This window comes from Trachypithecus francoisi, unplaced genomic scaffold, assembly GCF_009764315.1.
Source record: "Trachypithecus francoisi isolate TF-2019V2 unplaced genomic scaffold, Tfra_2.0 Contig01461, whole genome shotgun sequence".
Lineage (NCBI taxonomy): Eukaryota > Metazoa > Chordata > Mammalia > Primates > Cercopithecidae > Trachypithecus > Trachypithecus francoisi.
Genome location: NW_022681433.1, coordinates 1,191,022 through 1,259,460, shown reverse-complemented (window position 1 = coordinate 1,259,460; position 68,439 = coordinate 1,191,022). Strand labels below are relative to the sequence as shown.

Here is a 68,439-nt window from a genome sequence, read left to right as displayed (position 1 = left end):
GCTCTCAGTATTTGTTTGTTTGTTTTTTTTTTTTTATTGTATTCCATTTGTTAAAGTATTGGATCTATTGCCAGTGGAGCGAGAGTCTGAGGTGACATAAACTACATATTCCCAAATGTAAAGTATGAAGAATAGGAGTTGAATTTGGCAGGATGAAGGAGGGACTGATGAAGTACACTTTGGAATTTGAAAGCATTAGGAGTTATAATTATGTGTTACATACACGATGGCCATGATGAGGAGATGAGAACAGTAACATGTAGATTTGTTAAGAGTTATATACAGAGAAATTACCAAGATGTCACTGAGACTAGCAACATTCCTTTAGGGTTGTCCCTGGGTGCCACTGTTGACATATCATTGGAAAGTCTTAACATCCTTGAGAAAGCTTGTCAGTTATTCTTGGTGGCTTAGAATTCTTCAACATATTCTACAGCTGCAAACACAAGTAGGCCCAAGAAGTACCTTGGTTAGAAAATGTAGTTAATGCACATTTTGTGTTCTGAGAAAAGAGTGGATGACATTTAAATAAGCAAGTTAGCTAACAGGAAGAAGAAATGATCAATTAGTTATCTTGGTAGTGGGAAGGGTGGCACTGAATGTCGCAGATAGTGACTATCTGAGGTTGATGTTGTGTAAGTGGTAATAAGAATTTACCAAGTGATATGAGTTGGCTCTGTGTCCTCACCCAAATCTCATCTTGTAGCTCCCATAATTCCCACGTGTTGTAGGAGTGACTCAGTGGGAGATGTTTGAATCATGCGGGCAGGTCTTTCCCATGCCGTTCTCATGACAATAATAAGTTTCACGAGATCTGATGGTTTTAAAAATGGGAGTTGCCCTGCACAAATTCTCTCTCTTTGCCTGCCACCATCCATGTAAGATGTGACTTGCTCCTCCTTGCCTTCCACCATGATTGTGAGACCTCCCAAGCCATGTGGAACTGTAAATCCATTAAACCTCTTTTTCTTCCCAGTCTTGGGCATGTCTTTACCAGCAGTGTGAAAATGGACTAATATACCAAGACAATTGTAAGTAAAGAAAGGCAGATTTATTAGAGAAAGTATGAAAGTATGTTTCAAGGAAGTAATGGGCAGGTAAGCAAGAGAGGAGCTGACTGCAAGGAGACAAAGGCCTGCTGAAGATTTTATAGGATGGTGCTTCTGTTGTGTGAAGAGGGCTTTGTGCAGTACTGATAACACTAAGGTTTCAGTGAGCTAATCTGCATTTTTCTATCAGCCAAAGGTCTGGTGATAGCTGGCACAGGAAGATTGTGAGTTAAATGTGCAAGAGGGCTATGTGTCCTGGACCATGAAGACAGGCAGACTTATAACTTATCTGCCTTTTCTTTTTGCTTTCCCTTGGTCCTGCAGTCTGATTCCTTTTCCCAAATTAGGACTCCACATTGAAAATATATTATAACTTTAGGGGTTGGCTGATTATGTCTGTCCAGCTAGTAGTCTGGGGGTCGTATCCCAGGACAGGTCCATTTTGACTGACAGGTAGAGAAGAGGTTCTGCCTAAGGCAGGATATAAACAGGGTATCTGAATATTTTCTTTTCTAAACTGAGATATTTTTGAAAAATAAAAGAGGCGCCAACAACAGGCGGCAACTGTGATTGTAACAGTCAAAATAGGATGTAAAATCACCCTAAATAGAAATACAGAAGGGTCCTCAGACCACAGCAATTTTGTTCATAGTTTTGTGGACCAACATTACTATCCAAGTGACTCCTCTGGGGGTTCCCTGGCATAGGTGGAAGTGAGCCACTGGTTCTTGGAACAGCTCTGAAGGTGGTATTATATTACTGAGAGGAAGGGAGCTTAGTGAGGAAATCCATTATCAAGGTGGCCCAGGGGAACTGAATGTTAGGCAGGGATCACAGAAAACCTTTGCCTTTTCCCAGTAGGTTTTTGTTCTTGTGTATATTTTGTACATCATTGTATTCCACTACTTTCATTTTTTGACCTAGAGTTGTTAGAAGTCATGAGTCAAGGAAAGTAGAACCTTATGTTGGCTGAAATGAATGAACAGAGGGCAGGATTCAAGACAATTTTCTGTAACACGTAAGTCATATGAAAGACACTTCTGTCTGAGGGCAAGCATTTAAACTTAAAGCAGTTGGAACTTTACATTATTCTGTGCCTTGAGAAGAACATGGCTCTGCAGCCTGAGTCACATGGTATGCAGCTGCAACTTCTGCTCTTTATTTTTCTGTAAATAATTAGTAAGATCAAAAGGTACCAGATATAAGACCCTCTCAGATCACTCCTCCTCACAAAGTAATAAAGTCATCTTCCTTGGAATGTAGCAATCTACAGCCAAATTGCTGCAACACACTGTTCTCCTGTGGAAAATGTGATAATCCTGCTAAAATTTCTCTCTCTGAGCCTATATAAGTGAAACCTTTCCACTTTGGAATGCTGACCCCATTCATCTGGAATTGCTGTTCCCAGGTTGTCATCCTCAAGCTTTATGCTCAAATAAACTCTACGCTGAATCATATTTTCTGAATCTCATTAAGGTCGACAGTATGTATGTTATAAACTATATAGTAAACTGCGATATAATATACATGCCTTCAAACTAAAGGCATGAAAGAGGTATTTCACCTCTTGAACTTAAAAAGCACCTTTATGTATTTAAATGGCTGATGAAACTATACGTTCCACATTGTCCCCTTTCAGAATGTTTTATTAGTACACTGATTTATTAAGTATTAACAAATTTGGCCAGATGCAGTGTCTCACGCCTATAATCCCAGCTCTTTGGGAGGCTTGAGCCCAGGAGTTCAAGGCCAGCCTGGGCAACATAGCAAGACTCTGTTTCTACAAAAAATTTAAAAAATAGCCAGATACTGTGGCGGACACCTGTAGTCCTAGCTACTCTGGAGGTAAGTGGGGAGGACCACTTGAGCCAAGGAGCTCAAGACAAGACTACACTGAGCTATGATGGCTGTACTACAGTTTGGGTGACAGAGACTGTCTCCAATGCAAACACAAAATAATAGTTAAATAATACATGTAAAGCAACCACCAAATAACTGGTCTGCTCCATGATTTTTTCTTATATTTTCTAGTGTTCTATATAATGTGTGTATTAATTCATAGTCATAAAAAACAAAATCCCAAAACTGAACAATGTAGAAAAGAAGGACTTGACATCTCACTTTTACAAGTGAGCCACCAGCTGGGACCATCACTCAGGCAGGAAATACCACTCAGGCAGGAATTCAGCAAGTGGGCCAAAGGGAGACTCAAGTTTTCAAACAGGAAGCAACATGGAATCTGCTCTTGGCTGTCAGAGGCTGCTACTGTAAAGCTCCAAAGCTCCAGGGGAAAGATGAAGCCTGCCTTTGTAGTCAGAAGGTCACCAAGGGTATTAAGCTGAGAGGCTAGCTTTGTGTTATTAGGCTTAGTTTTGTTGAAAGGTAGGACCAAACCGAACTAGCTAATTTTAGTCTGAACTATTCCATTTAGTGCCCCATGTAATCTAGAACAAATCATTCAACCTTGCTGGGTTACAATTCTTTAATGTGCCTATAACCCAAATGTCTTGTTTCTATTACAGTATGTCTAAAAATGAAAGAAATATTTCCAGTAACTTACGAAATTACAGTGGAGGAGACACCACCAATTTGCTGGAAATTAGCCCACTAAAATGTCCCTAGGAGACACATGAGGGGTTCCCAGACACCCTCTTGGGTGCCCTTGGACACAGGCTGTCTTTCCTGACTTGTCACCCTGCTGCCCTGGCTCCTTTGTACACCACTGGTCTCTCCTCTCCCCACCCTGTGTCTTTGAGGAGCATTAGCAGGGGACACCTGTTTTCCCCCTGCTGCACCATCCCAAGCGTGGGACATGCCTTGACATTCATTTCCCTTAATATAGCACAGATTTGGCTTATAACATTTATCAAGATTTTACTGAGGACTCCTGGCAATATAAATTAAAGAGAACAAAGAATAGTCTGGTAAGACACCCTCCTTCCTCCCTTCCCTTTTTTTTGAGTAGTTATTGAGTACCTACTATGTGCCTCAGGAACTCCTAAGCAAAAACAGAAACAGCCCTTGCTCATGGATCCTACAGTTTAGTGGAAGAGGGAGACAGACATTAACCAGGTAACCACACAAATACAAATTGTTGTAAGTTGATAAATACGTTGAAGAAAAAGCAGGGAGTCCTAAATAAAGGGGAATTTACTTAGTCTGGGGAGTTAGGACAAGAGTTCCTGAGGAAGTGACAGTAGGAGTTGAAAGCTGAAGGATTCTTGGACATTTAGATGTTAACAGGGATGGACAGAGAAAGAATACTGGATCCTGAGGAAACAGCCCGTGAGAGGCAGGCAGCGTCTGGTCCTTTTTTGAGGAACTGAAAAGGGGACAGTCTGAAAGGGAGAATGATATGACAGCCAAGGAGAAAAACAGATGATGAGGAAAACCATGAGAAGCCACTGAAGGGTTGTAAGCAGGGGAGTGGCATGGTCAGACGCAGTAGAAATGGCGGCCCTCTGGAGACAGAGTGCACATACTTCAGCAGGCAAAAAAGACAAATCCTGGAAGCAAAGGAACGGTGCTAGGAGAAGAAATATGGACTCTGTAAATGGGATAAATAGAATGTCTTTTATTTTTTAGAGTATTAAAAAGAATCAGCAACATCCACACAAAATTTGTATAGGAATATTAAAAGCAGTATTATTCATAATAGCCAAAAAGTAGAAACAACTGAAGTATCTGTCAACTGGTAAGTTGGCCAATAAACTGTGCTATATACATAGAGTTGAATTGTTATTCAGCAATAAAAATAAATGAAGTACTGATACATGCTTCAACATGGATGATCCTTTGACACATGCTAAATGAATGAAGTGAGACACAAGAGACCGTGTATTGTATGACTCCATTTATATGAACTGTCCAGGTACATGTGCACAACGTGCAGGTTTGTTACATAGGTATACATGTGCCACGTTGGTTTGCTGCACCCATCAACTTGTCATTTACATGAGGTATTTCTCCTAATGCTCTCCCTCCCCCAGCCCCCCAACCCCCAACAGGCCCCGGTGTGTGATGTTCCCCGCCCTGTGTCCATGCATTCTCATTGTTCAGCTCCCACCTATGAGTGAGAACACACGGTGTTTGGTTTTCTGTCCTTGTGATAGTTTGCTTAGAATGCTAGTTTCCAGCTTCAGAATAGGCAAGTCGTTAGAGACATAAAGTTGACTGGCTGCTACTGAGTACGTGAGTTTCTTTTAGGGAGAAACAAAACTTCTAAAATTAGATTTTGATGATAGTTGCACAACTGTAAATCTACCAGAAGCACTAAATTGTATGGTAAATGGATTACATCTCAGTAAAACTGTTAAAAAAAAAAAAAAAACAGTTTAAAAAAGAATCCAGGAACTGGGGACACAGCAGAACTGGATCTCAATCATAATTTTTTTCTCACTTTGTATTAATTGTACTGCAAATAATTGTAGCTAGCACAAGAGACCACAATGACTGTCTTGCTAGGGGAAGTTGGGAGGATTTATTTCGGGCTCTGTTAATACATGTTCGAAGGGGAGAGTTGGGCCCAGAGTTCATCTAAATTAGCAGTACCAAGCAGCTGTTTCAGTTAATCATTATGAGGGCTGTAAACACTCAAAAAGTACTCCATTAGCATTTTAAAAGAATGATCCTACCTTGTTAAATAGTACTTTTTCTCTTTTTGGCGTTTTTCCTTTTAAAAAGTAGCCCTATGTATCTTGAAATCTTGCTTTCATTAAAACTAAGGTGTTAGCTTAACTTTAGGATACTGCTTCAGACCTTTTAAAAAATTTATTTGCTAGCTAGTTCTTAAACTCTGATTAGGAACATATGAATCATTATTTATTTAATGCTACACAGGTTCAAAATAGCTTAAGAGAAATGGAATTCGAGGTTGAGCAGGTGGCGGTGTTTCCGTTTTCACACTCTGAGAAGGCCAAGGGTTCTTAGGGAAGCATTCCTGGTATCCGTATCAACCAGTTCAGAGTTCCTCAGCTGGTGTGCGTGTGTGTCTAATTTCATTTGGGTTGAGCCGCTGACTCTGTTAGGTTTTCATAAAAAATCATTTCATTTCCCTTTCCAGCTTCCGTCCTACTGGTGTGTGCATGTAAAAGTGTAATTCAGGCTTAACCACTTTAGGTGCAGGCTAGTTAAATTGCTTTGTTTTATGTATGAGGAAGCTGAGACTCCATGGTGATAAGGAACCTTGATTTGGATGTATCACTAATAACAGAGCTTCGTGTTGGAACTCGTCTCCTGATTCATTTCGTTTGGTGAAACATCCTCTTCATTTCCGAGCTTTCAACCTCTATCTTTTCAAGTCTTACACTAAAGAATAAGTATCTGCATAGAATTTCATTTTCTGTTCTCTTCTTAGAATTGACTTGAAGAATAGACAGAAGAGGTGGTTGTCAGTGTAGCGTAATGGAGGGAAAAAATTAAAGATGGGCCCTTCCTTTTCTGCCATTTGTTTTCCCCCAGGTAACAAAAGAAAATTCTCCATTTTATTTTTCCTAGTAATTAGGAGCAATCCACGTGTTTCAACAAAGGCAGAAACAGCATCAGGACTCTGACCTAATGAATTTTAGAAATGTTAAGATCATTGGAAATTAAATTTCATGACTATCTCTCACCTGGCCTATAAATCTAATCTCCTTTGCTTCTGCTTTGGCCTCTTAAAGACCCATTATTTTCAAGGAAGAGACTTTTTTTTTTTTTTTTTTAAGTAAACTCTGGGTGTCTCTCCCCTATGAAAAACTCTCTAATACCTTCTATGGCATTTAGAATAAACTTTCAATTCCTTTCTTGGCTAACAAAGCCTTACAGGATCTGGCCCATGCTAGTTTCTGACTCAGCAAGAGCATCTCCATCTTGGACAAGCACCACCATTTTAAGTTCCCCTTGATTAAAAACTGCCTAAATCCAGCCCCAGAAACATCAGCCTAATGGCTAATGTCAGCATGACCATAAACCACAAATGACACCTCTGACGAGAAATATTCCAACCCTGAGATAAACCCTCCTCTGATCAGAAATATGCCTCCCCTCCAACCAGAGACATTAATCCCCGGCAATAAAACTCTCCTCCACCCAGAAACATTCCAAGCCTGCAATATGCTCTCCCTCCCTAAACCGCTAAATATCTTTAGTCTGTAAAACAGAACACTACTGACTGAAATCAGCCAGAAGACCCTCTCAGGTTTATTCTCCAAAATAAACCTGTCTCTGTTAAGCTGCCTTTTCTGTTTCTTTCCTTAACTCTTACAGTTTCCACCTCTAGGCTCAATAAAGTTTACTTTCTCATTTCTTCTTCCCTCAAATGCACTAGAACAGGTCCTTACTTAGGGCCTTTGAATTAGTGTTATCCTTTTCCTGGAATGCTGTACGTTCTGATTTTTGCATGACTGTTATTCAAATTGCTGCTAAAATGTCTCCTCCTTAAAAGGGCAGCCCCTTTACTAGCCACTCAATCACCATCACGTCACTTATTGTAACTTCTTTGCATACAGCTTAAAACCAACAGATATTTTGTTTTCTTTTCATCCTCAGATAAGTTCCCTAGAATCTACACTACTTATCTTCATCATTGTTCAATTGACAGCCTGGAGTAGTGTTTGTTGAATGAAGAAATGAACAAATGAATTGCACCCTTTCTTCCCTGACCCTCTCCTCTCAACAGGGCAAAACTTAACTCATAATGAGCATACACTCAAAAAAATGTCTTTCTTATTGCCAGGTGTTTCCACTCTTGAGGAACAGATGCCCTTAAGGAGACAGGGCAATTTGACTGGACTGGCCCTTCTGATTTTAGGTGAAAATAATCAGCACAACAGCTTTTCATCTCTGGTTAGGATTCCCAGTGACCAAAGCTTTAGTTTCCGATTTCCATACCATGTAAAGACATCAGGGTGAGCACTAGGGCCCTGGGAACCCTGGGTGCCACTTCTTGGCTGGGATAGGGCCGGTTGCCCCGTGCGCTGTGAGTGGTCCTCCCTGGAGATGCTGGGAAAAAGGGGTGGAGTCATCAGAAAGGATGAGCCTTCCTTGGGCCTGCAGATCTGGTGGGGCTGCCACTTTGGGAAGGGCCCGGGGCTTCGGAAGAAAGCAAAACTAGCCTTTGTGGCGAAGAAGGAGCCCAGCTGGCCCCAGGCTGTAAGACTAAGGAGTCGACGGAAAAGAGGCAGAGCCTGAAACCAAATCTGCGGAGCAAGCCAAGGCCTGGAGACTTGCCAGAGGAAAGGGTTAAGCCGTTTCCAAGGCAACGGACCAGGAAGCACGCAAGACGTCCGCCGCAGGTTCGTAGGTCGCCCTCGAATTTAAAGCTCCCAAGGCTGAGCGGGTCCCAGCCAATGGAGAGGCCCCCTTTAAATCATGTGATCAGCGGGGCTGCTCCGCTAGCTGCTCCGGAGCACGTGGGAAGGCTTTTTTTCCTGTTCCTTCTTTCCCTTTTTAAACGCCTACTCACTTTTGCGCGGGCTTGGCCGCGGAGTTCTCGCGAGAGGCGCGCTGTCCTCTCGCGAGAGTGAGTGGGAGGCGTGGAGAGTAGGCGGTGTTGCGGGCCGGAGCTGCGGCGGCGGCGGCGGCGGCGGCGGCGGAAGCCGAGGGGTGGGCAGGGCGGGGGCGGGCCGCGGGGCTGGGAGGGGGGAGGGCTGGGGGCCGACGCGGGAGGGGGCCAGCCTGCTCGCCCGGCTCGCTCACGGGTCGTTGCGGCCGGTGACATGTACGTGAGCTGCGGAGGCTGCGGCCCCCAGGTGAGCCGGGCGCCGACGCGTTCGCCGCGGAGGCTGCGGTTAGATGGGGTGGCGGCGGGTATGCGGCCGGCATGGATGGAGCGGCCCGGCTCCGGCGCCCCAGCTCCTCCGCCTGCCCGTGGTCCCTCTACTCACTTCGGGGCCGCCCGAGAGCTGCGCCTTCGCATGGCGGAGGGAGGAGGGCGGGAGGAGCGCGGCCGAGGGAGGAAACCCAAGGCACCGGGCCCAGAGTAGAGGAAGGTGCTGGGTTTCGAGACGGGTCTTCCTGGGGTCCCGAGTGTGGCGGTGGAGCTGCCGCCCCTTTTAATGACAGGCTGTTTAAATCCACGGGGTGGTCTTTAGAGATGGTCCCCCGGGTCCGTGGTGTGCGCACAGGAACATTTGCAGCAGAAGGAGGACGTTGCACTTTGTCCGCGAACAGCATCCTTCACTGTCAGAACCCTGGAGCCCTGGAAGCAGGCGCTGCTCAGATCTTATGACAGAAACGGAAGGCGTCAAGCGGCCCTTCGTAGTATTAATATTTGGATTTGCTGTCAAATACCCTCCTAGGCTGTTAATGGCTTAAGGCTGGCCATAAAGTACTCCGAATGGATTGAGTATACTACTATTAATCCGGGCATCTAAGCTGCTTTATAAAAAATATGTAGAGTAACCGACGTATTAAAAAAAAAAAGTAAATGACAATGACAGTAAAAGCTAACATTTTTTCTCTTCCCCATATTACCAGCTTTCATTTTTTCCTCTGCTTTCGCTGTCTTCTAAAACCATATAAAGTTGGTTGTGATTTAGCTTTAGATGTTAAGGAGTTTCATGGTGAGAAAGACTGCTGAGACACATATCTAATAGCTTTAGTACAAACTGGAGTTAATTCCTGTTCTCTTTTCAGCTTTTCAATCGCTTGCAAAATGCTCGTTTTGCTTAGCTGCTTCCCACTGTTTTAGAAATGTCATGTTGATTGTGATTTCGTTATGTCTGAAAATACTCAAAATATGGAGTACTAAGAAAAAATGGGGTATCAGTAATGCAAAGATAACTTTTTTTAACGTCATGATATTAGGATGGCAGCCCAGTGCCTGACGTGATTGGTGTCAGTTAAAATAGTGCAACTGAATGATTTTTTTTAAACGTTTACTTTTTCAAATGGTACCCTGATTATTCATTTTGTTGTTGTTGTTCCTCCTGACAAAACTGACCCGGGGTGAACAGTGAATGTCACTATTAGTTGTAGCTGTAACAGTAATTTATGAAAGGTCAAAGAATGTAAGGGAATCAGGGAAGAAGTGGGTTCCCAAGCTAGTTCCCTGAGCTAGTGACTAGTGTATGTAGCCACATAACTGCACTATCGACGAGATTGATACGGGTCTAGCAGTGGACTCCTAGGCCAGTGATATTTTGCAGTTGTTGAGGATATGGGAAGTTGCCTAAGACATGGAACCATAGTGAGAAAGTCTCTAGCCTTCTCTAGCCCCCTGAACTCCAGGGATAAGTCTAGAAGCTGAGGAAGTCCTCTTTTGCCTTTAGAGGCTGGAAAAAATATGGTACTTTTAATTTTTTTATTTTTTAATTTTAGGAACTTTCTGGAAAAGGAACTCAAACCAATTTGGACAATATATTAAAGGCCATTTTAAGAGAAATTGTCAGTTATAAATAGGTAGAGGAATTCTCTCTATACTTGACAAAAATGTAACTTAGAAAATATCTCTGTGAATGGGCAGAGGAGACCAGTGTTGATTAGAAAACATTCCTTCTTACTCCATCTTAGCAAACTAATTTTCAGAAATAGAAAAATAAATTTTTTGGCTGGTCTTCATAACCTTTTGGCAAGGGTTTCAAACTTGTAGGGTGTGTGGTGTTTGGTTTTCCAAAAGTAATTGAAGTAACTTTGGATAGGGTAACTGATTTTTTTTTTTTCTATCTTGTCTGCATTTTATTAATCAACTACCTGGAAGGACTGAAGGGTGAGAACTGGTCAAGAGAAGATCTAAGTTAAGCCTGGGTGTGTGAGTTAAGGGTCAATAAGCTGGTAATATGGGTAAGAGAAAGAAAAATGCTTTATCAGTTTAAAACAGACTGGAAAGATTCAAATGTCTTGATTCTCCCAGTCATCCTTACATATAAAAGTTTACTTAAAAAATACTTCTGGGCCAGGCCTGGTGCCTTACGCTTGTAATCTCAGGACTTTATTTAGGAGGCTGAGGCGGGTGGATCACTTGAGACCAGGAGTTCAAGACCAGCCTGGCCAACATGGAGAAACCCTGTCTTTGCTAAAAAATAGAAAAATTAGTCACGTGTGATGGCACACGCCTGTAATCCCAGCTACTCAAGAGGATGAGGCACAAGAATCGCTTGAGCCTGGGAGATGGAGATTGCAGTGAGCCAAGATCTTGCCACTGCACTCCACCCTGGGCAACTGAGCAAGACTCTGCCTCAAAAAACAAACAACAAAAAACTGCAGGAGTAAAGGCATTTGAAATTTGTAGATTAGAGACTGGACATGGTAAGAGGAGAAAAGTTATCATTTTTAGAATAGTCTAAGAATGTTTTTTGGGAAAGAAAATAAATGGGGTAGAGGCCTGGAACAGAGAGGATGTTACTTCAGTGAAAATGAGGTGTATTGTAAAGAGTTTGGGTTTGGGAGTCATGTCTGTTAATGAAATGAGCCTCATTTTCTTCATACCCACCTAAAAAGTTAGAGCGAAGCACATAGTAGTTGCTTACTCAGTGTTTTTTTTTTTGTTTTGTTTTGTTTTTTTTACCTCCTCTAATGGTTTGAGGATTCTTTGATTGCAAGGAACAAAAAGCCAATTTAATTAGCCTACTTTAAAAAAAGCATTTGTTATACAGTGCTGCTGAAGTCCATTGCATGATTCCAATCCAGTGTTCTGGGAATCAGGAAGTCTTCAGGCAGTCATTCTTCCAGTTTTTCTCTGGAAGCACATGGCACATGGTGTTATGTCTCTGTTACTCACCGCAGATCTGTTCCAGTTTCTTTCAGATTGGCCTTCTCTTTAAAGCTCTTGGTTTCCACTTCCCCAAAACTTTGGTTTGCATGAGACTTTGGTTTGCCATGATGGCAACACCAGACTCACTCACTGTGCAACATGGTTCTCAACAAACATCTCCAAGTCTCAGGTCTGTTTCTAGAGAGAGAATCCAATTGGTCAGGTTTCTGTTTCTAGTGCAGTTGGCTGGGGAGTGGGGAAAGATGAGAATGGAAAAAAATGGATGAGGAAGAGACTTAGATTTGTCTCACAGTTCGTAGGGCTGCACGTTTGAAACTGGCCATGCTAGCATCTTTAACAAAAGGAGAGTGGACAGAGAGGAAGTGATGGATACCTCAGGTGTGCTTTAACATCCTGCAATTTGAGTTCTTCCTCTAGCACTGCATTGAACTTGCTCTCAGCTTGGTAATGTTCTAACCAGATCTAATGAGTAGTCTCTTTACAGGACAGATTCTCCTAGGTGTGGGAGTTCAGGCAAATTACTTAAATGCTTGATGACTCAGTTTCTCTATGTGTAGAATGGGCATGATAGCACCTTCTGTGGTGAGAATTATGAATTCATGTATGTAAACCAATTAAACAGTGTCTGGCATATGGCAGGCACAGTGCAAAGGTACAGTATTAGTATTGGGCGAGAGCATACCGTGTGGCAGGTACTGTGATAGGGGCTTCTGGTCATGTTCAGAGAGGAAAGAATTTCTGCCCTCAAGAGGTTTGAAAGTCTCATGCTGACCACTCATGCTTAAAACCATTTCTTGACTTCAGTGACACTAAATTCTTCTAAATGTCTACCTTACCTACCTTTCTGACTGCCATTTATTTGTGGTTCATTTTATCCCTCTCTGGAACCCTTTATCATGGTTGTCTCCATAGATGCTCTCTTGAATTTCTGTTCTTTCCCAGTCTCTGAGATCAGCTTTCAAGCTCTCTACATGTGGATTATTCTTAGAGTAACATCTCCAGCTCTGACTCCAAGTAAATCTCTTAATTTTTGGTTGTTTTTTGGGTAGTATTATTTATATAATTTATATGTTTTGAGACATGGTCTTGCTCTGTCACTTACATAATTTATATATTTTGAGACATGGTCTTGCTCTGTCACCCAGGCTAGAGTGCAGTGGCACAGTCTTGACTCAGTGCACCTGCCCCTCCCAGGGCTCAAGTGATTCTCCCATCTTAGCTGCCTGAGTAGCTGGAATCACAGGTGTGTGCCACCACACCTGGCTAATTTTTATATCTTTTATAGAGGGAGTTTCACCATGTTGGCCAGGCTAGTCTCAAACTCCTGGGCTCAAGCCGTCCACCCCGCCTTGGTCTCCCAATGTGCTAGGATTACAGGTGTGAGCCCACTGTACCCAGCCTCTTGGTTATTATTATGTTGATACAAAATACTGTCTTCCAGTTACCTTCTAATTTGCAAAGCCTTCTGATTTACCTTCTAATTTGCAAAGAAAAAAATTTTCTTTCAGTTCTCCAGGCTTGAAACCTTAAAGTTATTTTTCACATTCTTTTTTTATGCTGTAATACACGCTGTTAATAGGTTCTGTATAGGCCTTTGGATGCTTCCTATGACTGGCCCATCTGCAAAGTAGAACTGTTCACTTATTTCAGCTACTGGCAGCTTAGGATAGATCCTTATATTTGTAAGAGCTACTTAAATGCCTTTTCAGCAATATACTCTTATAGTCATGGTGTCATAGATGTCACTGATAAAAAAGAAATGTGTCCCTGGGTTAAAATTCTGAACATATTTTCTGTTAGAAATAATCTTGTGGATAGGGCTACATACAAGATTAAGAATGTTACTTCATTTTCTAGGGAGCATATTCATGTTGAAAGCACAATGTCAAGATTATAGTTTTTTGTCGTTGCATTTTTTTTGTAGGTATTCAGTTGCATAGCATTTTAATTATAGCATATCATCCTATAATATTGTTTTATTATACATACAAAGTTTTATTATAAATCAGTTGTTGAAAATATTTTTGAAAGTCAAATATATTACAACTGCACCCTCAATAGTGAAACTAAGATAATCAATTGAAGGCATATATCCTCTACAGTGATTTCTTAGAACTATTCAAGTCTAGGTCTACTGAGTTTTTTGTTATGAAAATGTTAACTATTTTATCCTCCTGCATTCATCTGATTATTCTAATTACTTCTTTTTTTTTTTTTTTTTTTTTTTTTTTTTTTTATTATACTTTAAGTTCTAGGGTACATGTGCATGACTTTTATATCATGTATAACTCCCAATGCAATCCCTCCTCTCCCCCCTCCCCATGATAGGCCCCAGTGTGTGATGTTCCCTTCCCGAGTCCAAGTGATCTCATTGTTCAGTTCCCACCTATGAGTGAGAACATGCGGTGTTTGGTTTTCTCTTCTTGTGATAGTTTGCTAAGAATGATGGTTTCCAGCTGCATCCATGTCCCTACAAAGGACGCAAACTCATCCTTTTTTATGGCTGCATAGTATTCCATGGTGTATATGTGCCACATTTTCTTAATCCAGTCTGTCACAGATGGACATTTGGGTTGATTCCAAGTCTTTGCTATTGTGAATAGTGCCGCAATAAACATACGTGTGCATGTGTCTTTGTAGTAGAGTAATTTATAATCCTTTGGGTATATACCCAGTAGTGGGATGGCTGGGTCATATGGTACATCTAGTTCTAGATCCTTGAGGAATCGCCATACTGTTTTCCATAATGGTTGAACTAGTTTACAATCCCACCAACAGTGTAAAAGTGTTCCTATTTCTCCACATCCTCTCCAACACCTGTTGTTTCCTGACTTCTTAATGATTGCCATTCTAACTGGTGTGAGATGGTATCTCATTGTGGTTTTGATTTGCATTTCTCTGATGGCGAGTGATGATGAGCATTTTTTCATGTGTCTGTTGGCTGTATGGATGTCTTCTTTTGAGAAATGTCTGTTCATATCCTTTCCCCACTTTTTGATGGGGTTGTTTGTTTTTTTCTTGTATATTTGTTTGAGTTCTTTGTAGATTCTGGATATTAGCCTTTGTCAGATGAGTAGTTGCAAAAATTTTCTCCCATTCTGTAGGTTGCCTGTTCACTCTGATGGTAGTTCTTTAGCTGTGCAAAAGCTCTTTAGTTTAATTAGATCCATGTGTCATTTTTGCTTTTGCTGCCGTTGCTTTTGGTGTTTTAGACATGAAGTCCTTGCCCATGCCTATGTCCTGAATGGTACTACCTAGATTTTCTTCTAGGGTTTTATGGTATTAGGTCTAACATTTAAGTCTCTAATCCATCTTGAATTAATTTCGTATAAGGGTAAGGAAAGGATCCAGTTTCAGCTTTCTACTTATGGCTAGCCAATTTTCCCAGCACCATTTATTAAATAGGGAATCCTTTCCCCATTTCTTGTTTCTCTCAGGTTGTCAAAGATCAGATGGCTGTAGATGTGTGGTATTATTTCTGAGGACTCTGTTCTGTTCCATTGGTCTATATCTCTGTTGTGGTACCAGTACCATGCTGTTTTGGTTACTGTAGCCTTGTAGTATAGTTTGAAGTCAGGTAGCGTGACGCCTCCAGCTTTGTCCTTTTGACTTAGGATTGTCTTGGCAATGCGGGCTCTTTTTGGTTCCATATGAACTTTAAAGCAGTTTTTTCCAATTCTGTGAAGAAAGTCATTGGTAGCTTGATGGGGATGGCATTGAATCTATAAATAACCTTGGGCAGTATGGCCATTTTCACGATATTGATTCTTCCTATCCATGAGCATGGTATGTCTTCCATTTGTTTGTCCTCTTTGATTTCACTGAGCAGTGGTTTGTAGTTCTCCTTGAAGAGGTCCTTTACATCCCTGTAAGCTGGATTCCTAGTATTTTTTCTCTCTTGAAGCAATTGTGAATGGAAGTTCATTCTGATTTGGCTCTCTGCTTGTCTGTTACTGGTGTATAAGAATGCTTGTGATTTTTGCACATTAATTTTGTATCCTGAGACTTTGCTGAAGTTGCTTATCAGCTTAAGGAGATTTTGGGCTGAGACGATGGGGTTTTCTAAATATACAATCATGTCATCTGCAAACAGGGACAATTTGACTTCTTCTTTTCCTAACTGGATACCCTTGATTTCTTTCTCTTGCCTGATTGCCCTAGCCAGAACTTCCAACACTATGTTGAATAGGAGTGGTGAGAGAGGGCATCCCTGTCTTGTGCCAGTTTTCAAAGGGAATTTTTCCAGTTTTTGCCCATTCAGTATGATATAGCTGTGGGTTTGTCATAAATAGCTCTTATTATTTTGAGGTACGTTCCATCAATACCAATTTATTGAGCGTTTTTAGCATAAAGGGCTGTTGAATTTTGTCAAAAGCCTTTTCTGCATCTATTGAGATAATCATGTGGTTTTTGTCTTTGGTTCTGTTTATATGCTGGATTACGTTTATTGATTTGCGAATGTTGAACCAGCCTTGCATCCCAGGGATGAAGCCCACTTGATCATGGTGGATAAGCTTTTTGATGTGCTGCTGAATCCGGTTTGCCAGTATTTTATTGAGGATTTTTGCATCGATGTTCATCAGGGATATTGGTCTAAAATTCTCTTTTTTGTGTCTCTGCCAGGCTTTGGTATCAGGATGATGTTGGCCTCATAAAGAGTTAGGGAGGATTCCCTCTTTTTCTATTGATTGAATAGTTTCAGAAGGAATGGTACCAGCTCCTCCTTGTACCTCTGGTAGAATTCAGCTGTGAATCCATCTGGTCCTGGACTTTTTTTGGTGGGTAGGCTATTAATTGTTGCCTCAATTTCAGAGCCTGCTATTGGTCTATTCAGGGATTCAACTTCTTCCTGGTTTAGTCTTGGGAGAGTGTAAGTGTCCAGGAAATTATCCATTTCTTCTAGATTTTCTAGTTGATTTGCGTAGAGGCATTTATAGTATTCTCTGATGGTTGTTTGTATTTCTGTGGGGTCGGTGGTGATATCCCCTTTATCATTTTTTATTGCGTCTATTTGATTCTTCTCTCTTTTCTTTATTAGTCTAGCTAGCGGTCTGTCAATTTTGTTGATCTTTTCAAAAAACCAACTCCTGGATTCATTGATTTTTTGGAGGGTTTTTTGTGTCTCTATCTCCTTCAGTTCTGCTCTGATCTTAGTTATTTCTTGCCTTCTGCTAGCTTTTGAATGTGTTTGCTCTTGCCTCTCTAGTTCTTTTAATTGTGATGTTAGAGTGTCAATTTTAGATCTCTCCTGCTTTCTCTTGTGGGCATTTAGTGCTATAAATTTCCCTCTACACACTGCTTTAAATGTGTCCCAGAGATTCTGGTATGTTGTATCTTTGTTCTCATTGGTTTCAAAGAACATCTTTATTTCTGCTTTCATTTCGTTATGTACCCAGTAGTCATTCAGGAGCAGGTTGTTCAGTTTCCATGTAGTTGAGAGCGGTTTTGATTGAGTTTCTTAGTCCTGAGTTCTAGTTTGATTGCACTGTGGTCTGAGAGACAGTTTGTTATAATTTCTGTTCTTGTACATTTGCTGAGGAGTGCTTTACTTCCAATTATGTGGTCAATTTTGGAATAAGTGCGATGTGGTGCTGAGAAGAATGTATATTCTGTTGATTTGGGGTGGAGAGTTCTATAGATGTCTATTAGGTCCGTGGTGCAGAGATGAGTTCAATTCCTGGATATCCTTGTTAACTTTCTGTCTCGTTGATCTGTCTAATGTTGACAGTGGAGTGTTGAAGTCTCCCATTATTATTGTATGGGAGTCTAAGTCTCTTTGTAGGTCTCTAAGGACTTGCTTTATGAATCTGGGTGCTCCTGTATTGGGTGCATATATATTTAGGAGAGTTAGCTCTTCCTGTTGAATTGATCCCTTTACCATTATGTAATGGCCTTCTTTGTCTCTTTTGATCTTTGATGGTTTAAAGTCTGTTTTATCAGAGACTAGGATTGCAACCCCTGCTTTTTTTTGTTCTCCATTTGCTTGGTAGATCTTCCTCCATCCCTTTATTTGAGCCTATGTATGTCTCTGCATGTGAGATGGGTCTCCTGAATACAGCAGACTGATGGGTCTTGACTCTTGATCCAGTTTGCCAGTCTGTGTCTTTTAATTGGAGCATTTAGTCCATTGACATTTAAGGTTAATATTGTTATGTGTGAACTTGATCCTGTCATTGTGATATTAACTGGTTATTTTGCTCGTTAGTTGATGCAGTTTCTTCCTAGCCTCGATGGTCTTTACATTTTGGCATGTTTTTGCAATGGCTGGTACCGGTTGTTCCTTTCCATGTTTAGGGCTTCCTTCAGGGTCTCTTGTAAGGCAGGCCTGGTGGTGACAAAATCTCTAAGCATTTGCTTATCTGTAAAGGATTTTATTTCTCCTTCACTGATGAAGCTTAGTTTGGCTGGATATGAAATTCTGGGTTGAAATTCTTTTCTTTAAGAACGTTGAATATTGGCCCCCACTCTCTTCTGGCTTGTAGAGTTTCTGCCGAGAGGTCTGCTGTTAGTCTGATGGGCTTCCCTTTGTGGGTAACCCGACCTTTCTCTGGCTGCCCTTAAGATTTTTTCCTTCATTTCAACTTTGGTGAATCTGGCAATTATGTGTCTTGGAGTTGCTCTTCTGGAGGAGTATCTTTGTGGCGTTCTCTGTATTTCCTGAATTTGAATGTTGGCCTGCCCTACTAGGTTGGGGAAGTTCTCCTGGATGATATCCTGAAGAGTGTTTTCCAACTTGGTTCCATTTTCCCCCTCACTTTCAGGCACCCCAATCAGACGTAGATTTGGTCTTTTTACATAATCCCATACTTCTTGCAGGCTTTGTTCATTTCTTTTTCTTCTTTTTTCTTTTGGTTTCTCTTCTCGCTTCATTTCATTCATTTGATCCTCAATCGCTGATACTCTTTCTCCAGTTGATCGAGTCGGTTACGAAGCTTGTGCATTTGTCACGTATTTCTCGTGTCATGGTTTTCATCTCTGTCATTTCGTTTATGATCTTCTCTGCATTAATTAGTCTAGCTGTCAATTCTTCCACTTTTTTTCAAGATTTTTAGTTTCTTTGCGCTGGGTACGTAATTCCTCCTTTAGCTCTGAGAGTTTGATGGACTGAAGCCTTCTTCTCTCATCTCGTCAAAGTCATTCTCTGACCAGCTTTGATCCGTTGCTGGCGATGGGCTGCGCTCCTTTGCAGGGGGAGATGCGCTCTATTTTTTGAATTTCCAGCTTTTCTGCCCTGCTTCTTCCCATCTTTGTGGTTTTATCTGTCTCTGGACTTTGATGATGGTGACGTACTGATGGGGTTTGGTATAGGTGTCCTTCCTGTTTGATAGTTTTCGTCTGACAGTCAGAAGGACTGTCTGTTGGTCTGTTGGAGATTGCTTGAGGTCCACTCCAGACCCTGTTTGCCTGGGTATCAGCAGCAGAGGTTGCCGAAGATAGAATATTGCTGAACAGCGAGTGTACCTGTCTGATTCTTTCTTTGGAAGTTTCCTCTCAGGGGTGACGCCACCCTGTGAGGTGTGGGGTGTCAGACTGCCCCTAGTGGGGGATGTCTCCCAGCTAGGCTACTCAGGGGTCAGGGACCCACCTGAGCAGGCAGTCTGTCCGTTCTCAGATCTCAACCTCCGCGTTAGGAGATCCACGGCTCTCCCAAAGCTGTCAGACAGAGTCGTTCGGGTCTGCAGCGGCCCCGCTCTTTCCCCTAATGGACTGCAGCTGTGCGCTGTCCGCAGAGGTAGAGTCTACAGAGACAGGCAGGCTTCCTTGAGCTGCTGTGAGCTCCACCCAGTTCGAGCTTCCCAGCGGCTTTGTTTACCTACTTAAGCCTCAGCAATGGCGGGCGCCCTCCCCCAGCCTCGCTGCTGCCTTGCGGATAGATCGCCGCAGACGGCTGTGTTAGCAGTGAGGGAGGCTCCGTGGGCGTGGGACCCTCCCGGCCAGGTGTGGGATATATTCTCCTGGTGTGCCTGTTTCCTTAAAGCGCAGTATTGGGGTGGGAGTTACCCGATTTTCCAGGTGTGTGTGTCTCAGTTCCCCTGGCTAGGAAAAGGGATTTCCTTCCCCCTTGCGCTTCCAGGTGAGGCGATGCCTCGCCCTGCTTCAGCTCACGCTGGTCAGGCTGCAGCAGCTGACCCGCACCGATTGTCCGGCACTCCCTAGAGAGATGACCCCAGTACCTCAGTTGAAAATGCAGAAATCACCGGTCTTCTGTGTCGCTCGTGCTGGGAGTTGGAGACTGGAGCTGTTCCTATTCGGCCATCTTGCTCCGCCCCCTCTAATTAACTTCTAACAATGGACCATTGCATGTTGTTTTTAAAAGTCATGTTTACTGTTGCTGAATAGGTAAGTTTTGAAGTCAATAGCCATTCACACCTAGTACTTTGTCAACTAGACCCATGTTATTCCTCTCAATACCAATGGCTAGTTGGGCTCAAACATACCTTAGAAGTAGATCTCAATCTGGAATGCAGTTGAAAAATCCGTAATTTTTCTCTATGACTGTTTGAGAAAACAAAAGTGACAGAACAAATATCCTTGGATTAATTTTGCAAAAAGTCGTTAGGTAAATGGCCCTAACTATTTTCTATTTGGTGATGTTGCTTTTGCCACCAAATGCCTGTCTGCTTCACGTCATTGATGAAATTTCTCTTCACCTTACAGCTTGTTCACTTCAGTAAATGTATGGTTGCTTATTATGAGTAAGGCCTTTGGGGAATGCAGAGATGAGTAAGGCATGGCGATGGAATGAAATTCACTGTCGTATCCCAATCAGTGTTACTTAGACGCTACATGTGTTGAATGTTGTTAGTACTTATAGTCCAATGCAGGGCATAGACATGTAGACATTTAACTGTTACATAAAGCACTGTAGTCTAAAGTCCTAAAACAGAGCGAGTGGTGATTTTGCCCCCCAAGGAAATGCTTGGTAATATTTGGAGTCAGTTTTGTTACTGCAAGTGAGTGAGTGCTACTGGTATCTAGTGGGTAGAGGCCAGCGAAGCTGCTACCTACCACGCATACACAGCCTCCTACAACAAAGACTTATCTGACCCAAAATGTTGATGATGCTGAGGTTGAGAAACCCTGTAGCAGTAAGAACAACATGTATATTGTGAATGCAGGAATGAAGTTGATTGAGGATTAAAAAGGAAAAAGGCAGAAACTATAAAGAAGCAAATATCTTAATAGATATTAAGACATACTAAAATCACTTTATACAATTGACTGTTGTTTTGAAAAACAGAATAGTATCTGATAGCTGTAGTATTTTTAGATTTTGTAAGTCTAATAACCGGTCTGTGCCCAAGAAAGGAACTTAGCTTCCTTATTTGCAAAGAGGGGGATAACATCCCTTTTATTCTGCTGTTCACCTGTTAGGTATTATTCTGTTTTAGTTTTCTAGTGTATGCGTTAGGGTTTACAGGATAACTTATTACAGTTTTTCTTCAAATAATATCACTTCATGTTTAAAGTTAGAAATCTGACAGTGTTTTTTCATCTCCATCTCCCCCACCACATTTTTTATCCTATTTTGTCATACATTTTATCAATATGTCTGTTTTAAACCCTCTAATTCATTGTTACTATTTTTAGTTTAAGCAGTTATATTTTAACTGTTTAAAAGGGATTGAAAAATGAAGAATGACTTATATTAACCTTATATTTACCATTTCAGATGTTCTTTATTCCTTTGTGTAAGATTCAGATTTCCATCTGGTATTATTTTTCTTTGCCTGAAAAATTTCTTTCCACAGTTACTCTAGTGGTGGTCAACTGGTGGTGAATTTTCACGGCCCTTATTCATCTGAATAAATTTATTTTGCCTTAATTTTTGAAATATATTTTCATTGAGTATATCTGGGTTGATGCTTTTTTTTTTTTTTTCCTTCTTAGTACTTTGAAGATAGTGCTCCATTGTCTTGTTTTCTGGTTCATATAAATGTGAAGTCTGTTGTCCTTGGTTCCTCTGTATATAATGTACACATATATATATGTGTACTTTTTCTCTGGTCAATTAATATTTTTTCTTTATCACTGGTTTTCAGCCATTTGGTTATGATTTGCCTTGGCTTTCTTTATGTTTATTCTTAGGGTTTGTTGAACTTCCTTGGTACTGTCAGTTTATGGTTTTCATCAAATTTGGGAACTTCTCTGCTATTTTGCCTTCAAATATTTTTTTTCTGCATCTGTGTCCCCAACTCGCGCTCTCGCTCGCTCTGTCTCTGTCTTCGTGGAACTCCAGTTGTTCACCTTTTATGGTGCTTAAAAAGTCACACTCTAGGTTTGTTTTTAAGTTTCCTCTCTCCATGTTTCATTTTGGATAGTTTCTATTACATTGTCTACAAGTTCACTGAGCTTTTCTTCTTTAATCTGTTAATTGTATCCAGTATGGTTTTCCTTTCAGTATGGTATATTTAATTTTCATCTCTAAAAGTTCAATTTTGGTTGAACTTTTAGTTGGGTGCACAGTTATTTGGAATCTGATGGATTGTTTCAAGGCTTGCTTTTAGAATTTATTAGTGTGGGTCCAGAATAGTTTTTAATGTAGTGCTGAATTATTGCCTCTACTAAGGCTACCTCTGCTAAGGCTACTATTTCTTCTGAGGAGTCTGTCATTGCCTGATATATTACAAGGTTTTTCTATTCTGGTGGAATACATTATGGTTTCTCTCTAGGGCTCTCACTTACTTTCAGCTCTCCCTCCAGCATAACACCCTGTAAATTCTAGCCATCTTGGTCTCCCCAAACTGATCTCTGTTTAAAACTCAGCAAAACCACCGAACTGCTTGGCTTTCCTGTCCCTGTATTGTGACCGGGAAGCCACCTCCCAGTGTTTCCCTTCTCTCAGGGATCACAGTCCTGCGTTGCCTGTTGTCTGATGTTTAAAACCAATGTTTCATATATATTTTATCCTGTTTTCTTGTAGTTATATTCAACAGAATGTTAATTTTTAACACTTGGCCTTTGGTCAAAATGTGTATTTGGAGCACTTACTCAAAATATGATCTCAGATACTATAAAGTAGGAATTATTGGAAACACAAATGTGTTTTCACAAACTCATTAAATGTAGACATATTCATTTAAATATTTAAAGGCATACTTTGCTCTTTATTCTGTTTTATGTTTTTCGGCCTACATCATGCTTTGAACTTTGTTCTTTAAATATGTTAGTTTTTATTTATTAGTTCAGCAGATGTTTGAATGCCTACTATGTAAAAATACAAATACATAAAACACTTTTGTCCTCAGGGAACTTGCAACAGGAGGGAAGTATGCAATCAGAGGCACCAGAGGATTAAACTGTAAACCACTGAGGCAGCACTAAGGAGATGGCTACTATTTGGGCAAGGAGGGATAAAGGAGAGATATGAGCCAAGCCTATTTTAGGGAGGGAAGTTCTTGAACTGATGCATGAGTAGTAAGTAGTAGTTCAGCTGATGGAAGAGAGAGGCTAGATTTGAGAGAAGTTTAGGAGAATGACAGGTCAGGATTTGGCAATTTACTAGATGCGGTAGTCTGTAGGAATAGAGGGGAAGACCAGTTTCCAGCTTGGCCTACTGGTTGGGTTTGGTTTAATGACTCTTACTGACATAGAGAATACAGGAGGAGATCGTTTAGGGAGAAAGTGTTATTTACCTTTTGAACATACAAATTTTGGAGTAACTGGGATCTTTAGTTGGAAGTATCTAATAGGAAATTAGATATACAGAACTGAAGAATAAATTAGGGGGTTATTTGCATAGTTAAAACCAGAGGTGAGGATAGACTGTCCTTGAAAAACTAAATAAAATAAGACAAGAGGATACGGATGAAGACTAGGAAATACTAGTATTTGAGTAACAAGTTATAAAATAATTTAGGAAAGGACATTTATGTAGAAAGAGACAAGTTTTTCTCAACCAGAAATTACATGTGGCACTTGTTAAAATTACAGATTCCTGTGTTGCATGTAGACCTATTGAATTTGGATCTTCCAGTGGGGGAGTTGTGTGTGTTAGAAATAAGCTGATGTGTATATGTACTGAGGTTTGAGAACTAGTGCAGTAGGAGGAGAGTCAAGATATGGCAATATTGTTGATAGGTGTTTCACAGACTCTGGTATGGTTAACTCTCCTGATACAAAAAAGGTCAAGTAATAGGTGATGTCAACTTGAACATTTCTTGGGTCAGAGGAGATAAGGAAAGACTTGGAGAATATATATTTTTTAATTATAAAAGAATTTATGTTCATTCAGAGACGTATAAAACTCAATGTACATAGACACAAAATGAAATACCCACGATTGTATCTACCCAGATAAAACCAATGTCTGTACCCGTCTAGTGTATGTCTTCTTTTATGTTACACATATAGATACACACATGTAGTTATGCAGATTTTTCACAAAATGGGATAATGCTAATATGATGGAACCTGTCTTGTTTTACTTAATGATCTACTGTCTTCTCATACTGTAGATAGATGACATTTTATAAAATTTAAGTCCCACTTGTCATGGGTGACCACTGGCATCAGTTTAGTGTACCTCCTTCAAGTCATTTCCTATGGATGCACAAATACATATGTGTGTCAGAGTTGTGTCTGTATATAATTTTTTCTTTCCTTTTTCTTTCTTTCTTTTTTTTTTTTTTGAGACAGAGTCTTGCTCTGTGGCCCATGCTGGAGTGCAGTGGCACAATCTTGGCTCACTGCAACCTTCGCCTCCTGGGTTCAAGCAATTCTTGTGCCTCAGCCTCCCAAGTGGCGGGAATTATAGGCATATACCACCACACCCAACTAATTTTTGTATTTTTAGTAGAGTTGGGGTTTTGCCATGTTGCCCAGGCTGGTCTTGAACTCCCGGCCTCAAGTGATCTTCCTGCCTTGGCCTCCCAAAGTGCTGGGAGCCACTGTGCTAGGCCAGCTTTTTTTTTTTTTTTTAATTACAAGTGAGAGCATACTATTTACACCATTCTGCAACTCGCTGTTTCACACCAGTATGGTTCACTCTAACTCATTATTTCCAGTAGCTGAGTAATAGTCATGTGAATTTATTTGAGTTGATGAACTTCTAGGTTATTTTCAGTTTTTTCATTTTATTTCAATGAGTAGTCTTTCACATATCTTAGTGAATTTCGTGCAAGTATATGTGTAGGATAAATTTTAAGAAGTGAACTAGCAGGACCAAAGGATAGGTGTATTTATTTAAAGTGCCCTATATCTGTGTTCTCTGTACTCTTTATAATTGTTTCTCTAATTGCTTTCATTTGTTTACTTTTGCATTCTGTGATTTTTCTTAAAATCTTCTTGGTTTTCCATTGTTTTTAGCAATGTCTGTTCTGCTTTTTTGTTATTTCTTTTTTTTTTGAGACGGAGTCTCGCTCTGTCGCCCACACTGGAGTGCAGTGGCCAATCTCAGCTCACTGCAGACTCCGCCTCCCGGGTTCACGCCATTCTCCTGCCTCAGCCTCCTGAGTAGCTGGGACTACAGGCGCCCGCCACCTCACCCAGCTAGTTTTTTGTATTTTTTAGTAGGGACGGGGTTTCACTGTATTAGCCGATCTCCTGACCTCGTGATCCACCCATCTCGGCCTCCCAAAGTGCTGGGATTACAGGCTTGAGCCACCGCGCCCGGCCCTTTTTTGTTATTTCTAAGGGAATTTCATTTGTTTAGTGGTAGTTTTCTGTGTGTTTCCTGAGCTGTAGTGTCTCACTTTGTAGTTGTTTGCCTTGTCTGCCTGTTTCTTGTCTCTCATCTGCTTTTTTCCAAGCCACATAGGTTCAGTTTAATTTCTTTGACTATAAATAACACATTTAGTTATTCTTTGCTTAGGACTCTTGTTTCTTTATCCAGAATAGAGCAAAAAGCAGTAAAGCATTAAATGAAAAGTTTAACATAATACAAATGTATTTTAGGGGAAAATACTGTATTTTTGTTTTTCATGTGAAATCTGTCAAAAACGATGTGCTAATTATACAAGACGCTGGAGAAATCCTGCTGTAGCTGTTATCCTTTCTTCCCCCATCAATCTTAGCATCATTTCCAAAGATGATTTTTTTCTTTGCTTTACAAAAGTATGTCAAATCATCTCATATTGGATTCACTTTTATGTTGCACAGATATTCTCTAATAGATTTCTTTTTTCCTGAGACAATATTTTACTTATGTTTCAGTGAAAAAGTGGTGGAGTAGGGCAGTAAGTTGTTTTTCTTCCATGAGTGAAACAGAGTGTAAATAGAGAATTGAACTGTTTCTCTTTCATTAATTTCAAACAATGATTTGAATTCTGAGATAATGTGAGTTGCAGGGGCATGATTATATTTCTCTGGATTTTTTCTTTTTGTGTATATTATGTGTTGTTTGTATTTCAGTGTTCCTTCACAGATCCCATACTGAACTCCATTTGCTTTATTATTCAGTCTTGAGTAAGGGTGTTTTATCTGAATCTGCCATGCAGGAAAATGGTGGGTAAAGTGACCTGGGGTAGCCAGCCCTATCAAATCCCAGGTGTTGTTTCAGAGCGCTCCCCCCTCTCCCTGCCCCACTTTCTGCTTCTTCTACCTTAGGTGCTTGTTGCACCTGAGGGTGAGCAGCTCATTAGATAGTTGGTCCCATTTATTTGATGGTGAAGTCTCCTGGGAGTTAATGTTTATCTTTGCTCAGTTGACTTTAGTCAGCAGCTGCCAAGGTAATTGTTGTTTCCTGTCTCTTTTCCCTACTTCCCTTTCAGGCAAGGTTAGGAGCAGACTCAGAGAAAGTGATGTAAGGCGTGCCATTCCTTTGTCCTGCAGAATTGTTTTTAATGGCTGCCATGGCGTCATTGTGGGAATGAACTTAAGATCGTTTAATTACTCTTTTGTTTCTGGCATCTAGATTGCTTCTTATTTCTATTGTGAGTTGTAATGAACCAGACTATAAAACCTTTATGCACTGTAGAGGAGTGGTGAAGAGCCCCAGTGCCGTAGTTAGAAAATTTGAACTTGAATCCCACCTCTGCCATTTATTTACTGTGTGGGCCTGAGCAAATTGATAAGCTTCCTCTTGCCTCAGTGTTTCTCATTGTCAAACTGGGATCCTATTCTGTACTCTTAAGGACGACATGAGATGTTTACATAAACCTCCTAGCAAAACAGAGCACTTGGTTCCTTATGAGCCCTTGTTAATAAGCTGGATGCTCTAGGATCATTATTTGCTTTGATGCATTCCCAAAAGCAGAAAGGCTGAGTCAAAGAAGTATTTCCAGGGTTTTGACACGCATTACAAAACCTCCCTGCAGGTGCCACTTTACTTAGGAGCCGACTTTGACAGTGTCTGGTTTCTTGGAACCCTTATGCTGGCTTCTATGTTTTATGTTACATTTGAGAAAAGCCCCTTTGCCTCTGAGGTTTTCTGGCAGTTGAGGAGAACACTGTAGAGAAGAAAGGAGAGTGAGGTGGACTGGGACAAATAAAAGGATTATCTTTTTGCTTTGGCTACTATACATTTTTATACTTAAGACTTGTTTTGATAATTTTTGGTCCACTTGATCATTTTGGTCCATAGGTAAATATTTAAGTCTTCTTTGCCTGTGTTTTGTAGTTTTCAGAGTACCTCCCATAAATTATTTGTCATTTAGTTCTCACAGTAAACTTGTCTGGTAAATATGGTATCATGTACATTGAGGAAAAAGTTCCAGAGACATTGCAGTTTACCCGGAGGAAACAAAACTAGTAAGAGGCAGCACAGGAACACGCATGATCCTCTTCTGGGTTCTGGGGTATCACCCTTTCTTTACCTTGTGCTGATGGCAACGCCTTGTGTTAGTCTGAGCCTTTCTCATGATGCCGCTTCAATTTCAGTAATCAGATTTTATTGTTATAGAGGCCACTAGGGCTTAATCTTAGTTCATGGTAGAATACCATTGTATTTCTTTGTCTAAAAATTAAAATGTAGAAATCTCTAAAGTGTGCGTGTTTGTGCACTCACGCTATGCTATAGTCTTATCTGCATAGCAAAAGAATATGCAATTTGAACTTGACTAAAATTTAGTTTTTTAAAAGTTCTGATGGTGGGGGCTACATTGAAGTTTCTTTTTGCATATAAATCTCATAGTATAAATTTATGTTAACCAAATGTCTTGGAAACCTCAGCTAAGCAATTCATTTTTTTGTTTTTTATTTTTTTCAGAAACTGGGTCTTACTATATTGCCTAGACTGGCCTTGAATTCCTGGGCTCAAGCAGTCCTCCCACATCAGCCTCTCGAGTAGCTGAGACAACAGGCATGCGTCACTGTGCCCGGCTTCAACTGGGCAATTCTTGATAAGACTAGATTGATTTTCTGAAAATACTTGAAACTAAGAATTTCTTAAATCTTTATTTATTTTATTTTTTTTAAAAAAGTATTTAGTTCTCCACTTCTACTCTTTACTTGGAAGGATTTGAATGCAGGAGGGCCATATCTATCTTGTTTCTCTTGTATCCATAGCATCTAGCACAAGTAGATTTTAAATGAATGGACAAGATACTGTGGTCAAATGCAGATACCGAGTGGTTAATGCCTGGAGTGGATTTAAGTTCTCAAAGATATTAAAGCGTCTTTAAAAAGTTGAGACTTCATTTTGAGTGTTTCATGTGGCAGGTGTGTGTGTGTCAAGTACTATTAATCATTTGACTTGGATGTCTGAAATTTTGTCTGTGGTATGCTCTTAAGCTTCCTATATAAAGAATTTGTTTATCTAGGCCGGGCGCGGTGGCTCAAGCCTGTAATCCCAGCACTTTGGGAGGCCGAGACGGGCGGATCACGAGGTCAGGAGATCGAGACCATCCTGGCTAACACGGTGAAACCCCGTCTCTACTAAAAATACAAAAACTAGCCGGGCGAGGTGGCGGGCGCCTGTAGTCCCAGCTACTCGGGAGGCTGAGGCAGGAGAATGGCGTAAACCCGGGAGGCGGAGCTTGCAGTGAGCTGAGATCCGGCCACTGCACTCCAGCCTGGGCGACAGAGTGAGACTCCGCCTCAAAAAAAAAAAAAAAAAAGAATTTGTTTATCTAATTTGATATGTGCAGATTTCTCATTTGTGTATTATCAAACCTTTCTGCTCAAGAAATAAGAATGTCAAGAGCATTCACTGTTGCCATAGAGATAAGAATGACTTTTCGGAAGCAGGGAAGTTTTAATTCTTTTTGTGATATTCTCTACTTAAGCTTTTATTTTTAAAATGGTTTTTAAAAAACTTGTTTTTCAAATCTTTGATGCTTTGCAATAAAAAAGGGCAATGAGATTGAATAGATAAGGGTGTAGACTATTTTATAATTTTGAACCAAAATATAAGATTTTAAAAATAATTTTCTATCTCATTAAGATACCAATATTCATATATTTTTCAAATATTCTTGCTGGATTACAAGTAAATTGGGGGGGGGCTCAGATTATTTTTGTTTTCATTTTTATTTTTCTTTTAATGACTGAGTTAAAAGAAATTAATTTAGCACAAAATACTTGCCTGAGTTGTTAAGATGAATAAATAAGTTGTTTTAACATGTTTTCTTTAGGTGTTTTGTGGATTAACTCTTCACTGATTATATACAACAAAAAATAGTTATGGCGACTTTCAGAAACAATCACATGAAGACTAAAGCATCTATCAGAAAAGTAAGTTCACTCTATTAGGTTTCTTTTAGTGAAAGTTTTAATTAAAATGTTGATTTTTTGTTATGTCCTATAGCTATGATGTTTTGTTTAAATGGATCTTATTATTTGAATTAGTAACATTCAACTACTGCAAAGATTGGCATGTATGAAAATTGCGATACAAAATCATAATTACAGTGATTTTATTTCCTAAAGATCACAGTGGTTTCTCCCCATTTTTTCTCTACACACAGATATCCATCTGCTTTTTTGTAATATAGGCTGTCAGGTGTAAGCTTTCTTATATACCTTTAGCTTTACCATTCATTCATTCATTCCTTCAGCAAATATACACTTGAGTTCTTTTATGCCAGACCATATGTTAGATGTTGGGTAATCAGTAGCAAGCAAACAAAATATGATTCTTAATCCTTCCTTCCTTCTAGTCTAAGAAGGAACCCCCTTGCTTCCTCTCTTAAAACAATTTGGTTAACCTTCCATTTCTTGACATTTTTGTCTTTGCTAAAACTTTGGAGGCACTACCCATAAACAAGGAAGAATGGAGCCTGGAGGATAATTAACACTTTGTTATTTCTTTTTCTGGACTTCATCTTCTGCATTATATGACACCATGGACCAATCCTTACACATTAAGACAATATTTGACTTTCATTATAGTATTTTTCTTGCTTTCCTTCTCTTTTATGGTAACTCTTGTCTCCTTTGCTGATCTTTCCAAGTTCTAATTATCAGTGTTGCTATGAGCTTCTGGGCCTGTCATTCATTTATGTAGAGAGCTAAAAGATGTGTAAGTTTGACTACTAACTCTAAGAGGATGGCTTCTAAATCTACAGGATGCCTGCAAAATAGAAAGTAAACTTATCCTTAAACAGTATGTTAATTACTTTTTTTTTTGAGATGGTCTCTCACTGTGTTGCCCAGGCTGGAGTGCAGTGGCGCGATCTTGGCTCACTGCAACCTCCACCTCCCAGGATCAAGTGATTCTTCTGCCTCAGCCTCCCAAGTAGCTGGGACTACAGGTGCCCGCCACCATGCCTGGCTAATTTTTTTTGTAGTTTTAGTAGAGACGGGGTTTCACCATATTGGCTAGGGTGGTCTTGAACTCCTGACTTCATAATCCGCCCACCTTGGCCTCCCAAAGTGCTGGGATTACAGGTGTGAGCCACCACGCCTGGCCTTTTTTTTTTTTTTTCCTTTTTTTTTGAGATGGAGTCTTGCTTTGTCGCCCAGGCTGGAGTGCAGTGGCACGGTCTCGGCCAACTGCAAGCTCCGACTCCTGGGTTCACGCCATTCTCCTGCCTCAGTCCCCCTAGTAGCTGGGACTACAGGCACCTGCCACCACGCCCGGCTACGTTTTTTGTATTTTTAGTAGAGACAGAGTTTCACCGTGATAGCCAGAACGGTCTCAATCTCCTGACCTCGTGACCTGCCTGCCTCAGCCTCCCAAAGTGCTGGGATTACAGGCGTGAGCCATCGCATCCGGCCAATTACATTTTTAAGTAATATGCTCCATATGTTTTGAGGTAAATTACCTTTAAATTTAATAGGTCCACTTTTTCATTTGAAAAAAGTACAATAAAAACTATTTTCTGTTTCTACTCTTTGTAAACTATAGTGTATTTATTACACTTTTTTCAGATTAGCAGCTAGACCCATAACTTTAAATTGATTATACTGCTGGCTTTAAACTAATAATTATAACTAATAATATATACAAAATGTAATAGCAAACTGATACCATGGTCTTCAAGAATGATAGTACCTGACTTGGATATTTACCCCATACATTGCCAGAGATTCAGGGATTAGGCAACAACTGAAATTTCATATTATTACCAGGTTAGTGTCTTTTGTTATTCAGCGTATTGTCCATATTAGGCACTCAGTAAAGATTTAATTTGAATTCAACTTGAATTATTGGAATCCCTTTTAGATAAAAGTATGTGAATCCAAATATTGCATACTGTTTATATAAACAGTTATGCACACATATACACCACTTTCTACGTCTTGATTCATCTTAATGACAGACACTTCCCTATTGGCTACTGTGGAAATTGAAAGATGTACTTGAATTCTTTAGATTTCACTTTAATTTGCATTAAATATAGAGATACATTAAATATTTATTGGGAAAGTTAAAAGCATAATACACACACAAACCCACATACCTACCACCCATATCCAATAGTAGTTAATAATTTGTCTTGTTTGCTTTGTGTCTGTGTATGTGTGTATTTACTTTCAGGCAGAACCATTTGCAAGTTATGATCATAATGTTTCTTCACCCTGAACACTTCAGCATGCTTCTCCCAGGAATAACAACATCTTCCCACATAACACTAATACCATGAACACATCAAGAAAAATAAATTCCCATATATCTAATACCCAGCCATACTCAGGTTTCCTGTGTTACACCCAAAATATCTTTTATAGTTCACTCCGCCCCTGTTTGGATCCAGTCTAGCCTCTTAGTCTCTTTGTCTCTTAGACTCTTTGTCTTTTTGTTTCTTAGTCTCTTTAGCCTCTTAGTCTCTTAGCATTTCTTTTGGTTTGAAAGAATTTTTCCTTTTTTTTTCTTTCCTCGTTATATTCAATTCTGACATCTTGAATAGGCTAGGCTAGTTTTCTTGTACCATGTTCCACATCTGGATTTGTCTGGTGTTTTCTCATATTGCTATTTAATTTGATCCTCTCTGTTGTATATTTCGTGTAAAGTAGAAGTTATGTTTAAAGGTTTAATTGGATCAGATTAAGCATTTATGGCAAGAATACTTTATAGGGTAATGTGAGGACAGAATTTCAGGTTTTCCCATGATCAGTGATGCTGTGATTGATCAGTTGACTAAGGTGATAACCCTGCTAGAATTGTCCATTGTAAAAGTATATTTTCTGTTTTTTGGTTAGCAGATAATCTATGATGATACTTGGCTGTGTGCAAATATCCTTTTTTTCCCCAACAAATATTGAGCTGATGTTTTTGGCATCCCTTGATTAGCCTTTCCTGAATTCATTATTTCATGGGAGTTGCAAAATGGTGATTTTCCTAATTCTACCATTCCTTTCACGTTTATCAGCTGGTATTCTTAAAGAAAAGCTTCCCTCATTCACCTTAGATGAACTATATAATATCTCCTATAGAGGCAGGTCAGATGTCCTTTAAATACCAATTTTCAGATTAATGACAAGGCATCGTAGTTAGCACCAGTGGTAGCAAGTGAGCTTATTTCCCCACATTCATTCACTAATTTATTTGTAACGCTCTGAACTCATGGATTTTTGCAGTTCTATATTTTATAACCTTTTATTTCTTTATAGTCATTCATTCATTTATCTATTTAAGTTGCTTAAATTGTTCCAAAATTGATACCTGAGAGCCCCTCCGAGTAGGTGCCTATATCCTTTTGTCTCAGGCTCATAACTTTGATTGCTTTTTCACTTTCTGGTTGTATCCTTTTGGTACAGGACGACCCAATTTCACCTACTTTACCTTCCTCAGACCTGAAATTGGCTTTTTTTTTTTTTTAAAGAACCCTGAATAGTACTTAAAAACCAAGATCTGGATACTAAGAGTTGCCTTTGCAGTTACAGTGTCATGAGTTTATATTGACAGTTCACGTTCAGATTTCACATATTTTTTCCTGTTTTGATTTCCTGTTTCTAAATTAGTGTGAAAATCCCCATTCATTAAGGAAAACAAAATTGTTTAAAATATTGAATATTTTCAAGCCTACAGAAAAGTTGGTAAAAAAAAAAAAAAAACCTAGTAGAATGAACACCTCATGTATTCTTCACTCAGATTCACCCTCAGTTAACATTTTGCCATACCCCCTCGCCTGTGTACACACACACACACCCACACACACACACTCTTTCCCTTTTGCAGTTGTATGAGAGTAGACTGCAGACATTATTTTACTTCATCTCTTCGAAAATCATTAATTCAGTAACATCATCTAGCATGCATTCCAAACACAGATTTCTCTGTGTCTCAGGTATCCTTGTAATTTTCTCCTTGCTTCTCTTCTAGGATGCAGTCAAGGTTCACACACTGTATTTGGGTATTGTATTGGGTTTTCCCCATTCTAGACCATTCCAATAGTCTAAATTCTTTTTTCATGCAGCAAATCTTCCGAAAAGTCTAGACCAGTTGTGTTGTAGAATATTTTCATATTTGGGTTCATATGTTTTTCCCCGTAATTAGGTTCAACAGAACACCTGAAAGGTGATGTTGTGTTCATTCCTGTCTATCAGATCTGAAGTCCTTATTGTTGATGTTAGGCTTCACTAGGTGGTTAAGATAATAACCACCAGATATCTCCAATATAAATGCACGTAATCTCTTTATGATTAATACACTTAATAAACTATAAGGTGATCCTCTGAGACAGTCTGAGTGCCCTTTTCCCCAGCTTTTAATCCAGTAGATTTAGAATATGTGGATAATCCTTTCCTAAATCAGTAATTGCGTTGGGAATTTACAAATGGGGTTTTCTAAATTTGTCATTCTGTCCATACTAGCCAGCATTTTTAGGTAAAGAAGAGCTCCTCTGACTTTTTCTCTTTTAATGGACTCACAGATTTTTTTAAATCCAGTAGTCATAATTCATTATCATTTTCATTCTTCTTGATTCCAAGTTGTCCCATATTTGGCCGGTGGGAATTCTTTCAAGCTGGCTTCTGTATTTTTTTGAAATGATCCTATTAGTCTTTGAGCATTTCCTTGCATTCTGGCTCAGTTAGATGTTTCAGGCTCGCTTCATACGTTCTCAGCCTCAGACCTGGAACGAGCTATTTCCCCAGGGAACTCTAGTTCTTTTTGTTGGTGATAGATATTTAGAGACAAAAAGCTGGGTGCTAAGTATGCTCATTGCTACTGAAGGTCGTTGTTTGTAAGACTTTTCAATGGAAAAAGGTAGTACATGTATTCAAAGAATTATTAATTTGTAATGACAGGTCAGATTCAAATGTAACAGCCTAGCTTTTTATCATAAATTTTTTGAGTTCATATTTTTACCTCTTTTCTTAGACTAAAGATTTCCATTTATTTTAATTTGTTAAGATTAGCAGCTGTTTGAGTTCATCTAGTGTGAGGTTCTGAAATATGGGGAAACAAAGTGAGTGAAACATAGTCTTTGACTTCCATAATTTGTTTTAATGGGTAGGAAAGAATCTGAGTATGGTAATTATATTTTTTGTTTTTGAGGTGTAATCTCACTCTGTCGCCCAGGCTGGAGCGCAGTGGCGCAATCTCACCTAACTGCAACCGCTACCTCCCAAGTTCAAGCAATTCTCCTGCCTCAGCCTTCCGAGTAGCTGGGATTACAAGCACGTGGCACCATGCCAGGCTAATTTGTGTATTTTTAGAAGAGACGGGCTTTCACTATGTTGGCCAGGCTGGTCTCGAACTCCTGACCTCAAGTGATCCACCCGCCTCGGCTTCCCAAAGTGCTGGGATTACACACATGAGCCACTGCTCCCGGCCAATAATTATAATATGTTTTGGTGTGGATTAAATGATTTTAATGCGCAGCATACAGCAGGAACTTTGAGAGAAATTTATTAGGACTAAACAATGGGAAAATCTTCGCAGGTCTTGGGATGGGTAGGATTTCTACATGGGTCGACTGGGAAGTAAGGACATTTCTGATAGAAGAGCAGATTGACAAGTCAGTGGAAGGGGGCATAAGGTAGAAGGAAAGGAAATAAGTGTCCTATTTATGCCTGACTATAGTACTTATTATTTTTTTCATGTAACTTTTTCCTCCCTCTGTTCCTTGTACTTATGACAAACATCTCACCCTGAAATCTGGAATCGCCTCTCATTTTCATCAGACAGCTTCCTTAAGATCCATGGAAAACCTTATTTTGTGTTACTTTCTTATTTTTCTGTCTCCAGCTTTGTTAATGGAGTAATCACTATTGTTAAGGGAGTAATCAGTGTTGTGCAGCTTACCACAGCTCCCACATCATCTCATTCAATCATATAAATTGTTGCTTCTGTTCTACCAGTGACTTGGAAATCAGATATGCAGTTTGTTAAGTTTTAGTGTAAGATAAGAGTAAGTGAACCTGGTGTGAGAGTCACGTGATCTTCTAGTGAGTTGAATGCCCAGGCTCTAATATATGTATGTGTTTTGGGCATGTGAAACTCTGCCTTTTCAGCTGAATGGAGCTTCTCAGTGGAATTGAGTTTTGCATCCAGTATCAAAAGGTGCCAGTGAATATTAGTTAGAGAATGAGTGACTATCTAAAACATCTCCAGGATCTCTTACCCTTGTCTTAGAATTAAATTAAAGTATCTTTGTTTTCTTTCCCCTGCAGAGCTTCAGTGAAGATGTGTTCCAGTCTGTAAAGTCTTTATTGCAGAGTGAGAAGGAACTATGCAGTGTAACAGCAGAGGACTGTTTACAGCAGGATGAACATGCCAATTTAACTGAGGTTTAACATATTACTTTCTAAACCCTTTCCTAATAATGCACAGCGTATTTTCATGCATCTCTGTAGGACTCTAATCTATTTTTAAAATGCCTAACATCTTTATATGTTGTTAACATGTATCAGAAGTACCTGTTATATGGGTGGGAAAGGGGGAAAAAAAAGAAGTACCTGTTTTAAATACTGGCTAAAATAATTTTATTAATTGACAATGAACTCAAACAAATAAGCACATTTAATTCTATGCAAAGTACTAATTGGATGTATAACATTGTATTAGATGATGCCTACTATATTCAGTAACTGGTACTTTAATATGAATTTTTCTACTCTGAAATATAAAACAAATGCATGTTTCTTATGTTGATTTTTTAGGGTATTTTCTTGACTGTTTAAATTCAGTGCTTTGATTAAAAATGAAAAAGTAGTGATAAATTTATCTTTGAAATTAAGACATTTACTCTATTACTTGTGGATAAGATAATATACCTTGCTCGCCTATTTCTCTGCTACAGTGTTTCAAATCTTTGTTTGAATTTATTACTATAAAAGGAGTAAGATCCTTTTCTATTATATATCCATACTTCATCATCACATTTGTTACCAAATATGAGATATATTAGGTCATTGCAGCTCACAGCTGATGAATATTTGAAGTTAAAACATTTTATTTTGAAATGAGGGTTCTAATAAAATCGTGGTTACAGATAGAAGCTCCTGGACTTATGATCGAGTTACATCCTGATAAATCCACTGTTCATCAAAAATATTCTAAGTTGAAAATGCATTTAAGACCTCATAAATCCATTGTAAAGTTGAAAAATCACAAGTCCAACCATCATAAGTTGGGGACTGTATGTATTCTGTTTTGGGTGGGTGATTTTCTTTAATACTCCTTGAGAAATTCTCTATTTGATGTCATTTCATAGGAAGATGAGCATATGTTTTAGGCCTGTAGTGTTCTGCTGCCTCATCCTCTTCTTTTTGTGTCAGCTTAATTTCACTATTACTGTCTTTGCTAACCTTTTTCATTTTACTTTAGCAAAACCAAGCCACCCTTAAAACTTGGTTGTTTCCAAATAAACAGTGACAGAACATAACAGGCCTAATACGTACGCTCATCTTCTATGAAATGATGTCCAGTTTTCCAGCTCAGATAGGTCGCAGTGCTTTTCCAAGCCCACATTCCATGGTGAAGCCTTTCTAGACCAATGGGAAATATAAAACTCCCCTGGCATCTTCAAAACCCTATGCCAGCTTATTTTCTGTTTTGTATTCAGTAAAGGAAACTTGAAAGAATGGGTGGAATTTCTGTGCCACTTTAGGGTGTGCAAATCTCTGAGTATCTTTTCAAATAAAGGAAGGCAATTAGTTACTTGCCTATCTGTTATTGAGTGCCTGTAATGTGCTAGGCACTTTCCTCTACATTATCTAGTTAACCTTACAACTATGAGAGGGAAGTTATATTGCCTTACGTTTTATAGATAAGGAGACAGGCTCCTAGAGGTTAACAGTTTACCTAGATGCCTAGAAATTCACTGTATTACGTGAAGTAAGAGCCATAATTAATCAGAATAAAGATCTCAGAGTAATTTAAGATTCTGACTTGCTTCTGAATCATCAGAAATAGATCAAAAATGTATTCAGTGTTGCTGTATATTCTGACTATACTATTTTCCCCACATTCTTGAGAATCGATTATTAATATTGCTGTCATTTAAGTATTGTATATTTTTTAGCCACAGTGGTTGCTTAGTGGATAGTGTACTACACTGTCTTCAAATGGAAAAAATGTCTTACTATAATTCCAAATACATAGAGAGTATAAATGTAAAAAATAACACTTTTTCAGGTTCTAAAAGTAGTATTTTTTTTTCTTTTCTTTTTTTTGAGATGTAGTCTTGCTCTGTTGCCCAGGTTGGAGTGCAGTGGTGTGATTTTGGCTCATTGCAGCCTCCACCTCCAGGGTTCAAGTGATTCTCCTGTCTCAGCCTCCCGATTAGCTGGGACTATAGGCATGCACCACCATACCTGGCTAATTTTTTGTATTTTTAGTGGAGACGAGGTTTCACCATGTTGGCCAGGCTGGTCTTGAACTCCTGGCCTCAAGTGATTCATCCACCTCAGCCTCCCAAAGTGCTGGGATTACAGACATGAGCCACTGCACCTGGCCAGTATGTATTCTTTGTAGAAAAATAAGAAATACTCAAAGTAGAACAAAGAAAATGACTATCATTGATCTTATGACTTAGGGCAAAAATGCAGAGGGGAAAAGAGTGGGGAAAAAAAAAAGCTCCATCATCCAGTTAATCACTGCTTATACTCTGGTGTATTGCCTTCCAGTATTATTTTCCATGCATATGTTTTTAAAAACAAGGTTGAAATTGTATGCATGCTGTAAGTCATTTTTCTGTGACTTGTCCTTTTTAAATAATGTGACAGTTCTTCGTGCATTAGATATTCTTTAGAAAGTCTGTTTATATAAACTTCTGCAGAGTAATCTCTACGTAAGGATATTGAAGGAAATAAATGGTGGTATCACAGAGTCAATGAAGAAGTAGCCTCAGGGGTCTACCCAGGGAAGGCCTCTCTGAGGAGGTGACACTTGCATCGAAACTTGAAGAATGAGGAGAAGCCAGGCACGTAACCATCCAAGGAAGAGAGATCCAGATTGAGGGCACAACTGTGAAATCCTTAGGAATGTACAGGGCGTGTTCCAGACCTAGAAAGGGGACTCGTGTGTTAGTGAAAATGGTAGAAGGTTGAAGGCATTAGGTAACCCCACTTAGGATTTTGCCCTGGGAAGCATGGAAGAGTTTGGATAGGGAAGTGGCTTGGTAATAGGACCAGGTAGGAGAGGATGGTATAATGTAGGTGAGAAGAGTGGCCAGGGAATGGAGAGAAGTGGATGTATTTGAAATATGTTTTGGGGTTAGAATTGACTGAACTTGCTACTGAGGGAGATATGGATGAGATTCAAGAACTGCATTTTGGAGCCCGATCTTTGGTGAAAAATATTTTTGGGTCATCTTTGAAAAAAATCCTTTTCAAGGCAGACAGCATTTTAATGCTTTGTCGGTTTTTTCCTGTTTCTCAGCTCTGTCACCAGCCTGAAAAATTTAAAAATTCAAATTAATGAAGGTTTATTTGTTCTTTACTCAGGTCACATTTCTGGGTTTTAATGAAGAGACAGATGCCACTGTTGTACAGGTATGGTCAATTTTAGCATTTTTACTGAGCGTTTTTACTGAGTGTTCTTGTCATGGAAATCAGCTTTAGGTTTGACCACAAAAGTCATTTATCTGAGAAGACTGCAAACCGCAGGTTGACTTTTTCTCCATTCTGTGTATGATATAGAATGTATGACTTGTTTATTTTGATGGCTTTCATAATTTTGACCTTAACAGTAAACATTTTCGTTAAGATTGAGTTAAATTTAAAAGGTAAGATTTGTAAAAATTAGCCAATGCAAAAATTTAGCCTGTTTGATTTAGGCAGTTATTAACAGAGGGACTGATGTTTGAGATTGGGATCAGCAAAGGAAAGCTTCCCAGTTACATAAACAGTGGTTGAAGTTCCTGTAGATGTGATAGGCATGTTTTTCTTTTTCCCTCATGCTACTTCTTAAAAATTTGTGATTTCTACATAGTTCCTTTTGTGGCAATAAAGTGTCTCCTCCTAGAGGAGGAAACAACATGTTTTAGTTCTTTCTGAATAATGCATATCAGGGGATTATGGACAAAAACTGCTGTGTATTTTGATTGTGGCCTTGCTTGAAGGAAATAATTTGGACAGAAGGAACAAGAGAGGATATATTCCTGAGAACATATATAGCTGGAAAGAGAAATATTCCAAGATACTTCTTTAATGTTCTTCTTCTCCTGTAAGAGTTATTGGTAAAACCATGTTTATAAAGGAAAGTACTCTACAAAGGGTCAAAGACTAATAATTCTTTTTTTTTTTTTTTTTTCTTTTTTCTTTTTGAGACGGAGTCTAGCTCTGTCGCCCGGGCTGGAGTGCAGTGGCCGGATCTCAGCTCACTGCAAGCTCCGCCTCCCGGGTTTACGCCATTCTCCTGCCTCAGCCTCCCGAGTAGCTGGGACTACAGGCACCCGCCACCTCGCCCAGCTAGTTTTTTGTATTTTTTTTTGGTAGAGACGGGGTTTCACCATGTTAGCCAGGATGGTCTCGATCTCCTGACCTCGTGATCCGCCCGTCTCGGCCTCCCAAAGTGCTGGGATTACAGGCTTGAGCCACCGCGCCCGGCCAAGACTAATAATTCTTTAGCTGGGTAAAATATTTGTGTATAAAGGGCAAACAAGAAGAAGAAATAAAAGCAATTTTCTTTTCCTTTAATCTTCATTACAATTATCAGTTAAAGTCTAATACAATACCTTGGAGAGGAAGGACAGAAAAACGGATTATATTGTACAGGGTTAAAAACAAATTTTTAGGATGTACATTCTCTAGCCAAAAATTTTGTATGAAAAAAATTTCATAAAATTAAGTAAGACCTATACGTTGACATTACTAAAAACTATTAAATGCTTAATTGCCGTGGATGTGTTAGGTACCCTGTAAAATTTTTTATAGCTTGATATCAATACATTTTAAAGGCTACAGGGATAGCCAGTATTTAATAATTTTAGTATATTTTGGCCGGGTACGATGGCTTATGCCTGTAATCCCAGCACTTTGGGAGGCCGAGGTGGGCGGGTCACAAGGTCAGGAGATCGAGACCATCCTGGCTAACACAGTGAAACCGCATCTCTACTAAAAATACAAAAAGTTAGCTGGGTGTGGTGGCAGGCGCCCTGTAGCCCCAGCTAGTTGGGAGGCTGAGGCAGGTGAATGGCGTGAACCTGGGAGGTGGAGGTTGCAGTGAGCCGAGATCACGCCACTGCACTCCAGCCTGGGAAACAGAGCGAGACTCTGTCTCAAAAATAATAATAATATAATAATAATTTTAGTATATTTTATTTTTGAATTTTTGAAAAATTATCTGTGAATAATAAACTATAGATGTTAACTGTTATGAACCAGGAAATTTCCTAGCCAGTAGACCTTACAGTTTTTGGATAGGGTCCACCTTATAGGAACCTTAACAACTGTACAATGTTATTTATTGTTATTATTTTAAATTAGGATTTAGCTGCAGTTTCTTTGGAACTTCCAGATCTTCTGAATTCACTCCACTTCTGCAGTCTAAATGAAAATGAAATTATTTGTATGAAGAATATAAATAAACCATCAGATATAAGCAGTGATCCTCTAAATCAGGTAACTTTTGTAGATAATTTCTAATGAGATTTTTAGGGCAAATTTTACTGTATTTGATAAAGATGATTAAACTTTTAAATGCTTGGATGACTTTTTTTTTTTAAATGGTATCTCAAGGAAATACGATTCATAAGAAATCTAACTTATGAAGCATTGACATCCCGGAAGGATACAGTAATTTTGATCATATCTTACATTTTTCAACTGCGAAGTCCGTAGATGGTATGCAAGTACATGTTATTTTTTTCTGAAAATTTATTATTTCCGGATTTCTTGAATTACTTGTACCTTTGTATAAGCTATAGTGACTTTTCCCTATTATGGCCAATTTCAAATTTATACAAATGTTATGCTATATGTTTTAGAGAATGTACTTAAGTTCATTTTCTGGTTTAAAAAATTCCATGTAAAGTGGACATCTGATGTGTTCTTTATAAATAAAAATGTTGGCCGGGCGCGGTGGCTCAAGCCTGTAATCCCAGCACTTTGGGAGGCCGAGACGGGCGGATCACGAGGTCAGGAGATCGAGACCCTCCTGGCTAACACGGTGAAACCCCGTCTCTACTAAAAATACAAAAAACTAGCCGGGCGAGGTGGCGGGCGCCTGTGGTCCCAGCTACTCCGGAGGCTGAGGCAGGAGAATGGCGTGAACCCGGGAGGCGGAGCTTGCAGTGAGCTGAGATCCGGCCACTGCACTCCAGCCTGGGCGACAGAGCGAGACTCCGTCTCAAAAAAAAAAAAAAAAAATGTTACCATTTCTTATAGGTGGTTAGTTTTATAATATTCAGCATTTAGTTCTTTACCAAGTATGATTTTGTTGATAATGCATCAGAGAAAATGCTTTGCATTCTAAGAGATAAGACATATACAATTGAACCAGAAGGTTTAAAATTTGGATTACTTACGTTAGTTTTAAAAAAATTGCTGTGTTCTTTATAAGGTCTGCCAATAAAACTAGAACTGCTTGCCTCATTTCCTTAATTATGTTCTTTATTCATATTTACTTTGCTTTATTTGCTAGGATATAAGAAGTGATAAGCCATTATATTTGATTTCTAGTTTTTTTGAATAAATCATTTCATCAGTATTTACTTGAAAAAAATAGTATGAGGGGGAAAAGCTGGTGACTTGTATTTTTAAAGCTATAAACATTTTAAGTTGTAATACTAGGGAAATTTAAATAAAAGGAGTGGACTTTTAAAAATTGTGATAGGAAGGAAGATGGCATCATACTCGAAACTACAGGAAAATGGGATTAAAAATAAAAGAAAATAGAACTTGGTTGCTGCCCCCAAATTTATAATACAGTTAGTGAGATAGGTGAATGATTAAGGAAAATCACAGGAATGTACAGTAATACAGGAAAACATAATTGCTCAAAGGAATGGATAGATAGTAAGTTGTATAACATTTCAGGAGACTAGGTAGAATTTGAATACCTGGATAAAAGAAGATGGGAGAAAAGACTGGAAAGTGAAAAATGTAGAAAAAGAACAAAGAAATAAACATTATAAAACCAAGGAGCTTTTCAGGATGCATGAATTTCTTGTTTGTTTTTCCTCTGAGATTGTCTTATATCTATGCTTTACTTCATGATGTTTTGTATTTGAAATTAAAATTGTTTTTATTATCTTTTATCTTTCCCAAGAGTCATCCTTCTGGAATGCTTTGTGTCATGAGAGTGTCACCTACATCACCAAAACTTAGGATTGATTTTATCTTTAGTCTCCTAAGTAAATATGCTACTGGTATAAGGTACACCTTGGATACATTCTTGCATCAGAAGCACCAACTTGAGACCACTGATGAAGATGATGATGATACTAACCAGTCCGTGTCATCCATAGAGGATGACTTTGTCACTGCTTTTGAGCACTTAGAAGAGGAAGAGACTTCAAAGCCATATAATGATGGTTTGTTTTTCATTAGACTTTTTCCTAAAATAGGGAATTAAAGTTTTTCAGTTCTGAAAATTTTAAGGCAGACTTGTTCAATTGAAATTTATGTTGAGATTTGATTCAATTTAAACCTTTTCACTTTTTTTCTGATTACCTGAGGAAATTCCTTATGATTTTTAAGTTCACTGTAATCTGGTTTTCAGTTTTGCTTATTTCAGGTTTTATTTAGTTGGTGCTGTTCACGCACTGATTACATCAAGTGTCTGGAACATTCCTAGGTTCAAATTTTGGAAGAATTAGCTGGGAGAGTCTCCACAGTAATTTTTCTAACATGCGTGACAGCATGCAGAACATCCCATAGACCAGGTATCCCTAGACATAGAGTAAACTGAAATTATTATATAAAAAGTATGTTTACTTTCAAATGTTACTTGGGTGAATCTTTCTGTTAAACAATATAGTTTAGAAACACATAAATATTATATGTTTAAAGTCAGTTTATTCCATGGATTTAAATTAATTTCCAAAAAGTTTTTTCAAGAATAATGGCACCATTTCATTCTTTTCCTATAGGAATGAACATTACTGCATTAAGGAACCAGTATGATGCTGCTTCCCAGACAGTTACTGGTCATCATTTAGAAACCCATGATTTAAAGATTCTCATTAGCTCTGGACAGCAGAAGTCATTGGCTAAACCCTCAACTTCCTCAGTGAATGTCCTGGGAACTAAAGAACTACCTTCTGTGAAAACGTCAGTCACAACATCCATTTCAGAGCCTTGGACCCAAAGGAGTTTCTATAGGTCATCTAATGCTTCAGATAAAGATAGCGATTTACAGAAAACATTTTTTTCGTCTTCTCCTGCCTACTCATCTGAATCAGAATGTTCAAGTCCAAGTCCTGTTATTTTCTTGGATGAAGAGGGATATCAAAAAAGCTTAAAAGCAAAACTTGAGCTGCCTAAAATTCCTGTGATGAAAGATGATGTAGAGGATTCAGACTCAGAAGTAAGTGAATTTTTTGATAGTTTTGATCAGTTTGATGAACTAGAACAAACTTTAGAGACTTGCCTGTTTAACAAAGATCCTGTCATAGGGAAGTCATCGCAGAAGAAAGGGCACAAACATGGAAAATCATGTATGAATCCTCAAAAATTCAAGTTTGATCGTCCAGCTCTCCCAGCTAATGTTAGAAAGCCAACTCCTCGTAAACCGGAATCTCCATATGGTAACCTGTGTGATGCTCCGGATTCTCCTCGCCCAGTGAAGGCCTCGGGGGAAGATAGTGGTTTATTTAGTCCTATTCGATCCTCTGCTTTTAGTCCTCTTGGAGGCTGTACTCCAGCTGAATGTTTTTGCCAAACAGATATTGGTGGAGATAGGATTCATGAAAATCTTGATTCTATTTATTACACCTATGAAGATTATGCAAATAACGTATCATGTGAAGTACTAGGCTCAGTTCTTCATACCCAGCACACTAATGCCCTATCAAATATTATCAGTATTAAACATGGAGAAAATAAAACTATAACTTTTAAGCATGGAAACCTTGATCAAAAAAATAAATCTAAAAATAAATCCTTAATGATTAAAGATAGCATTCAAAAATTTGCAGCAGATCTTGTGGAAAAAAGTTTTGGCAGTGCGTTTAAAGACTTACAGAAAGGAGTCTCTTCATGTACCAATGTGTTGTGCCACTTAGCCGTCAAATTGACATCATCTGTTTTTCAGATGGCATTTAATGAGCTGAGAAGGCAGCGTGCATTTTCACTAAAAGAACGTGCCATTAGTGGCCTGGCTAACTTTTTGGTGAGTGAAGCTTTATCAAATGCCTTAAAAGATTTACAGTATGTAAAGAAGCAGATATTCACAAACACGGTTGCTAGGTTTGCTGCAGATCTTGCTGAAGAGCTTGTTTTTGAAGGCATCATGGAAGTGTGTCAGTTTTCGTATCCTCAAACGCCTGCATCTCCACAGTGTGGATCGTTTGACTTTGAAGACAAAGTAGTGAAGTCATATGCAAAAGATTTGTCTGAATCTGTGATACAGGAAGCGTTCATTGAGCTATCACAAGTTGATGTGACCTTTACAACAAAGGCAGCAGTTAGTGTCTCTACGGATAATATCAAGTATGTGAGTGCAGAAAGTGTAGTGCCATCGACACAGGCTGTCACGTTTTCCCCTTCTTTTCACAATCAAGCAATTATGGTGACAAAACCAGTGCAGGAATATAAAAAGGAATACACAGTGCAGCAGGCCTTGTTTTGTACTTCTGGAATTGTTACTTCTATACCAGTGCCCTTGGCAGGAAGTGCCCTTCTCCCATATCATATTTCATCTACTGCATGTCAGGCAAAGGCCCATCTGTCATCTGATGATAGTAATTCGAGTGGTAATTCTACCCAAGTGCATATTGCCACAAAAAACAGAGAAGAAAAAGCAGCTTGTCTCAGAAATATTTGTTTACCTTCAGAACACAATCCAGGTAACCAGAATGATTTTAAACCAACTAATGATGATCTTGAAATGCAGAGTTCCTCAAAATTACCAAGTGATCCTGCAATTATTAGCAACTTTTCTGCAGCAATGGTGCATACGATAGTAAATGAAACTTTAGAGTCAATGACATCATTGGAAGTTACAAAAATGGTTGATGAACGTACAGATTATTTAACTAAATCAATAAAAGGGAAAACCCCTCCATTTTCCCACTGTGGTCAGGCAATGCTGCAGTGCAGTGAAGCTAGTAGCAATAAGGACATGTTTGCTGACCAGTTATCTAAATCTATTATTAAACATTCCATAGATAAGAGCAAATCAGTGATCCCAAATATAGATAAAAATGCAGTATACAAGGAAAGCTTGCCTGTTTCTGGAGAAGAATCACAGTTGACACCAGAAAAGTCTCCCAAATTTCCTGGCTCTCACAATCACTTAACTCACTGCTCACTTTCAGCTGGAAAGGATTGTGTTCCAGAATGTAAAGTTTCTATGGTACATGGATCCTCCCTGGAGACACTGCCATCTTGTCCAGCTGTGACAGGTCAGAGATCTGACTTGAAGGAACCTGCTAAGGATCAACCACTGAAAAAGCATAACTTGAATAATACATCACTTGAGTCCTTGTCTTTTGGACAGGAAAACCCCTTTCCTCATTCACATACTTTCTCATCTACAGCACTTACCTGTGTAGATGGCTTGCATGTGGAAGATAAACAGAAAGTCAGAGACAGAAATGTAATACCTGATACTCCTCCATCAACTCCTCTAGTACCATCCCAGGCCAGTTCTGAATGGGATATCAAGAAATTAACAAAAAAGCTCAAAGGAGAATTAGCCAAAGAGTTTGCACCTGCTACACCACCTTCTACTCCACACAACTCATCTGTTGGTAGTTTGTCTGAGAATGAACAAAATACTATAGAAAAAGAAGAGTTCATGTTGAAACTCATGCGATCTCTTTCTGAAGAAGTTGAGAGTAGTGAAAATGGAGAGCTCCCTGAAGTGGATGTGAAGTCAGAGCACTCAGGGAAGAAGGTTCAGTTTGCAGAAGCATTAGCTACACACATCCTTTCTCTTGCAACTGAAATGGCAGCTTCCCATTTAGATAATAAAATAATTCAAGAACCCAAGGTTAAAAACCCTTGCTTAAATATGCAAAGTCAAAGAAGTGTGTCACCTACTTTCTTAAACCCCTCAGATGAAAATTTGAAAACATTGTGCAGTTTTGCAGGTGATCTGGCAGCAGAAGTCATTACAGAAGCTGAGAAAATAGCAAAAGTTCGAAGTTGTATGCTTTTCAAGCAAAAGAAGAACAGTTGTTATGCTGATGGTGACCAAGATTATAAAGTAGAAGAGAAGTTGGATATAGAGGCTGTAGCGCACCCAAGAGAAGTGGATCCGTTTATTCTTTCATTACCACCAAGTTCTTGTATGTCAGGTCTGACGTATAAGTATCCCAGCTGTGAAAGTGTGACAGACGAATATGCAGGTCATATTATTCAGATACTAAAACAAGAAGGTGGTAATATTGAGTTGATAATGGATCAGTATGCTAATAGACTTGCCTATCGATCTGTTAAATCAGGATTACAGGAAGCAGCTAAGACAACCAAAGTGCAGTGCAATTCAAGAATGTTCCCTGTGCCAAGTTCACAAGTGAAAACAAATGAACTGTTAATGTTTTCAAATAAAGAGCACCACCAAGAAGCAGACAAAAAAAGACAAAGTAAAAGAAATGAAGATTACTTTTGTAAAAATCAAACTTGCGAAAGGACCCTGGATCCATATAGAAATGAGTGTTCTGAACTGTATAGTTTTTCAGCCTCTTTCGTTCACAGCATAACAAAAGATGCTAAAGAAGAGCTGACAGCCTCTCTAGTTGGCCTACCAAAATCCTTAACAGATTCTTGCTTGTTTGAAAAATCCGGATGTGAAGGAGATAAAGAGAGTCATGTTAAACCAGAATTGCCTAAGTCTCTTCAGCCTTCCTCACAAAGTCACAGGTTTTACCACAGCACTGGCAGTTTAAATGGATATGGTTGTGGAGACAATATTGTTCAAGCTGTAGAACAGTATGCCAAAAAAGTAGTGGATGACACTCTAGAGCTAACTCTAGGATCTACAGTGTTACGAGTGTCTGAGACCACAAAATCAGCAGACAGGGTCACTTATGCAGAAAAGTTGTCACCTCTTACAGGTCAAGCTTGCAGATATTGTGACCTTAAAGAACTCCACAATTGCACTGGAAATTCATCTCAGAACTTTTTCAGACAGGGTTCTCTCGCCAGTAGTAAGCCAGCTTCTAATCCAAAATTTAGCAGCCACTATCAGAAATCTAGGATTTTTCATCTCAGTGTCCCTCAGATTCATGTTAATCTTGATAAGAAGGCAGTGCTTGCTGAGAAGATAGTTGCTGAAGCCATTGAAGAAGCTGAGCGAGAGGTGAGCAGTGTCAGCATGGCAGCCGACAGTGGGATCGGACAGGAGGGTGCCAGCTTTGCTGAAAGCCTTGCCACAGAAATCATGACAGCAGCTGTCACAAATGTTGGGCATGCTGTTAGCAGGTAAGTTTCACATTTCTTTTGCTTGTTAACGATAAATGAAAAAGTTAAATGTGATCCTATATGTCTTAGGTCCTGTTCATATAGGAATGATTATTTTTAACCCTACATAAACAAAAATTTTTCCTATTGCATTTATGTATTGTTTCATATCCTACACATGACTTTGATATATTTTGGTCCCCTGATCCCTTTTGAGGGAAGGTGTTATCCATTTACAGGGCTGGAAAATGAGAGTTGGAGAAAATAATCACCTTATCCAAGTTCATAGAGCTATGAAGTAGGTAAAGTTGAATTAAATAAATAGCTAGAGAATTTTATATAGTAGTCCCCCCTTATTCTCAGTTTTGCTTTCCTCAGTCTGAAAATATTAAATGTAAAATTCCAGAAGTAAACGGTTCATAAGTTTTAAGTTGCATGTTCTGAGTAGCATGATGAAATCTCACGCCGCCTCGGGATGTGAATGACCCCTTTGTCCAGTTTATCCACACTGCATGTGCTGTTCACCTGTTAGTCACTTAGAAGGTATCTCAGTTATCAGATCCACAAACCTGGTATGTACAGGGCTTGATGCTATCTGCAGTTTCAGACATCCACTGGGTATCTTAGATCATATCCCCCAGGGATAAGGGGGGACTATCCTACAGTAAATGTAGAATATTAACCATATTAATTTACTATTCTGAGATTAAATTTTTTACACCTTTCTTCATTCACAAGGGTAAGTTTTCTTATAAAGACCATGGTTTAATCAAACTGCTCTGAGGAAGAAAGCGAAAATTGTTTACATACTTATACCATTTCTCTTGATTAGTTCACAATCTAAGGGGACAGTTCTTTCTGGTAGTCCTACGGTGTCCTGTTTTTCAGTAGTTATCTCTTGTGCTCAGTGATTCTTTTTTTTTTTTTTTTTTTTTTGAGATGGAGTCTCACACTTGTTGCCCAGGCTGGAGTGCAGTGGCACAATCTCAGCTCACTGCAACCTTTGCCTCCCAGGTTCAAGCGATTCTTGTGCCTCAGCCTCCCTAGTAGCTGAGATTACAGTCACCCACCACCACGCCCAGCTCATTTTTGTATTTTTAGTAGAGACAGGGTTTCACCAAGTTGGACAGGCTGGTCTCAAACTCCTGACTTCAGGTGATCTGCCCACTTCAGCTTCCCAAAGTGCTGGGATCACAGGCGTGAGCCACTGTTCCCAGCCATGCTCAGTGATTCTTTAATAACAACTTACAATTTTTCACTTTAAACCTTCTTTGTCCCAGAGAAGATATCAGGACCAACTTGTGTTATTAGTTGATAGGATGATATTTGTAAGTCCTGCTGGAAAGAGAAAATGCTTTAAGTTGAGGTGGAATTTAATTGAGTCACATGATATTCCAGATTTTTGAGTAGCTTCTGTCAAAGCCATGACATGGTCTGCCTCTTTTCTTATCCATCTTAAAACAGGGAGATACAGCTTGGCCAGGATTCTTGAATCCAGTTGCTTCATAGCATCTACTTGAGATGAGAGATGCTGTAGGTTTCTGGTGAACTAGGAGAGGTCTCTGTTTGCCCTAATCAGACAGCCTTCTTTCTACTAGACCAGGGGTTGGCAAACTACAGTCTGTGGGCCAAATGTGGCCTACTGGTGGTTTTTGTATGGATTGCAAGCTACGAACAGATTTCATGTTTTTTTTTTTTAATGGTTGAAAAAAAATCAAATGATATTTTGTGACGTGGAAATTATATGAAATTCAAATTTCAGTATTTATAAATAAAGTTTTATTGGGACACAACCATGCTCATTCAATTACATATTTCTGTGGCTGCCTTTGTGCTATAATGGCAGAGTTGAGTAGTTGGGACAGAGGCTGTATGACCAGCAGTACCTATGTATTTCCTATCTGGCCTGTATTAGTTCATTTTCACACTGCTATAAAGATACTACCTGAGACTGAGTAATTTATAAACAAAGGAGGTTTAATTGACTCACAGTTCTGCATGACTGGGAAAACGTCGGGAGACTTACAGTCATGGCACAAGGCAAAGGGGAAGCAAGTACCTTCTTCACAAGGCAGCAGGAGAGAGAGGGGGGAGCTGCCAGACACATAAAACCATCAGCTCTCATGAGAATTCCCTCACTGTCATGACAACAGCATGGAGGAGGCTGCCCTCATGATCCAGTCACCTCCCACCAGGTCCCTCCCTGGGGGTTACAATTGGAGATGTGATTTGGGTGGGGACACAGAGCCAAACCATATCATGCCCCTTATAGAAAACAATTGTGAACCTCTGTCCTAGATCCACATTTTCTTGTTCACTACATACCAGTTCCTAGTATGATGATAAACATAAATGGTTAATAAATATTCTCATGAGTAGGTAATAAGGCCTTTTAACAATTGAAATAATTTTCCTCTTATAGGTTGCTTCAGGCTATTTTACTTTTTACTCCTCCTCAGTCCAGTCCTGTCTGCCCTATGGCCCCATCCCCCTTTCCTCCCAGCCTCGCGGGAGGAAAAGAGACTGTCTGTCCTCTCAAGTTTTTCAGACATCACTCTCAGGGGCTAGCAAATGCCTTCCTCATTGGTTTTCTCAGTAATTTCCACTTTTCCTTCTTAGAATTGGGTGAGTAGATGGCCCCTAAAGTTCTTCCTTTTAAGCTAGTGCTGCCCACTTTCAGCTTTTTATGAAGGCTGGAGTAATTCTTTTCCTGCTTCTCTTCTTAATAATTGTGCTAGGGTTTTGCAAGTACTGACTAAGGGAAGTTGACTCTAGTGTGTAGAGTTTATTGTTTAACATTTTTTATTTATAAAGTTAAATCTGTCTTTCAAGCTTGAAAAGAGATTCATTCAGATGGATTATTCTTTAAGGGTATTATTTGGGTTTTTTCACTTGCTGTCCCTTTTTTGTTTGATTCATGAACATGACCATAAATATTTCACAAACTCTAATGAATAGAGAAGTGGCATGTGAATGCAAGTGAGAAATTATGTGATAGTACTTTTTTATTTTTGTTTGTTGTTTGTAGAGATGAGATCTCACTGTTGCTCAGGCTGATCTTGAACTCCTGAGCTCAAGAGTCATCCCGCCCTAGCTTCCCAAAGTGCTGAGTTTACAAGCATGAGCCACGTACCTGGCTGGTAGTGCATTTTTAGCCAACAAAACGATTATATTCTGATCTATCATTCCGAGCCGGAGTAACCTCACGGTCATTAAAAACTCAACTCTGGAACTCATCCTTTGGGTCATTTCAGCCAAAAACCATGAGAATGTGGCACATATTAGGAATAGTATTCAAAAAAACCAAAGTAGTAATCTATTATGGTTCAGAACTATAATGTGCCTATGCTTGGAATGCTCGATATCATTCTGTATCTTACAAAATTAGAATAGCTGAAAAAATGGGGGGCAATTCAGGGGCTATTCTGGGGATAGCACTGCGATACGAAAGTAAGTAAAACAGGCAAAAATCTACATTCTCTTGGTGCTTATGTTATAGTGGAATAAAACAATAGGTAAGTAAAATATATAGTATGACACATAGTGGTAAGTGCTTTGGGGGAAAAATAAAGCAAGGTAGGGAGTTAGAGAGTGCTGGTGGTGACAGTGGCGGTGGCCGTTAGGGCTGGTTTACAGTTTTGAATAGGTAGCAGGGGAAGCAATACCGGCAAAGTAATATTTGAGCCAAAAACCAAAGGCGAAGTGAGAATAAGTCATGGAGTCACAGAGAACAGATTTCCAGGCATAGGGGTGGGACTGTGAATGTTTGGGAAACAACAGAGAGGCTTGTGTTGCTGAAGTGGGAGGAGTGGACCAGGGAGAACAGTAGGAGTTCAGATGGATGTTATAAGAGGGGACAGGCAGTATGTTTTAAGGATTTGGGCTCTTACTTGGATTGGTGGGAAGCCGTCGGAAGGTTTTGATCAGAAGAGTGACATTTTTTCTTTTTATGAAAACATCACTTTGGACTACTTTGTTGAACATAAAATGTAGTGGGGCAATTAAAATAGTTGAGCAGTGAATGGACTTTCTTGTGGTGATGGAATTAAAGTATAAATGCCTCTTACTGAGAAAAATGAAAGGGGTTATGATCTGTGCTCAAAATCTTGGAGAGATTTGATTAGTTTGAATACAGGTTTGATTGACAATACTAGAATTTCTTGAACTACTTTTTTGTTCTTAAAGCCAGAAAGAGACTCCTTTAATATAAATAAAAGTACTGTTTTACAAAGCAGATGATAAACTTAGGAACTTGTACTCCCTGTAGTATCTCAGTTGAAAAATGAACTGCTTTAAATAGAATTTGGAGAAGTAATGCCCTAGGGATAAATCCACTGGAGATTAACTAAGTTATGGCTGTTGGTGGGTACCTCAGTTAACTTTGAAATTAATACTCTATCCTACAGTCTCTTTACTGGCACTCAAATAAAGGATTACACGAGCCACTGGTCTGACTCTGAATACCATTTCTTGTTTTTATCATCTTTATCATCAAATTGATAGTCTTGTAAGTTCAGAATCTGGGATGCTTTCAATTTGATTTTTTTTTTCTTTTTTTCTTCTTTTTAGTTCAAAAGAAATAGAAGACTTTCAGTCAGCTGAGTCTGTCGGTAGCCAGCAGATGAACCTCAGTATTGGTGATGACAGCACTGGTAGCTGGTCTAATTTAAGTTTTGAAGATGAACACCAAGATGAAAGCAGCAGTTTTCATCATCTCAGTGAAAGGTAACTACACTTTTGCATATAATTGTGTAATTTAGGTCCTCAGATCTCAGAAGTGAGCTATAAATTTACATTATTATTTTAAAATTCTAAATTTGAAAATATGCTGTTACTTTCAACATGTATTTTATTATTCACAATGTATTTCTAATTGTTTTTAATACTTATTTAATACAGTAAGTAGCCCAGCTAATTTTATTTGGGTGTGCCAATAGTTGATTTGAAAAATATTGCATACATTTAATGTATTCCTTTTAAGCTTCTCCCGAACTTTTTATGAACTTCTGAGGAAAATATTTTTTTCACTTTAAAAAGCGTCCTTTTTTTTCTTTAAAGAACAAGAAAAAGGACAGTTATCTGTAAAAGGCATCAAAATAACCCTGTAATTTTCCTGATACTAGTTGAAATAGTATCTTTTTGGTGGGGCGAGAGGCCTTACTTGTCCTGCTGTTAGGAACAAAATGACCTGGAACACTTATACTTGAATGATTGAAAGTACATAAGTCAAAGCCATTATAAAAATATGATTTTGTGTAGCACAAGGCACTTACCTCATATATAACTTTTCTTAGTTAACTTTGTTCATAACAGTGGTGTTTGAAATATTTTGTTAATTATGAGACAGTTGTTTCTTATAGTCTTAACCTCTACCTAAAGGCCTTTCTGACCTATACAATTCTATAACTCTTTATCCACATTAACTGATAACTGGAAATAATAGATACCATTTGTAGCGGAGTCTTGAGGGAGGAAAGGGTTTTCAGCATACTGCTAGTTTCAGGCATGTGTGGAAAGGACCTGTGAACCATCAGTTGAACTTAGCCCTGGAAATGGCAAACTAGGTGTGGGAGGGAAGGCGACTCCTGGAAGAGGGAATGAGGTAGCATAGGAAAGGAAATGGCTTTTCACCTGGTAGAACACTTAATCTTGGAGAGTTTTGTTTGATGCTTGGATTAACCTGGAAATATTAATATTTTGTAAAATATATTTCATAGTTTATTATGGTACTATATACACCACCAATATTTCTTAAAATCTAGGTCCAAAAAGATAGTGTTTAAAACTAGTAGAAGCAAGTGGGGGCAATGTCACAAATCACGATTTGGCCATTTCCCTAACTTTATCTAGAAAAGGTGACTAACATTTAGTTTCTTCTCTCATTTTGAGAAACACAGGCTTCTAGGATTTCAGTGGGGTTGACAGTGTTCTCTAGGAAATCCTGGCGTTAAAATGGGAGACTGAGGTGTGGGTAGAGGCTAGCAGCCTTAAGAGGACTTGTAGTCAGTTGAACAACTCTGTGCTGAATGTTATCTAATTTGATGAGAAAAAAGGAATCATCTTACCAGTTTCTGTCCTTAGTTCTGTCCTCCTTTGCATTATTTATTAATGATGTGGAATACCCATTTGTGGGTGATTCAACACAGGCTGAAGAAAGAATCCCATGAACAGAACAAAGGTTAAAAAGACCAAATCAGGCTGAGGTTAAAATAATTATGTTTAACATGGATAAATGCATTTAGGCTCAGAAAATTAATGATTAATATTTGAACTTAAGTGGGGAGCAAACCTGGCTTAATGGCATTTTGTCAGAAAAAGACCTGTGTTTCCACTGACCACAGTTGTAATGTGACTTAATGTAATGCTGCATGGCATTAAGGTTCTGGCACAGAGAAAAAGATCACGGGGCTCATCCAGGATTGGTGGTATGCTTGTTGCATATACAGTTTCCAGGGTCTCACCTCCAGAGATGAAGATGTATGAAGTCAGTGGAGGGTCCTGAGAATCTGCATGCTGGATAAGCAGGTACTGGACCACTGCAGTACTTATACCACTGGCTGGAGTACTCCTGTGCTAGACATAGGAAATATGAAAAGACATAAAAGAAAATGATGGAAGCAGGGTAGTGTTTCAAGAGTGAAGCAGGAAAACTCTTTAGTGAAGAAATTAAGTTTTTTTAATGTTGGGTTAATATAGGGTGATCATACTTCCCACTTAGGATAGTTTGGCTTACTTCTGCTGTTCTGTTGTAATTATTAATGGTGAGGCCTTTCATTTAAAAAAGTGTCCTGGTTAGATAAAAAATGTATACAGTCATCTCGTTAGAAGTGGCATTTTATGAAGAATGACTTCAAATACCCATTTGGAGGCACAAAGAGGGAGGAGGGATAAGGTTAGAGAGAATTTGAATTTTTGGTCTTTACTTCGTTTAGCTGTTTTTGTTTTAATATTTATGTAATAGGTAGGTGATGGATTTTTATTATTAAGTGGAAGAATCGTCATGATGGGTAAAATTTTATATATTTTTTTATTTGCTATAATCTATTAATAGAAATAGAGTGTTTGAGATGACTAATTTTCTTTTTCTCCTTGGCTCACAGCTGTCTGTCCATTCTTTATTTGTGTATTTTCTTATTTTTAGTTTATCTGACAATGAACTACATGGGTTTGAACAGTTTTATAATAGAGCTATATTTGTTTGAACGTATGTTAAAAAGACCCTGCTCAGTTTTCATTTTTACTCTCTAATACATATGATTTGTGACAGTTTGATCATGTTAGAGTGAATATAACTATGCAAATTATTTGAGATTGCTTGGAAGTTTTTTAGAACTTGAAGTAATCACCTTTCTTTGGTAACCATATCAGCATTTACTGATGTACATGAAATGATTTTATGTTTACTTTTTTAGAACCAAAATTTTGGTTTGTATAAATATTACTTTTTATAATTGCCTAGCCTGATATTGGGAAAAATAGCTGCTTATCACTGCCAACTAATGTGCTTACTAATGTTTAATAATTAGAAATGATTAGAATTTTTAAATTGCATGCTGAGGGTTTTAATCTGAAAATTTGAATTTAATTTTATTTCTGAACATGGTTGCTTTTTTTAAAAATTGCTTTGCTGCAGTTTTAAAAAATAGTTGCTTTCTTCTTCAGTTGATTAGGTAGTATAAGACGTTATCTGTATGTGGTATTTGTGACTGACCAACTAGACAAGTGTAATGCTTGATTAAGTCTTGGCTATTCTAGCTGTATTCTGAAGAAAATGTTTGTTATTTGCCACCTACTTGGAGGTGAATTATACATACTGAATTATACATAATATATGAAACGAAGATCATTGACATAATAGTATTTTAAAATCTGAAACGTGTTTTGCCCAAATAGTTAGAAAAGGTCTCTTTGGGACTATGTCTTAGAGCCTTCCGTCCCATCTCCCCCGACATCCCCTCACGCAAACCTGTCACTGCTTTGCACTATCTAAAGATCTGAGAGAATGTTAACCTGTTTTTTTTTTTTAACTTTATCCAAATTGAAAGGTATTGGTATTTCACAAATTAGAGTTCAAGACTGGTCTTAAGACATTAACTTTCCTGTGAAACTTATTAATTCATGCGTTCATTTGCTGTCCTAAAAGCCATTCTGTTAATCTGTAAAATACAAGTTTAGATAATTTTCATGATCTATTGAGAAGAAAGAAAAAACTCCCGAATCTCTGAACTTGTCAGGCCCCGTTTAGAGTAGCAGTGATGGTCTCTCTCCACTCTGGATGTTCCCCTTCATTGTGACAGCTTCAGAACATCTGCAGTTATCAAGGACAGAAGCTGTTCCAAGGAAAACAAAGGTCTTTTCTACTATTCATTTTCTAGTTCAGCTCTGTTCTTTTCTTCCTCTGGCAGTAATGGTAACAGCAGTAGCTGGAGCAGTCTTGGTTTAGAAGGAGATTTGTATGAGGACAATTTATCCTTTCCGACATCAGACAGGTTGGTCCAGTCTAGAAACTTAAAAACTGATGAGTCTGACACCACTAATGCATGATGTCATTTTCTTCAAAGAATGTGGGTTACAGTGCCAGTATATATCAACCTGCTTTTCTCCTGTATTTTGACATGATTCTGCTTGATGAATTCACATCTAATGAAAAAATTCAACTATGCTAAGATATGACTGACATCTAATTGCAAAATGTGTCACTGTTATGCATGTGTTGCTCTGCTTGCTATTTTTCATTCTACCAATTATTTCATTCAAAAGAGCTTGCTTCCTACAGGATTTCTGTTGGGTTTTTTTGTTATGTTTTATTTTTGTATGTGATTTTATTTTATGTATAAGAAAAGTATAGGTAAAAAGTGTTTTTACTGTATTAAAAAATATATAAATTGCATCAGCTAAACCATTAACAAATTATTCCTGGCATTTTGTGAGATTCAAATGCTACATTAAATTAGTAAACTATTTCAACTTTAATGATTTTAAATTGAATAATATTATGAAATTACATAGCACTTATATATATCACGGTAAGGTAGGATTTCTTGGTTTTGATAACTTTAGGGATCATTTGCAATTCAGATTTTAACATGAAATGATGTGAGAAGCAAAGCTTCCTTTTTTAATTGTCATTTCTCCCGTTTCTAAATGTCATATGTCATATTGTAACATTCATTACCACATTTTTAAAAATTTGTTTTGTGATACCATTATTAATTAAAATTTTTTTTGTAACTGCTTCTGCTATTTTATTTATAAGTGATGGACCAGATGATAAAGATGAAGAGCATGAGGATGAAGTAGAAGGTAATTTGATTTGTTTTTCAAATTATTGGCATGTCTTTTGTATAAGGTTTCCTAGAAGAGTCTTTATGCATTTTTGTCAGATAGGCTCTGGGTTATTTGTGTAAAACATTATAAATCAGGGTATTTTTGAACTAATTTTGTTGGTCCACTTTTAGATCCTTCGCTGAGTAGTTTTATTTGATTGCTACACTAATGAAATTGTCATTGGTATAAAGAAATACTGGGCAGGCACGGTGGCTCACGCCTATATTCCCAGCATTTTGGATGATTGAGGTGGGTGGATCACTTGAGGCCAGGAGTTCGAGACCAGCCTGGCCAACATGGTGAAACCCCATCTCTACTGAAAATACAAAAATTAGCTGGGCATGGTGGTGGGCACCTGTCATCCCAGCTATTCGAGAGGCTGAGGCACAGGATTCGCTTGAACCTGGGAGGCAGAGGTTCCAGTGAACCGAGAGCATGCCACTGCACTCCAGCCTGGGTGACAGAGCCAGAGACTCTGACTCAAAAAAAAAAAAAAAAGGAATACTTGATGAGAATTATTTGATTATTTGAGATAAATTAATTACAATCTCTCCACATAATTATTTTCAAAATATAAAAGCTAAAATTCTTACTCATAAGATAAGTTATTTATAACTATGGCATATTATTTTCCTTCCAAACTGGTAACTTGTAGAACTAGGGTTTCATGTCAAACTTACGTGAGTCAGTAATATTTTTACTTATCTTGTTTAAAAGATACTTCTGAGTTAATTCTTCTTCCCTCCCCCAGTTCCAGTGCTTCACTCACACATACACATATTTGAAGAAAATATTCAGATTCTTCCTTAATGAACATAGTTCCAAGTATGTCAGTACTAGATATCATTGGCCACAGAGTTTTGGACCATGGTTTGTAATCCTTAATTCATATGTTAAAATATCTGAGTTTATTCATCTGAGTGAATTTAGAAACTTTACTTTGAAGCTGAGTTTTCATTATATTCAGATGGTTGTTGAATTTTTTTCTAAAAGTCTAATTTTTTCTTAATTTTGAAAATACCAATAATGTCTTCTATAAAGTGGCACTTATAAAAGTATTTGTACTCTTTGAGATACTTGTTTTTGAACTAGTGATGTTTTAAAAATTGCTTCTCTAGAAGCAGGCAAACAGAAAATAGCTAAAAAGAATTTCTCAAAATTTACTTTATGACACCTGAATTTTCAATTAGTTTTAACACCTTGTTTAGGGAAGTCACATCCCAATTTTTAAGCTGCAGTCTTCAGACTTAAGATTATTATTTTTTTAGTTTTAATGTCTCTGTAAGTAGACATTCTTTATATAGGGCTTCTAGAAGTCAGTTTTTCTCATCAGATACAAAGTTGAGATGGGGCAATATTTTTAGTGTTATTGATATTTGATATTGATATTCCCCACTGCAATATTTGTTTCATTCTTGTTCAATAAAAAAGTGTTGACTTTGTTTATAAAAGTTCTGTGCCTTTTCTCAACACCTGTGAACGGTTATTCTAAAGGCTGTACATGGTATAAATGCATGTGGTAAGTATTCTGTAATGCACTAGCGATTGCTTAACTAGCTTTCCTGAAGAATGATTAAGAAAAAAGATACAAGTTAATGTCAATATGAAATTTATTTTGAAAAATATTACTTTTGGCACTAATCAGGCTGTTAAGGATTTCTTTTGTGAGTAGGTAGAAACAGGAGATAAATTATATGTTGATATGTCATTACTGAGCTTTTGAGATTATAGGTATTTCTCATTATATAGAAAGTTACAGCCAACTTTAAATTTGTTAGAGATTGGTAAATTAGGAGATAGATTGGTCTGGATTTATAGAAAGACTCAAAATTATGGAAATCCTAAGGCAACAAACTTCTTTTAAAAAAAAAAAAAAAATTTGTAGTTGCAGGATGTCAGTCCCTCCCCTTTTCATTAATTGTTAGTGGCTTCTCTAAAGAGAGAGCCGTTTGAAGGTTCTTGTAGGCCAGGCAACCAGGAGTCCTGAACTGAGAAAACACCAGCAGTGTAAAGAAGCAGTGGGGTGATTTAGCTTCCAGCCCCCTGAACTCTGCAGGATTGCAAAAAGGCCCAGAGACCATGCCTTGTACCATGGTGTACCAAACCTATTTTTGATTGAGAGTGTTTGAGAGAGGGGAGGGAAAAGACAATACATTTATTTTTAGAGAGTAATGTGGACCGAATCTTTTAAATTAAAAATTAGGGACCAACACAAATCCTGAAAATAATTAATAGTGGTCTAGAATGGCCTGCAAACTGTAGCAGAGAATCAAGAGACATCTGTCAACAGTCTTTCCATTACTGGTACATATTGGCATGATGTCTGCCAGCATGCCCTGGTGCTCACCTCTTGTGTGTGTGAAGGGGTGGAGGGGTCCTGGTCTCAGCACTCCATATTGCTCAGGTATCATTAAGCAGCAGGAATGTTAAATGCATGATACTGGCCCACAAGTCATTATTTCCATCAACAGAGATGGATCCCTCTTTGTGATGAAAACAAAAGTACCATAAAAAAAGAAAATAAATTAGAGATAATCTTGATACTTAAGAGTATACCAGAAAATTCCCTGATCCAGCTTTGGGTGTAAGTGGTTGCATATGGCATTTCCCCCCAGTTTTGTCTGAAGACTGAGTGATTAGGAGCATGGAGCTAGACTGCCTGTGTAAATGTCCTGGCTCAGCCACTTCCCCACTGGAGGACTCTGGGGCTCTCTTTGCCTCAGATCTCTCACCTGTAGGATGGATACGATAATAGTTTCTACGTCATAGAGTGGTTGTGAGGATTAAAGGAGTTTGTACATATAAAGAGCTTAGAACAATACTTAGGATGGAATATGTGCTGCACAATGTTGCTGCTCTTCTTTGAGATTTTTTTTGTGGGGTTTTGTTTTTTGAGACAGTCTTGCTCCGTTGCCCAGGCTGGAGTGCAGTGGTACAATCTCGGATCACTGCAACCCCTGCCTCCTGGGTTCCGGTGATTCTTGTGCCACAGCCTCCTGAGTACCTGGGACTACAGGCATGTGCCACCACGCCTGGCTGGATTTTGTATGTTTAGTAGTGATGGGGTTTCACCATGTTGGGCAGGCTGGTCTTGAATTCTTGGCCTCAAGTGATCTGCCCACCTCGGCCTCCCAGAGTGCTGGGATTATAGGCCTGAGCCACCATGCCCAGCCTCATTTTAATTGTAATGATAGCTTTATAGTTTTATTTTCTCTGTAACCCATTGGTCATAATTTATATCAAATTATGGTATTTATAGAACTTGAATTCATTACGTTAAAATGGTGTTTTATATTTTTGCAATCAATAAATGATCAAGTTGTTCCTTTGTTTTACATTATTTTGCCCTTTAAAAGTTTTAGCTGAGGTTATGGTGTGGTTAGAAAAAGATGGATGTTTTTTCACCATTCATTAGAATCCTAAGAAAGGGAAAATATTTGTATCTACTTGACAACCAGAGTATTGAGAGTTAAATTGATGAGTTTTACTTTATATTGTTTACATTTAAATATTAGGTTTGAGGCAAGATGGAAAGACACTGCTAATTACGAATATTGACATGGAGCCACGCACGGTAGACCCCCAGCTAAGGATTATTCTTCAATGGCTCATTGCCTCTGAGGCTGAAGTTGCAGAACTTTATTTTCATGACTCTGCAAATAAGGAGTTTATGCTAGTAAGTACCTACCTTATAGAGAGTTAGTATACATTTAACAGTAGATGATGTTCTTGTCATGTGGTTGGTCTAACAAGATGCCTGGTGATGGCAGAGTGGTTAAATGCTTAGGCTGTAGTATCCAACAGTTTGGGTTCAGACATCAGCTCTGCCTCTTTCTAGCAGGGTAACCAGAGGCAGGTTCACCAGTCTGTCTCATTGCCCCTAACTGTACTATGCAAATGAATATAGAATCTACCTTACAGGGGTTTATGAGGATTAAATATAATGTTAAAAAAATGCTTAGTCTAATGCCTGGCATAACACTAAGCTCTCAAAGATAGATGCTATTAATAAGCATTGTGTGTGTTCCTATGAAAAAGTTGAATTGTTCTCTGTATTTAATTGATTCATAATTGTACCTAATAATATATCTCTTTCTCTGATAATCCAGTTTCATTCATATGAGAAACTGTCATAATTAAAAGTCGATAAAAGTTTAAACAAGATGCTTACTATGTGCCAAGTACCTTATTAGTCAAGATTTTCAGTTTACAGTCTTAAGGTTTTTGTTGCATAACTTTCTTTATTGGAAGTTTCCTTTTGGTGTGGTAGAAATATTCTCATTGTGGTGATGGTTGCATTCAACTTGGAGAACATACTGAAAACCATTGACTAAGACACTTTGGGTGAATTGTATGTTATGTGAGTTTTATCTCAATAAAGCTGTTTTTAAAAAGGTTAAGCATATATATGTTCACACAAAATTAGTTTTTCAGAATTTAACTTACAGATCTTTCAAAACTTAAGAGCTTTTACAGAACTTAGTAGAAAAAGAAATGAACAAAGGCATGTCATGAGTGGGACAACAGGATTTATTTAAACCTGTATTTATGTATATATGTATGTATGTTGAAACATTAACATTTTTAAACTTAGAAAGCCATGTTTCCATTGAGGCTAGAGTGTGTATTCCAGAAAAATATCACACTATATGTTGTGGAAGGAAAATCCACATCTGTTTATTGAGCTTGACGTTGTCTTTATTTTATGTTCTAATTGAGGGTGTGGCAGTTGTATTTAGTTAGGTGAAGAATTTCCTGTAGAAACTCAGCCTCTGCACTCCCACGCTATTTGCTTGGTGAGGTTTGTAGAGCTTTGTCTCCAGCGATCCCAAAGTGTCATTCTCTGGAGGAGATGTGTTTATATAGGGGAAGAAGGGAAAATGTTTAATTTGGGTAAAGGGGTAGCTGTTTAGAGGGGAAGACCTTGTTATAATTAGGAAACTATTTAATTGTAAACAGCAGAATTCTTAGTTTCAGCTAAAAATAAAAGCTTTGTTATAAAATTGTTTTTGGTTAATGTTTGACACATCTTTCTTTCGTTCTTAGCTTTCAAAACAATTACAAGAGAAAGGATGGAAAGTGGGAGACCTCCTGCAGGCTGTACTTCAGTACTACGAAGTGATGGAAAAAGCTTCCAGTGAGGAGAGATGCAAGTCGCTGTTTGATTGGCTCTTGGAAAACGCATAGAGCAAACCCCAAACTAGTATATTTTAGTATTTGTTTGGGGAGGGGAACAAGCCAATAAAGATGTTTAGGATAAAATTTGAATAGTGAATATTAACATTGTCAGTCAGTTGGGAGGCAAGTAAATATAGCTTTCTAAGCGCTTTGGGTTATCACTCGTTGTATATAGTTCATACTTTTGTAATCTCTGTCAAAATACTAGCTTCATTTATTCTTCTCTACATATGTGTAGTGTGTCAAGACCCTAAGAACATGTATTTGAAGGAAGGTCTAACCATGGGGTTTTCAGGGGCATTGTCTGACCACATTCTTTTTATATCCAAATAGTGCTGCTAGAAACTGCACTGAAGTGGCTGAGGATAGGTTCCAGTGATAGAGTTATAATTTTGCTTCTTTGCAAACAAATGGTATCTAATTAATAACTAGTCTGACATCAGAAAATAAAATTGAGGCTGATTTTTTAAAATTTCTAGTAGATTTTTGGTCTTTCCTGTTTTTAAAATCAGTTTCATTTTCATAGTTCAGCTATTGGTAGCTTTTTGATTTCCCCAGACTAATTTCTTAGCAGAAACATTAGTATTTTAGGTTTCTATAAACACTATAAGTGATAGTTTCACCCATCCTTTCATCAGATGACATTATTTGCCAATGCTGCCAGTCATCCTGGCATGAAAGTGATGTGTGTGTGTGTGTGTGTGTGTGTAAAGGAGTACTTTAACCTTGCCAGTTTGTTCCCTCTTTTATTTTACTGTTTTCTTTTTAAAAGGTGCTTTAAAATAAAACGCCTATAAAGATTGTGCAGTAAGATTTTTTATTCCTCTTTTTGACAATTTTGGGTTCCCAGCTTATCTTACAAGTGAAAAATTATAAAACATGTTGAAATTTTAAAAATTAATATTAATATGGAAATGCATTTAGAGAAGCCAATAGTTTTTATTGTTGGATTTTTGAGAAAAACTCTCTACCAAAAATATGGTTGAAAAATTGGGATTCCCCCACCCCCGACCATATCTACACCGTCTTGTCAAGTTCTCTGACATGATCTTTCTGGGCTCTACATTTCCTACTAGTTTGTGTACAGAAACTGCAAGTTGGCATGAATAGAGGACCAAGGTTGTGTTTTGCTTTTGTCTGTCTCTCCCCTCCTCCCACTCTCTGCCCTCTCCCCGACTCTCTGCCCTCTCCCCCACCTCTCACCTCCCCCACCTCTCTCCCCCTCCCACCCCCACTCTCTGTCACCTCACCCCCCCCCAGTCTCTCTCACCTCCCGCTGTGTCCTTTGTATGTGTGGATGTGTGTGTATTTGGGTGTGTAAATGTTGGTTCTTCCACTACTGGATTTTGTAATCTAGGATAAATCACTTTTTGTGGGGGCTTTGATTTTGCTCCATTACATTTTCATTTTTTTCTGAGCACTGACTGACCTGAAAGCTGCACATAATGTAGAAGACATGGCACCTGCTAAGGAATAGGGAATAAGGGCACTTACATTAATGTGAATTAGTAATTGTGAATATAGAAATGTTTTATAGTGAAAGATTCAAATTTGCTTTTTAAGAAAAATGCCAAAAGCTATTTAAATAACTTAAGATAACATTGTAGGTTTTGATTTTTCTCAATTTAAGATACAGAAATACAGCAAGCCTTAATATAAAGTTTCCTGAAGTTTTTTCAAGTGTTTTTTAAGGTGGAGAAATGCAGTAATTGTATAACCAGAATTGTTTCTGCCTTTAGCTTTTCAGAACTTGAGATGTGGCTGCACTGGACTGGGTTTTTAAATGTTAGGACTAGGAATGTTTGCTCTTGTTAATTATGAATTAATTGATTATTAAGTTTAGAATGCATTTTTACAAGTATCTATCAAATTGTGTTTAGTAACTTGAGTGTATGCACAGGTTTGATCAACAGCAAAATAGAGTTCTGAATTTCTTTCAAAGTGACAATATATTATTTTGTAAAACTTTGTGTTTGAAAATGTTTACTTCTGTTTATGGTGTAATCATTCTGAGGTGAGACTTTTCTTATTCTTATTTCCTTTGCATTTTGCTAGAGCTATGCCGAGTTCAGCATTTGCTTATTTAACCACTACATAATGACAGACCAGTTATTAGGTATTAGCATGTGTGGTAATAATAATAGTGGAACTTCACACTTACATCAATTCAGTGCAGGGGCATAGAGTAAAATATCAAATATTGGCAGACGTGAAAAGAAGTGTGAGTTAAAAATATTAAATATTGGCAAGTGCGAAAAGAAGTGTCAAACTTCCTTATATAGAGAAAAGAATTTTGAGTTTAGAGCAGTATCTTTTAATTAAGTATAGTCTAAACTTAACTTTCTTTAAAGGCACTTCATGGTTTTTCCAAAGATGTTCTAGATCTATTTGGTTGTTCTGTAGTCAAACCGCTCTTTTGAAGACAACTCTCTTATTTTATTACAAATTGGCTTGACGTATTTCTACTGTAACATTGTAATATTGCTGTGCTGTACATTTTGGCCCTTATGAAATATATCTTTTTCAGAACTGTTAAAGTTTTGATGTACATTGAGCTGAATTCTCTGTTTACCAGTTTCATAACCTTCAAATGGTATGTGGAAAAAAGTGAATGAGACCTCTGATAGGGGGTTTTCAGAACCTTGTTCACACCAAAATGTGACAGTTCTTTCATGTTTTCCTAAACCAAGTTAAAATTACATGTATATTTTGGTGTTAAGGTTGATATTTAAAATATTTCTGATTTATACAAAAGGAAGGTTTCCTTTATAAATCACAGAAGAAAATAACAATATCTGTTGGATGTTTGATATAATTTAATGGCATTATAAAACCTTTAAGAGGATTCATGGTGAATATATGTGATAACATCTTTATACTTTGAAAAATGTTCCACTTACCCTTCAGATATTTGTTATAAGTTAATTCAAATCTTAATGCTTTAATTTTGCTCCAACAACGGCTTTATGTTGCTGGTAAGAGAATTTACTTACTAAATGCACTGTGTATAAAGTGAAAGATAGTTTACTTACCTGACGTTGATATTAGAAGGCTGACATTAGTGCACATTCCCCAAATGCAGAGTTAACCTTGATTCTTCATTTAAATGTCTACTTAATTATTTCGCTGATATTCTTCCACAATTACTACCTTCAATTTCCCATCAGTATATCACTTTAAATTTTATGTTTTTCTAAGGAAACTTTCCACAGAATTTTAAACAACTGATGCATCCATACTCAGGGTGTAGGGAGAATATTTGGCATTTAAATACCCTGTCCACCTGTCACCAGCACAAGAGAATTAGAGCTTCAGTGAGAATTTAGAAAAATTATACTAAAGTGAGATGAATTTTTTCTCATTTTCAGCAAAACTCCTCTAAGCATTTACTCATTTACTGTATTCCTGCTCTGAAGATGTGGATACAGAATTAGTCACTCTTGTCACTTTATTTATTTATTGTTTTTTTTTAAACTATCTGTGTACATTCCTTTCATAGGGTAGAGTTGTAGTTCTAGAGGTTCTTATTTTGTTTTTGTTGTAATGTTTGAATACTATTTAATATCCGGTTTTAATATTGCTGGATTTGCTACCTTTGGTTACTTGTGCAGTGTTAAAAGTAATCCACTTTCTTGTTTAATATACCAGATACATAGCAAAAGCAGCTTGGAATAATTATAGCTGTTTATTTGGCTGTGCTCAGTTACTACATTAAGATCTTGTACTGTGTAACAGTAACTCTTTTTTGCTCTTCAGTAATTTAATATGTTCACTTAACAAAACATGAACTTTGAGATGCACTAAAATTTTGTTTTAGCAGTGGCTCAAAAAATTTCAGAAATTACTTTTGTAATTATTTGCAATTAATTGTTCTTTTATCTTACAAATGTTTAAGCCTGTGATCTTTCTTCTCCCAACTAAGAGTTCTTCAATAAATTTAAGAAATACTTGGTCTTGGTTTTCATTCTATAATATCTCATTAACTGCTCTGTAATGAGTGGGACCACTGTGACAGAAGACTACACAAGAGGACCTAAGTGCTAGATCATGGTTTTCAGAACAAGAGAAGTTAGAAATATTTTCAACTGGACACTAGATTCTACCTACTTATAGATGCCCTGAATGCGGACACAGTGACTTAAAAGGCTGGTTGCCCAACCTGCTTTGGATTTAATGCAAAGTAGAATATTATGGTTGCCTTGAATATGAACATGGCTATGAAGTTCTTCTAGCCTGGTTTGAACACTCTTTCCATAGTAAGACCATACCTCTGTTAAACTGTGTACACAGGATACTTAAAAGTTAGCTGCCTTTTTTTTTTTTTTTAATTACTAATGGATTTGACTTTGTCCTAAGAATTTTTTTTCCTTTTAAATAGACTATTTTTAGAGCACTTTTAGGCACACAGCAAAATTGAGCAGAAAATACAGAGCTCCCATATACCCTCTTTCCCCAGCCTCCTTCAGTGTCAGCACCCCACAACAGAGTGGGACATTTGTTACAATCTGTGGACCTACGTTGACACACACACCATTATCATCCAGAGTCCATAGTTGACATTAGAGTTCACTGTTACGCATTTGTGAGTTTGGACAAATGCACAATTATATGTACCTAACACTGTAATATCATACAAATAGTTTTACTGTGCCCTATCTTAATGTAATTTAAGCCCAGAAATTAGGAAATCGTTTTAAAATGTTTTTCATGAATGTTTTAAAATGCTAGGAAATAATAGCAAACAATAAGAATGTTTGGGTGTAAGTGCACCCAGTCACTAAGAAAACCAAAAGTGCTGACAAGAAGTAAGCAAGATTCCGTAGATTATAATGCCAAAAAGGAAATATGGCTCAAAAGGAATGGGAAATGTGGCAAAGGACATTTGACAGTTTTACGCAGAGGGATCATATGTGATTTGTATCTTAGCTAGGACAGAGGAAGGTGAGGGACAGGGCTTGAATTACCTCAGATTTGTAAAGTGTGATGGAGAGGTCATTTATCTAAGGATGAATGTACTGTTGTTCCTATAATACAAAAAGTTTATAAAAATCAGTGTTTTTGCATCGAGTTTACAGCAAGAACAATAAAGAGTATATTTTGCACTTCTTTATCCTTTGTAATTTTATAATCACCTCTAACTTTTGGTCAAGGGGGTTAATATTTTAGACTGGAGAGAGTGAAAAACAGTTTCAAGAGGGGGTTGAAGCCCCAATTTTGACTTTAACTCATCCCTCTGCACCCTTACCCCCTTCTAAACATAAATGAATTTGTTAAAGCAAGGGATTAAACCCAGACTTCTGTGTACTGAATTCTGCCCATCTGTATGTTTTGGTCTGGTGTAGAATCTTTCAAAAATAGTTACCAAACTTAAAAATAAGATTTAACATTTAAATAAGTTTTGTATTTTCATCTTCTTGAAACAATTGAAAGCCCTGAAGCAGTGATTGGGCTCTTATGTTGGCAACAATTTAGCAGGAGCTGAATAGTGATTGCCCCTTTAATCCCAGAGTAAGTTCTCTTTTTGCCTCTGGCATGACTTCCTCCAGTTCCCTCATTTCTGTTGCCTGCTGGGGCCTTATAGACAGTTGAGATGCACCCACTGACTTAAAGCAGATAAGATAATGTGCTTAGAAAATTTGAACAACATTCTAGTGACTCATTCTCTAGGGTTGCTCAAAGAGGGGAGGAACATTCTAGAAATTACAAACTTGCTGAGTCTATTGCTCCTGAGTAGAAAACAAATAGTAATTGTTAAAAGCATAGTTTTTTGTGTTTTTTTTTTTTGTTTTTTTTTTTTTAAGTATGTGGATAAGGGGGAGCCAGCATAGGTTTACCAAGAGCAGAGTCTGTCAGATTTACATTTCATTTTCAGTAGGGTTATTTTGACATATTAGAGGATCAGAGATACAG

General features: G+C 38.2%; 1 protein-coding gene across 5 annotated transcripts; it reads left to right on the top strand.

The window, feature by feature from the left end:
- The first annotated feature begins 8,043 nt into the window (after window positions 1-8,043).
- Window positions 8,044-66,481, top strand: AKAP11 (A-kinase anchoring protein 11). Of its 5 annotated transcripts, XM_033234128.1 has the most exons (13): window positions 8,661-8,779; window positions 28,189-28,341; window positions 29,256-29,355; window positions 35,683-35,799; window positions 38,959-39,006; window positions 40,942-41,076; window positions 42,725-42,989; window positions 43,548-48,045; window positions 52,594-52,749; window positions 56,430-56,513; window positions 57,281-57,327; window positions 60,867-61,027; window positions 62,398-66,481. In XM_033234128.1, exons 3-13 carry the CDS (start codon window positions 29,305-29,307, stop codon window positions 62,536-62,538), a joined length of 5,703 nt encoding a protein of 1,900 aa, XP_033090019.1. In that variant the 5' UTR covers window positions 8,661-8,779; window positions 28,189-28,341; window positions 29,256-29,304; the 3' UTR covers window positions 62,539-66,481. The 5 variants fall into 5 exon arrangements, with proteins under 5 accessions (XP_033090022.1, XP_033090015.1, XP_033090024.1 ...); XM_033234131.1 differs by lacking the exons at window positions 8,661-8,779; window positions 28,189-28,341 and adding an exon at window positions 8,044-8,323; XM_033234124.1 differs by lacking the exon at window positions 28,189-28,341 and having other exon boundaries at window positions 8,632-8,779.
- The last annotated feature ends 1,958 nt before the right edge of the window (window positions 66,482-68,439 follow it).

What these genes read in the sequence shown, in the direction of transcription:
- AKAP11 (XM_033234131.1), top strand. Translation starts at nt 29,305, where the DNA reads ATGGCGACTTTCAGAAACAATCACATGAAGACTAAAGCATCTATCAGA. An exon ending in CAGATGCCACTGTTGTACAG is followed by an intron (nt 39,007 to 40,941) that starts GTATGGTCAATT and finishes ATTTTAAATTAG; the next exon opens with GATTTAGCTGCAGTTTCTTT. An exon ending in TTCAAAGCCATATAATGATG is followed by an intron (nt 42,990 to 43,547) that starts GTTTGTTTTTCA and finishes CTTTTCCTATAG; the next exon opens with GAATGAACATTACTGCATTA.